The following is a 60,948-nucleotide window of genomic DNA, read 5'->3' on the forward strand; positions in this document are numbered from 1 at the left end:
AGTTTAATTTGTACCTATGATCAGACAGAAGTACTCCATCGGGTGGTTTCTTCTTAATTATCAATCTGACATACTTTTTCTTTCGCAGGATGCTGCTATTGATCAGTCGGAAGTATTTCATCGGGTGGTATCTTCTGTTTGTATCCTATTAACAAAAGATGAGGTTATTTGTTTGCTTTTTTTTTTCTTTGGAGAGAAAATATACGAGGTAATATTTTCTAGGTATAGTCACTTGAAGGTCACTATTTTACTGCTACGCAAGTATACACAATATAAGAATCCATACTTGTTTGTTGGAACCCTAAATAAACAAAATCTGATAAGAAATGAGACATTAGCAGAATATAATTGTACTTGTTAATGGTGTTCTGATCCCCTGATATATAGCAAAAATATGAATTCTGACCGTATTTCCTAAAGGTTGGCCTTCTAAGAAGTTCAGTTTGTTGAGTACATTTTGTAAGTCCTATATCTAACTATTGTATATTCAAAACAGTTGACCACACTGTTACACTCTTGTTCGAATGCTGTCTGTGATAAGATCAAACAATCAGCAGATGGTGCAGTTCATGCTGTTATCGAGTTTATTTCCAAGAGAGGAAATGAATTGAATGAAACTGACATTGCAAGGTGAGTTTCATGAGAAACTATTTTATGAATTTCAGTGGTATTGTTGGAAAACTCCCCCATCAAATTTTTTCCAGGCCCTGGTTATCCTACTTACAAGCACTTCTCCACACTAATCTCGTGTTTGTAGAGTTAGCATATAAGCCATCATAGCATAATTATCTAGTCTGTGAATAAAATAAACATAAATTATCAATATAAGAAAAAAAAACAAATAAAATTGATGAAAAGTGAGATTGGGATTTTTGTTGTTTTGTTTTAGCACCTTTAGTTGCCTTCTTTTATATTTTGTTTGCGGTATAGGTGGGAAAGGGGGAGTGATAGTGTGTGTTGCATATTTGTAATGGTAAAGCTTGTTTCATTGTATTTTGATCCAGGACTACACAATCTTTGTTATCTGCTGCAATTTCGGTCACTGACAAGCACTCACGTCAGGAAGTGCTCAACTCTGTATCCTTTTGTGTTATATATCTTAAAAGTTTTGCCTTTTTCCACCTTTAGAATATGGTCTTGTCAAAGGTCATGTATATTTTTCTATTCTATGTCTGTTCTAAAGTTCAGCAAATAATTAGTGGTGATTCCTGCCACCATGGATTATTAGTTATTGATTCTTTGTTTTCCTTAAATTGCTCGATCAGATTTCGTGCTTAGCAGAGAACACAGATTCAAATATAGTGTTTGATGAAGTCCTGACAGCAGCTGGGAAAGACATCATTTCTAAGGATGTTACAAGAATTCGTGGCGGCTGGGCGATGCAAGATGCCTTTTGTGTGTGTACCTTTTACCTTAGATTTTCTTTTGTATTCTTGAGAATGTCTCTTCTTGTTTGCTCCTGATTTCTTTTTCTTTTTTTGTCATCTTTGAATTAGGCATTCTCTCAGCATGCTGTGCTTGCTACTCAGTTCTTGGAGTATATCATATCAGTTATTAATAAAACCTCTGCTTTAAAGGCTGATGTGGAAAAGGTAGAGACAGCCAATGAACCTTCTCTTGGGGACAATACACTCCTCCAAGCTGCTGTTCTTTCGCTCACATCATTTCTTAGGTGCGACCGAATGCCATTGTTTGGTGGTTTTTTCTGATTATGCTTTATCTTGCTGCCTCAAGATAAGATTTCTTTTTAGTTATCTATATTGACTAAATATTTGCTTAATATAGGGGAGGGGGCAAGGTGGGAAAAAGAGCAGTGGAGCAAAATTACTCTTCCGTGCTCTCAGCACTTGTGCTCAAGTTAGGAAGCCTTCACGGCCTCTCTGGATTGGGTCAACAAGAACATCTACGGTAGTATCACTTTTATTATTGTTTCTATTTGGTAACACACAAAATATTGACACAATTGTATTCATGCAGCACATTGCTCACGGCATTTCAATCTTTTTGTGAATGCATGGGTGATCTTGAAATGGGTAAGGTGAGCAAATTTTGAACTTTGATTGCCACCAAGGTTTAATTTCTTTGTTGACAGAAGGAATGATGATGCAATTCAGTAAAATATATTTTTTTATTAGCCCCTAGTTGTGTCTAAAGTTCCCCATGTTTATATGTGCTCCTTTGGGTTTGTTTAGATTTTAGCTAGAGATGGTGAGATAACTGACAAGGACAAGTGGATCGACCTTGTTCAGGAGATTGCATGTTGCACTGCATTAAAAAGACCTAAAGAGGTAATCTTTCTATGGAGGGTGTATGTGTTAGATATTTCAGTTTCCTTTTTAAGGTATGGAGATCGATGCTTTATACACTTACCAGTTTAAAAAAATTGTACTGCTTTGACTGCGATAGGTATCTCCAACATGCATAATTTTGAGCAAAGCATTAAACAAGAACCAAAGATTTGAAAGGGAAGCTGCTGCTGCAGCTTTGTCGGACTTCATCCGTCACTGGTACCAGAATCACTCTCACTCTGTGTGTTGTGTGTGTGTGCATGCTCAACTCATACTTAGTTTATTTCTTTTCCTAGTGCAGTGACACAATGCTACCATTGCTGGAACAGATGGTAGAGGAACTTTGTCTTCACGTGTCAGATGAGTCACCTACTGTGAGGAGTCTCTGTCTTAGAGGCCTTGTTCAGGTTTTCTTTTTTCTTTTGCCAGTCAAATCTCCTGTCTAGTCTACTGACACAGTAACTAATTAGTCTTTTATTAAAAAATATTGGTCAAGTAATCAAAGCAGGTCAACGGAATTTGAATGGAACTCTTGTATATACCATCTGGCTATTTGATTTTTGTATCATTGGTTACAGATACCAGAGAGTTGTATGAAAAGGTATACCATCAGGCTATTTAATTTTTATCATTGGTTACAGATACCAGAGAGTCATATGAAAAGGTATATTTCACAAGTGCTCGGGGTCATAATAGCATTGCTTGAAGACCCTGAGGAATCAGTTCAGCTGACTGGAGTACAGTGCTTGTTAAAGGTGAACTCTCTTTCATCTTGCTACTTGTACATATTTTTTACCATAATAGTTTGAATTTGTAATTGATATCTGATCATCATCTTGGTCTTATTTATGTTATGATGAATTTAGGTTATCAGTCCATCTTTCAAAGATGCTGTTGATCCGATCATGATAAATCTCTCTGTGAGGCTACGCAATCTCCAGGTCAGGTTTAGTGAAAAATTAACATTTCTTTTAACCATTTTCCTTTTTTTTGGGTTTGAAAACATTTTCTGTGATTACTGGACCAGTGTTGCATAAGTATGCTGTTGGTTATAATGTTTCATATGTTACTCTTTAAAAGTAGACTTTAAAATTGGAAACACATTTCAAAATTTTTACCAACAGGTGTCAATGGATTCAAAAATGAGGTCAAGTGCATTTGCAGCTTATGGATCACTGAGCCCATTTGGAGTAGGTGCCCAACATCAAGCTTTCCTTGAGCAGGTAATCACTATATATTCTAGTATTACAATAATACAATTGCAAAGGAGTAATGATATGCTCATCTTTGCACTTGGATTCTGCTAAAATCCAAAATCTCACTCTATATATCATATATAGGTGCATGCAACTCTTCCTCGATTGATCCTCCATCTGCATGATGATGATATCAGTGTACGTCTAGCTTGTCGGGTACGTACCTTCATATCTTGTGGTTTGCAATTTGAAAGAGCTTACAAGTTACAATTGTTGGTAAAAATATAAAGAAATACATAACGGTAAAATTACTTTAACTTGAACAGAACACATTTAAGCAATTGGCGCCTATAATGGAGATTGATGACGGCTTGTCATTCCTCTTGAATAAACAATACTTCACTTCAGATCGCCGGTTTGTAATTTGTAAAATTTGTATTTTCAAGATATTTTATTATTATTGAACCTTTTTTTTTCATTCAATAAGTACATTTTTTTTTAATCACCAGGTCGGATTATGAGGATTTCATAAGAGACCTAGCACGACAACTGTGTCAACTCTTGCCATCTAGAGTAGATAGTTATCTCGAATCAACAATTCAGGTACCCAACCTCATGTAATTTGAGTTCAATATTGAAGGTAGCATTATTACTTTGTAAATGTGATTAATCAGTGATACTCAAATCTCATTTATTAGGCGTTTGATGCACCTTGGCCAGTGATAAAAGCTAATGCAATATGTTTCTCTAGCTGTATGCTCGCATTGCTGCTTGAGCAGCGGTCTTCTGCTCCTTATTTTTCTCAGGTTTTTGATTTTCTAATTTATTTTTTATCATGCTCTTTCTTCTAAATATTGAATTTTTAATATACTTATCATTATTATTTAAAAATTAAAATCAGGTGTTTACCATACTTGTGGCCAAGACGTGCCGATCCCCTGACCCAATTGTTCGAGCCGCCTCCAATTCTGCTCTTGGCCTCTTAATAAAAACCACAAATCCTCTCAAATTTCATACTCCACTGCTAGAGAAAACGGATTCATCTAGAAGTACTCCGGACCCAAATACTATCTCCAAATCCTCATCGCAGCGGGAAAATGGATCCTCCTCTGTATTTGATGAACATGTTGAACTGAGAGATGCAGCAGACAGTAATGATGCTGTGTAATTGTTTTTTTTTTTTTTGTTCATTTTTGTACGTAAGGTTTGATTATTTTTTTTTAGATTCTATAACATGTTCCTTCCCTCCCACGGCTTGGTGTGAATAAATTTAATGTTGTAACTTGTGTAAGAAGTTATTTTATTGTACAGGTGTATAATGAGTGTACAGTAAAGTAGGAGGAATATGAAGAACTTTTGTTCGTATTTGATGTTGTGCAAGAATATATTCTGTTGATTTGAAGTCATGACACTGACAATTAGTAATAATATAATAACGCAATATCACCAATTTTTCTTTCCTTATTTGTAGGACTATTGTGCTTGCTTCTGTTTTTTGGTGCATGTTAGGTTTATTCTTGCAAGATGCTCAGATTCTTTGATTCCATGATGCATCCTCTTCCACTCGGGATGATTAAAGTGACTTTAGTCTTTCTTGGTATTGTTATTTAATACTTGTAAATGTTAAATGTTGCAGTTTAAGGAGATCTACTGACATCAACGAATATTTATTTAATCACATACCACCTTTGTTTTTTGTTAGTGGGGCGGTCCTGTTCTAAGATTTCGGTCTTGGATCATTTATTTCCCTCTGTACATCTGCTTGGAATCGTACCTGCATTGCTTTTATCTTTTAAAACATTTTTCTTTCCCAAGGGATTTAGGAATGAACTAAGCATCCTTTTTTTCTTTAAAAAGCATTTTTTGTTTTTCTCTTTTCACATTATGCTTTCTACTTTGCACCAAGAAAAGCCCTTTATAAAATTCGCTTCCTCTGTTCATTGGCCAATTGTCTCCAAACCATGCATGAAATGAACCACTGACGGACAGTTTAAGCGCCCAAGGGCTTTTCATCAAAAAAAAAAAAAAAAAAAAAAAGATGGACAGTTTAAGCAGTCTTATTTTTCTGTGGTATTTACTCGTGACTTGTAGCTGCAATAGCTGACGTTATCATTGTTATAGTTAATAATTCAAAGTTATAATATAGAACTGCAATAGCTGACGTTATCATTGTTATAGTTAATAATTCATAGTTATAATATACTGCAATAACTGACGTTACTATTATTTTTTAATTTGTATTTTGAACATTGGTTCGTGCTAAGAATTTATTTTTTACAATTATGAAAGTCCAACAAGAATCCTTTTTAACCAAAATGGACTAGATGAGCAGGGAGATTGGTATACAATTTGGATCTAAGCTGAAATTTATTAAGATTTAAGAGCATTTACATTCTAACAACTCAAATTAGTTTCTAAATAACTGTTAACAACTTTTTAGAAATTTAGATCTTTAAAGTTTTTAACTTTTACATTCATAAAATTAATTTTAGAATTTTTATTAAGTCACGTCAGCAACAAATTAAAAGGAAGAAATAATTTGACCCAATTATTTAACCAGTATAGTGTTTATATAGACTTTATAAACAGTTTCTAACTAAGAAACTCTACTACATAAAATGAATTAAAAACTGTCACATCAGATTTATTCTATTGTCAATCCATTTTTTGTGGTTGTTAAGTATCCACATGTTTCTCTTTTTAATCTCTCTCAATATAGTTTCTAGATCTCAAATCAACTTCCAGTTCCAAACGTTCCTATTTCTGTAATTAGTTGGACCTTTTAATTTTAATTTATATTCCAATTAATTGCTATTTTTTCTTCTAAATTATTTTTTGTAGAAGAATGGATCGTTAATTCCTTTAATTTTATTTTTTGTAGTTGACGAATTATCGGTCTTGTGGAAAAAAAAATTAAGAAACAGTCGAGACAAAATCAATGCGTTTGACTATATATTATCTTCCTAGTATCGTGCCTGTGCGTTACAACAGTGACATATTATAAGAGAACTCGAAAAAAAAATATCATATAAACGTTTGGCTTATAATTATAAAAAATATATATAAAAAATAGATATAAAAAATAGATATATTTCAATTGTAAATTTGTTACTGGAAGAGAATTGATTTTTATGTAGTTAAGCTCATGAATCTCGTTTGTGTACTTAACGACATACAATTTTTTAGTCTTATTACTAATAATGGCTGAATATAAAATTAGAATTTTGATGGACATACAAACAAACAATTTATTTTTGTTAAACAAAAGTAAAATGCATATATTTCTCTCTATGCTACAAAAGAACATGATGATATTTTACTATGTCAATGGTAAGAAACTTTTCAATCTACAAACTATGAAAATAAATATTAGACAATATCTATTATTTTTGTTTATTATTGCCCAAAAACTCCATATTTCATTTTTCTCGTTTAAATTATACAATATATATAAGAGGAGGGATCAACTTACAACAATTTTTGAGTTACAATAAGTTACCACAACCATTTTCTACATTTTCAAAGTTCAAATCGTCAATCCAAACCGTTAGATGTGATCTCTACAATAAAATATGCTTGGAGACCAAATTTTACATTTTTTTGAATTTGTTTACTATTTATTAAGATGAGTACAAAAAATAGTCAAATTCAAACTAAAATGTAGAAAATGATTGTAATAACTTGTTGTAACTCAAAAATTGTTGTAACTTGATTCCTTCTATATATATATAAACATCGTATATAATTTATGCTGTTAAGAAAAAAGTTATAACAATGAAGAGAAAATAATCCGTACACAATAATATGATTGAATAATTTAAAAAACAAAGTAGTTAAATTTTCGCTCTCTCTTTAAGGTGAACTGTGCGCGCGTAAACTTGATTATCAAATAAATTATATAAATAGAGGTATATCAACATGGGATATCGAGCAAATCAAGCAAAACATATCAAGTGATTTTCATCTTATTTTATAGGATATAAATCAATTGCGTATCTTTTGCAAGTTCAACGATGCATACATGTCATCAAGGCAGAATCGTTGACATACTGTTCTCATTAATTTTTCATTTATCACTAAGGTAAAGTACAATATAAAAATTTGAGATAGTGTTTGGTTAATTTAAGTTAGCGCCATTCAGAGCAACAAGATTCATTGTAATACGAAAATAAATTCAATTCGAAAAAATAATATAATATTCTTGCAAGAATTGTAATGATGTGGGTCTGTATCTTTAAATAATATTTTAAAAATGTAAATATATATAAATCAGCAAATTAAGTATATGACAATCCAATAAAAAAGTTTATGAAAGTTTTCGAAAAAAATAAAAATATCCGAACATCTATATGTGGCGAGTACGTGTCTAAATAGATTTAGACTTTTATACGTAAAATAAAATAAAAAAGATGCATAGAATAAAAAATAGGTAGACTATTTGATTGGAGAGCTGGTATTCAATTTAAAATTTTATCTTTTAATTGAAGCCGTTGACGCATCAGAACATCTACGTACTTAATATTAGAATGAATAAAGATATATATATTTTTTTTAAAATTATGAGTTGAAAGTCAAGCCATCCAACACACTTTCAAACTTCTATGTATATTATAAAAGATTTATTCACTTTGTGGGTTTCGAAGCCATGAAGATATTTATTATGATATTTTATATAATATTCTACGGTAAACTCTTGTAAAAAAATATCCAACCCATTAGATCATTGGACCGAATTGGTAGGGGTCGAATAAGTTGATCCATTTGGATCGGTTCCGATCGATCCGTTCGGATTGGATAAGAAATTAATCACCTCTAATTCCGACCAACATCATGACACCTAGATGTGCATATTCATGTGGTGAAGAAGAGAAAAGAAAAAGGTGAAAACCTAAAGAAAGATTGGTGACCTAATATGTCAGGGGTGCTTGCCGTATATCCTATGGAGATGCCTTCAACAATATTGGAAAAGAAATATCACCTTTTTGAAATTTCTTAAATGAACCATGTTTTAGGGTTAATGTTTGCACCGACTATTGTTTTCTCAGCTGGATCGGATAATCTCATCTATTAATGAGATTGATAATTCTGATGAAGATGAAATAATATTTCAAGGTTTGAAACGAAACAAAAATAAAAAAATAGAGGACGAAAAGGGAAAAGGATTGATATTTTGTTTAAGAAGTTTCAATGTTTAAAAGAAAAGAACACATGAAATTGTGAAATAGTTTATTACTGCTGTCAAATTATTCCACATTTATTTGCATCAATAATTACATATCATGCTTCATTTAAACAACTTTTTTATGGAAATTTTGGCAATTATTAAAAGTATAGTTTTATGTGATGGTGCATACATTTAAACAACAAATAGAACTTCACACAAGGCACAACTCAAAAAGGCGAAAAGATCTCTCCCAATAAAAAGCACCAATGGGGACTCCTCTTTCCTCCCTCTTAAGCCCACGTAACTGAACCCCCTTTCCACTATTATGTAGAGCGTATACAGCCCCAATTTTCCCCTTCTCACAAGGGAGAGAATTGTTGATCGTGATGCAATGCTAGCTGTGCTTATGCATCTCCTTTATCTATCCATTGCATCAGATTACAAAGGTTGCGGAGAAATGGAAGGGGAGGAATCAATTAGGGCATGATACGATACTAGCTACTTCTATATAGATGTCAAGAGATCGATCGGCGAGTCCGCTAGGCTCTCTCCATCGATTGCTGTATCTATATCTTGTAGGGCAACTTGTATCCTTTGGCATTGGTTAGATTAGGTGATGACGGTGGCAGTAGTATGGTAATTTATTTGGAAAAAATGTTGTTGGTATTGAGAGGTGTGTTATGGAGTTTATTTTAAGTGGTATTTGTTTGTTTTGTGTTGTATTGATAATTTGTTACCGTCTAGCTATAATTAATGAAACAAAAGCTGTAGTACATGTGCTTAATTAGAATGTATTTTTTTCTCCTCTATGGTGTAAGTGGAGCTTAATTTGCAATATATATTGTAATTTAAAAAAAGATGGATTTTTGAATGCGGTAACTTGAGCTCGGTAATCTCTCTCTTTTTAAGCAAAAAGATAGAATTATAGAAACAAGGGCGGAGCTAGACATTCAAGTTATGGGAGTTAATTATATAAAATTTTCTTATTGCGAATGAAGATCATCATTTTATACTAATAGTAACATTTTGCTATAAATTATATAAAAAATTAAATTCTAATCAAAATTTTTGACAAAAAATTAAGGTCAATGAACCCATTCATTCACCATGGCCCCGCCTCTGGATAGAGATATCATCTTAGAAATTATTTATTATATAGGATTCTTGGTTTGTGATGATTTCTCGTTGAACAGAACATGATTGACGTCAATCAAAGTGCCAGTCTGTTCTTTGTTGGTTCATTTGCAAATGAAAAATGTGTTGCATGCATGCATGATTAAGTGTCCACCGTACGTGTTAATTAGTATTGATCGAGTACCTTTTAATAGATATGATTTTTTAAACACATGATTAGTAATTTTTAATAATAAATTAATTATATTTCATATATTTATCGAAAATGTGCATGCGACTGTGTTTTAATATTGAATTATTTATTTTTAACAAAATATTTTTGTGTAGACATTTATTAGCTATTTATATCAAGATTCATATAGTTCTCTTTAACATGTATATATATAGTTATATTTTTCAAGACGTATCTTGTGATAGTACGAAAATACAATAATGACCGGTCATGTGATCGTAGCAGACAAATTTTAAGAACAAAACTCATATAATTGTTATAGGAAATTACTAAATGTAAAAAAAAAGAGTTAATTAAATTAATGTTTTAAAAGTAATATTTTTGTCATGAATAACTAGACGTTTAATGTTTAAAAAACATAGTCACGTCACCTATAAACACACATATATAGTTTCGGTATTATGAAAAAAAAACATTATCATCATTAATTAATTTATATTACAATTAATGTGAATATGCATACTTTAATTTCTTCAAGTATTCATTCCAACATGATGGCTTTAATTATTTATGCACCTAGAATAATCCTCTGCTGCTAAATTCCATTATATAATAAACCCTTCATGATGTAAATTTATCTAATGTAACGAATCGATGCTCTCTTTCAAACAATAAATCCAAATAATTGAAACCAAGCTACTTTTACAAGTGATATGTTTGAGGAGGGTTCCAATGCCTCATCTTCAACATACCTCATCATTTCATTTTCGAAGTTCAAATTGTCGATCCAAACCGTTCAACATAATATTTATACTAAAATATGATTAGGGATGAAATTTTATAATTTTTAAAAATTTTTTACTATTTTTTAAGATGGGTACAAAATCACTGTTTTTGAACCGTTCAAAAACAGTGATTTATCTTAAAAAATAATAAAAAAATTCCAAAAAATATAAAATTTCATCTCCATACATATTTCAGTATAAACATTTGTTGGGTTTTCGTGAACGGTTCAAACCCATTTAATTAGCTTAAGCTGCGGAAAGAGTAAAACAAAAATCTTTACATCTAACTTAAGCTACGGATTAAATGAATCAAGAAGATTCGTTTAATCCTATTTACAGATCTACTCCATAATTGATTTCCTAAAGCATTAAATCTATTTACAAATTAAATAGATTAATATAACAATTTATACCTTGATTCCAAATCTCAGTTGGAATGCAGACCGAGCGAGTAGAGCCTCACCAGGGATGGAATCGACTCGCAGTATCACACGTGTGATACCTCTATTGGTTATCCACCAGGACTAACCGGAGAGCGATTTACTTCTTCTGCCAGAAATACCGTAAACCGCGGAATTCTGCAGAAACACTATTCACCGAAATAGGGACAAATTAAATATATTTAAGACTCCAAGTTATTCAGTTTCACTTAAAAAGCAAAACACGAAATACCGCAGAGTTTGCAAAAATATATTTTTCCGAATCTCGTAATAACCGAAATCAGGGAAGAGAGAAAAACCGATTAACAAAGTAATCAGATTAACATGTGAATTAGCAAATTTTCTCTCTACCCTCACCCCTCTATTTATAGTGTTTTGAGGAGGTTCGCAAAAGACCAAAATACCCCTCAAAACAAATCTATTTACCAAAAGCCCTTGACACCTCATCCTTTAATATGTGAAAAGACCAAAATACCCCTTCCACACCCTTCCACACTCTTCTCCATGTTTCTACACCCCTAAGGTGTCATGCAAGGTGGCATAGGTGTGAAATGACCATTTTGCCCTTGGCCCATTAAGGCATGAATAGTAAAAGGCTTTGATTTTGGGCTTTGACTTTGGGCCTTTAATTTTAATTAAGGCTTTGATTATTTTGGGCTTTTAAACCCATAATTCAAATCCATAATTAACAATTAAAATTCCAAATCATATATATATAATTGTCATGTACAATTATATTTCTTTTCGGTTATTGTTCGGTAACTTTTATACAACGTAACGTGTACGTTTATAAATTAACCGTTGTTTCTGCTTGTCATTCTAAATGACATTTATAATTTAATTATATCACGTATAATTAATTATAACCATCTTAATATTAATTATAATCAATTTATAATTAATCAGTAAGATTCTCCGAGTAGCTCCTATATGGTGTGACCCAATAGGATCTGTGTTATGTTGGTAAACAGAGTTAAAACTGTTTTAACTTCTGTTAGTCATGGGTGGCATCTGGCAACACATCATGACCATCCAATTACACAGATGATGCTGTACTGTACAATATCACGATCCAGTAAACAATTTACTTGTGTCAGTTCTTCTGTCTCATAGCTATCAGATCAGTTTCAAGGTAGATGTGTGTCATCCTTGGTAACTGTATCTTTTCTTGATTTTGAGTAGATTATCAAATATAATTACTCTTGTAATTATACCGCATGCAGATAATCTAACTCTATCAAGGGGCCCAGTGATGCTATAGCTCGTATAGAGATACGAGGGACAAGTAGTATTCTTGGTAGACTATCACTTCCTCAGCTAAGTTATATATATGGAAATGCTACCGTTATGGCTGCTTTTTACGGACAGCGTTAGATAACACTTACTCATATATATTTCTTAGTGAGAACGATAAATACCTCATACTGTAGAACTTTGACACTGAATGAAAAACATAAATGACACGAACACAATTCTATTTAATGTTTCATTCGGGGTCTGTCAAATACCATGTTCCTTGAACATGTATCTATGTGATTAAAATGACATCTCGTGTCAGGTGGTTTGTAAAACTTAACCATCTTTCAATCCACATACTAACCTTATAGCGGTAATTAGTGTTCCTGCTAATTACCTTGGTTAGTGACTTTTTAAGATTAAGAGTATATATCATCTATATTATGGAGTTTCACAATTTCAGTCATGAACTCGAAATGATCCATAAATGCAATAATACTCAAGGCAACAAAATGATTTATAAATAAACATTCAATTCATGAACAAAGCTTTATGATTAACTTATCGTATTATTGACTTCTAGATTATTACAAACTAACAATCTCCCACTTAAGCTAGGAGCCAATCATCGTAGGCTCTACTTATACAAATCTCTAGTATTTCTAAAAATCTCGTAGATCTAAAGAAAAAACTCATAGCCAGTCTCCTATGTGTCTCAGACCCATAGAGGCAATATGCATCTGGTGCTTGGCTTGAGGAAGAGGTTTCGTGAGTGGATCAGCTGTGTTGCTGACTGTGTCAACTCTACATATCTTTACATCACCTCTATTTACGATCTCTCGTATCAGGTGAAAACGCCGTAGAACATGCTTGGATTTCGAGTGCGATCTTGGTTCTTTGGCCTGAGCTATAGCTCCATTGTTGTCACAGTAGAGGTCCACAGGGCCTTGAACACTGGGAACCACTCCAAGTTCACTAAGGAACTTCTTGATCTAGAAACCTTCTTTAGCTGCTTCGGTGGTTGAGTCTGCTGTAGTCTCTTGCTTTGAACTCTTCCAGCTCACAGCACCACCGTTGAGTATGAACACATACCCAGACTGTGATCTCGAGTCATCATGGTCAGTTTGGAAACTGGCGTCAGTGTAACCATTAATCACAAGCTCGGAATCACCACCGTAGACGAGAAACATATCCTTAGTTCTTCTTAAGTACTTAAGGATATTCTTTGCAGCAATCCAGTGCTCTTGGCCTGGATTAGCTTGATATCTACTCGTCACACTCAAAGCGTACGAGACATCAGGGCGAGTGCACAACATGGCGTACATGATAGAGCCAATAGCCGAAGCGTATGGTACTCTACTCATGATGCTTCGCTCATCAGTTGTCGAAGGACACTGAGTCTTGCTTAGCTGAACACTATGAGACATTGGCAGGAATCCTCTCTTAGAATCCTGCATGCTGAACCGATTCAGCACTTTGTCAATGTACGTGCTTTGACTTAAACCTATAAGTCTATTTGATCTATCTCGATAGATCTTTATGCCTAGTATATAGACAGCCTCGCCCAAGTCTTTCATTGAAAAGGCTTTCTTCAACGAAGACTTGGCTTGTTGCAAAAGAGGAATATCATTTCCCATTAGTAGTATGTCATCTACATATAGGATAAGAAAAGCGATGGCACTCCCACTAGTCTTTCTGTATACACATGGTTCTTCTTCGCATCTGACGAAGTCAAGCTTTTTGACTTCTTCGTCAAATCGAAGATTCCAACTCCGTGATGCTTGCTTCAGTCCATAAATGGATTTAAGAAGCTTGCACACTTTCCCAGCATTCTTTGAATCCTCAAAACCCTCAGGCTGTGTCATGTACACATCCTCTTCTAAATTTCCATTTAAGAAGGCGGTTTTGACATCCATTTGCCATATTTCATAATCATGAAATGCGGCAATTGCTAGGAGTATCCGAATTGACTTAAACATAGCCACGGGCGAAAAAGTTTCATCATAATCTACACCGAGAATCTGTTTGAAACCTTTCGCTACTAGCCGTGCTTTGTATACAGTCATCTTACCATCCATGTCTGTTTTCATTTTGAAAACCCACTTGTTAGCTATGGGTTTTATCCCATCAGGTGGTACAACTAGGTTCCAGACCGTGTTGTCATACATGGACTGTATTTCGGATCTCATGGCCTCCAGCCATTTATCAGAGTCGGGCCTATCCAATGCTTCCGCATAGGTCAAAGGATCTTCAGTGTCATAGGCTGAGATCTCGTGCAGTCCCAAGTACCTTTCAGGTGCATGGACTACTCTTGTTGACCTACGTAGTACTCGTTCTTCGGGCTGTTGAACTTGATCCACAACTGTCTGCGGATCCAGTTCTACTTCAACTTGCGTTGAAGTACTTGAGCTCGGGACTAGAACCTCATCCACAGCTACTTGTGGATTTGGAACTTCCAGATGCTCATCAGCCGAAGTATCAAGAGGTGGGTTAATCTGATCTGGTTCAGATATTGTATTATGTGATGTATCTTGAATTTCTTCAAGTATTACATTACTCCCACTACTTCCTTTTGCGAGAAACTCGTTCTCCAAAAATATACCATGACGAGCAACAACTATTTTGTTCTCGGATTGGTAATAGAAGTAATATCCTTTCGTTTCCTTAGGATACCCTACGAAAAAGCATTTGTCAGCTTTGGGATCAAGTTTGCCAGACGTCGGACGTTTGACAAATACTTCGCAACCCCATATTTTAAGATAAGACATATTTGGGATTTTCCCAAACCATAACTCGTATGGAGTCTTTTCTACTGACTTGGATGGAACCATGTTTATTGTTCGTGCAGCAGTTTCTAGTGCGTGCCCCCAGAAGGATTTCGACAGAGTGGCTTCACTCATCATGGATCGAACCATATCCAGTAGAGTTCGATTCCGTCTCTCAGAAACACCATTCCATTGTGGTGTCCCTGGAGGTGTGAGCTGTGAGACTATCCCACATTCCTTTAAGTATTCTTTAAACTCAAAACTCAAGTATTCGCCTCCACGGTCAGAACCTAGAGCCTTAATACTTTTGTTCAATTGATTTTCTACTTCAGTCTTGAATTCTTTGAACTTGTCAAAGGATTCAGACTTATGTCTCATCAAGTAGACATAACCGTATCTACTGTAATCATCAGTAAACGTGATAAAGTAAGAAAAACCATTTCTTGTGCAAGTACTCATAGGTCCACATACATCCGTGTGTATAAGACTTAACAAGTCACTTGCCCTTTCGCCCTTTTTGGAGAAAGGCGCTTTGGTCATTTTACCTCGTATACAAGATTCGCATGTGTCAATTGATTCCAGATCAAATTTACCAAGAAGTCCATTTTTATGTAACTTCTTGATGCGTTTCTCATTTATATGACCAAGGCGACAATGCCACATGTAAGTCGTGCTTTCATGTGATGCTTTGAGTCGTTTGTTATTTATGTTAAACACGGGTTTATTCATTTCCAGTATATAAAGACCATTCATCATATAAGAAGATCCATAATATAATTCATCTTTGTATATAGAACATCTATTGTCCTTTATCACAAAAGAGAAACCATTCATCTCTAAACATGAGATTGAAATGATGTTTCTGGAAATGCTAGGAACAAAATATACATTTTCTAGTTCCATTACAAGCCCGCTGGGCAAATACAACTCTATACTACCAGCTGTTACGGCTGCAACTCGTGCTCCGTTTCCAACTTGGAGTTGTATCTCCTTGTTACGTAGCTTCCTTCTATTCTTTAGCACCTGCATATTTGAACAAATATGAGCACATGATCCAGTATCCAATACCCAATCATTTATAGAGGTAGCAACGTTAACTTCAATAACAAAAATACCTGAGGTTGAAGCCTTGGAAACCTTTCCAGACTTCAGATCCGCTAGGTACTTCAGGCAGTTCCTCTTCCAATGACCCTTGCTATTGCAGTAATAGCATTCAGAGGAAGCAGCAACCTTTATCTTGGGAGGATTCGGTTTAAGAATCTTTTTCCCTTTGCCTTGATACTTGGGAGCCACCTTCTTTGGGGCTTTCTTTATCTTTTTCCCACCAGCTTGGATCATGAGAACAGAAGACTTTTTCTTCATGTCCCCATCAGCGATCCGAAGCATCCCTTGGAGCTCTTGCAAACTTTTATCCATACCAAGCATATGGAAATTCATGATGAATCCCGAAAAGCTTGGAGGAAGTGAGTGCAGGATAATGTCCGTAGCAAATTCCTTGCTTATCGGAGCATTCAGCTTCTCGAGCTGCTCAACATCGCTCGTCATACGGAGCATGTGAGTTCCCATAGAGCCTCCCTCGGCCAACCTGTGACCAAGTAGAGATTTTGTCACTTTAAATCTCTCGATACGCGCTTGCTCTTGAAACATGTTCTTGAGCTGATCGCATATGATATAAGTTTTGGTATCCATGAATCGGCGCTGCAATTCAGGACCCATAATACTTACTACGAGACCTTGTACATCAAGCTCATCCTCTTTGTGCTTGTTGTACTTAGTGATATCCTCTGGTTTGCCATTTGTTCCTGGCTCAGCAGGGACAGGTGAGTTTAAGACATATTCTTTCTTTTCACGTCTTAGTACAATGGTGAGAGTACGGAACCAATCAGTGAAATTGGATCCGTCCTCTTTCAGTGTTTGTTTCTCGAGCAGGGAGCGTAGAGAGAAGGATGTTTCTTTAGCCATATTACTACAATGTTTAAAATGTAAAGATTTTAGCTTTGTTCATGTAATGTTTTATTCTAATGATAAAACTCCCACTGCAAATTTGTTCTATTCCCGTTTTGCAGTAGGACCAAGATCCCTATTTTCACCAATAACCAAGGCAGTGTATGCATATCATGGCTATCAGTTATCTTAGGTAAGCAAACTTGCTAATCACACCTCTTTGTGATTCTTGGTTTCGTTAAAACATCACGTGTATTTAACGAAGACTTTGCCCCAAGCCCAAAACTGTTTTGGAAATCATTGGTAAGTAACCTCACTCTATTTGGTTTGATATGTCGGACATAACCCTCGACCACCAAAGGTAAAAGGCGATGTCTACTGAGTAGTTTAATCATCAACCAATGAACAATGGTTTGAGGAGGATAGAGTGGGAAGGGCATACTACTTAATATTTAATGGGTTGGTGTTTATGCTTAACAGTGCCAGCAGTTTCTAAAAGGGATATGTCAGGAAGAATAATTAATGTGATTCTATTCGTATCTTTAAGCGACCTCTTTCATATGCTTCATTAAGCAGTCGTGGAAAGGAAGTCTAGAGTACGAAATGTGATCGCATTTTTCTATCCTTAACGTGCCAGAAAGAACGACTAATGTGATTTTATTCGTATCTAAAGAGACCTCTTTCATATGCTTCATTAAGCAGTCGTGGAAAGGAAGTCTAGAAAGGATACCGAATATGATCTCCATTACTTTCTATTCTTAGCGTGCCAGAAAGAACGACTAATGTGATTTTATTCGTATTTAAAGAGACCTCTTTCATATGCTTCATTAAGCAGTCGTGGAAAGGAAGTCTAGAAAGAATACCGAATATGATCCCCATTACTTTCTTTTCTTTTAGCAGTATCTCTTTCATATACTTAGCTTTTGTTAAGCAGTCAGTTCTTGCAACTGACATTAGACATTCTAGCGGACACGTGAAAGTCGTCTGCCAGAAAGACAACGGTGAGTTCCTTCACAAATCTTTCTTTGACATCACGTTCTTTCACGGTTCCATGAAAGCGATAAATCTAATTTATTCAGTTCATATCAAAGCAGTAAATCTAATTTACTTATATACGGGACCAAGTCAGGTATATTTATTTATCAGTTCCTAATTCTTTATTTTGCAGTTATGCTCAGTTCTTTATTCTATACCGTTTTAAAGCATATAAACAGTTTACATGTTTTTAAAACATATATTCTTTTCGTTCCATAAAGCAATTTGGTAACGTGACAAAGTTCCTTTTGGGCCAGTCATTAGGACATGTAAAAGGGGCCCCCAGGAAAGATTGGGGTCACGAGGACCGCTTAGACTCAATCTTTCCTAGACAGAACCATCTCTTTTACGGTGTGGAAATGACAGTTCTTACTAAGGTACTTTATTGCTTCATCACATTCTTCGATGAACTTTATTTTCCGAAGGTTTTCGAAAAGGCGAAAGATTTACACTAAATTTTGCCATTTCAAAAGCGTTAAAGCAATTTGGTAACGTGACAAAGTTCCTTTTCGGCCAGCCATTAGGACGTGTAAAAGGGGCTCCCAGGAAAGATCGGGGTCACAAGGACCGCTTAGACTCAATCTTTCCTAGACAGAACCATCTCTTTTACGGTGTGGAAATGACAGCTCTTACTAAGGTACTTTATTGCTTCATCACATTCTTCGATGAACTTTAACGCGATCAAAAGTTTTTTGAAAACGAAAATATAAAGAAAGCATAAAGAAAGCGTAAATCTAATTTAACTTTCTTAGTCGGAAAAACCGAACCAAGAAAATCTCATTTCTAATCGGTTTTGGACTTGTGCTGCAAATGTAAGAATTTAAACCGATACGCGGTACATGCACCTTATTTGCATAAGTTATAACTTTAGAAAATCAATCAGCGGGAGAGCCTTGTGCTCTGATACCACTGTTGGGTTTTCGTGAACGGTTCAAACCCATTTAATTAGCTTAAGCTGCGGAAAGAGTAAAACAAAAATTTTTTACATCTAACTTAAGCTACGGATTAAATGAATCAAGAAGATTCGTTTAATCCTATTTACAGATCTACTCCATAATTGATTTCCTAAAGCATTAAATCTATTTACAAATTAAATAGATTAATATAACAATTTATACCTTGATTCCAAATCTCAGTTGGAATGCAGACCGAGCGAGTAGAGCCTCACCAGGGATGGAATCGACTCGCAGTATCACACGTGTGATACCTCTATTGGTTATCCACCAGGACTAACCGGAGAGCGATTTACTTCTTCTGCCAGAAATACCGTAAACCGCGGAATTCTGCAGAAACACTATTCACCGAAATAGGGATAGATTAAATATATTTAAGACTCCAAGTTATTCAGTTTCACTTAAAAAGCAAAACACAAAATACCGCAGAGTTTGCAAAAATATATTTTTCCGAATCTCGTAATAACCGAAATCAGGGAAGAGAGAAAAACCGATTAACAAAGTAATCAGATTAACATGTGAATTAGCAAATTTTCTCTCTACCCTCACCCCTCTATTTATAGTGTTTTGAGGAGGTTCGCAAAAGACCAAAATACCCCTCAAAACAAATCTATTTACCAAAAGCCCTTGACACCTCATCCTTTAATATGTGAAAAGACCAAAATACCCCTTCCACACCCTTCCACACTCTTCTCCATGTTTCTACACCCCTAAGGTGTCATGCAATGTGGCATAGGTGTGAAATGACCATTTTGCCCTTGGCCCATTAAGGCATGAATAGTAAAAGGCTTTGATTTTGGGCTTTGACTTTGGGCCTTTAATTTTAATTAAGGCTTTGATTATTTTGGGCTTTTAAACCCATAATTCAAATCCATAATTAACAATTAAAATTCCAAATCATATATATATAATTGTCATGTACAATTATATTTCTTTTCGGTTATTGTTCGGTAACTTTTATACAACGTAACGTGTACGTTTATAAATTAACCGTTGTTTCTGCTTGTCATTCTAAATGACATTTATAATTTAATTATATCACGTATAATTAATTATAACCATCTTAATATTAATTATAATCAATTTATAATTAATCAGTAAGATTCTCCGAGTAGCTCCTATATGGTGTGACCCAATAGGATCTGTGTTATGTTGGTAAACAGAGTTAAAACTGTTTTAACTTCTGTTAGTCATGGGTGGCATCTGGCAACACATCATGACCATCCAATTACACAGATGATGCTGTACTGTACAATATCACGATCCAGTAAACAATTTACTTGTGTCAGTTCTTCTGTCTCATAGCTATCAGATCAGTTTCAAGGTAGATGTGTGTCATCCTTGGTAACTGTATCTTTTCTTGATTTTGAGTAGATTATCAAATATAATTACTCTTGTAATTATACCGCATGCAGATAATCTAACTCTATCAAGGGGCCCAGTGATGCTATAGCTCGTATAGAGATACGAGGGACAAGTAGTATTCTTGGTAGACTATCACTTCCTCAGCTAAGTTATATATATGGAAATGCTACCGTTATGGCTGCTTTTTACGGACAGCGTTAGATAACACTTACTCATATATATTTCTTAGTGAGAACGATAAATACCTCATACTGTAGAACTTTGACACTGAATGAAAAACATAAATGACACGAACACAATTCTATTTAATGTTTCATTCGGGGTCTGTCAAATACCATGTTCCTTGAACATGTATCTATGTGATTAAAATGACATCTCGTGTCAGGTGGTTTGTAAAACTTAACCATCTTTCAATCCACATACTAACCTTATAGCGGTAATTAGTGTTCCTGCTAATTACCTTGGTTAGTGACTTTTTAAGATTAAGAGTATATATCATCTATATTATGGAGTTTCACAATTTCAGTCATGAACTCGAAATGATCCATAAATGCAATAATACTCAAGGCAACAAAATGATTTATAAATAAACATTCAATTCATGAACAAAGCTTTATGATTAACTTATCGTATTATTGACTTCTAGATTATTACAAACTAACAACATTATGTTGAACGGTTCGAATCGACAATTTAGACTTCGAAAATGAAGATATAAAACATGAGGTATGATGAAGATGAGGCATTGGAACCCTCCTCGATATGTTTATATGCAAAATTTATAAAATTTTGAATTATTTTAGCATAAAATAAAACAGTAAAAATTTGATAAAAATTAAATACATTAAAATAATTTGCAAACCATATATTTTAGTTACCACTTGACTTTTTACTAATTAACTCAAATAATTTATAAACATTTTGTATAAATACATCACTCATAAACTTTTGTTGTGAAACTCACTATGATAATCATATACAAATTTATTTTTCAATATATTACTTCTTCATACAAATTAATTTAAACTATAATTTCAAGAGGAGGGTTCAAATGCCTCCATTTTTTGTGACTCCATCATGCCTCCATTTTTTAGAACTTTAATAACTCAAAATTTAAACCTTAAAAGTCAAAATAAAACCGTTAGATGTGATCTATGTTATTTTCTCTATATGCTCATAAAAAATTATCACATTTCAATTTTGTTTTTATGTGAATCAATAAGTTGAAAAATCAATGTCTAGAAATTATCCACATTAGTACGTTTTTTACAAGCTCTTGATGACAACTAAAATAAAATTGAAATATCATAATTTTTTATGAGTACATAGAGAAAATGATCTAGATTATATCCAACGGTTTTATTTTGACTTTTAAGTTTTAAATTTTGAGTTATTAAAATTTTAAAAAATAGAGGCATTGTGAAGGCACAAAAAATGAAGGCATTTGAACCCTCCTCTCATTTCAATTATCAGACAAAACTATAAATAATCAATTTAACCCTCTTAAACTTCGCAACAAACACTCACAAAAGACTTTCATTGACACTCGTACCAATTAGCTCACTCTTCGCTCCTCTCTCGCTTGTGTTTGGCAATTCGATCAGAGACCGTCACACTCCTGTGCGGCTCAAACCCTACTTCTTCCCTCCGTCTTCTTTTTCTCCCTCGAAGTCTCCCTGAACACCTGAGGCCTGAGGAGACCTGTTTCCTCCGCCTCCAAGTAGCACTAGCCGGAGACAAAAGTTCCAGTATCACCTGCTCTTCAATCTCCACAAGGTATACTCCACTTCCCACCTACCTCCTTTCCTTTCTCTCTACTAGTCAGCCTCTTGACTCCTTGTCAGATTAACCATATTTACAGAAATTTTTTTTTGCAAAATGAGATAATTGGACTGTTTTGTCAAACTTGTAATAAAATGGGAAAGACTGGTAAGGGGTCTGTAGAGTGGGAAAAATGGCACGGAGGAGCCGGCTCCGTCACGGAACGGCACGGTTACAGCACGCATGTGTGTTGGCTATATGTTGTGACTCGTGTGTCCCGTGCCGTGACCATCTTTTGAAAATTTGGCACAGCACGTCACATCACGTGAAAGATCTAGTCATGGCACGGCACGGAACATGGTCACACGAGTCACGTGTAATTAGGACCGTTAGATCTTAATCAAGTGGTGAATCTTGAATAAACTAACTTAAATTATTATCAAATGGTCACACGAGTCATGCGAGTCACGTTTGGTCATGGCATGTTTGGGCACGGCGTTACTCATGTGGCGTGACGATTTGCTTGCCGTGACCACCCCTTGACATTTTGGTCACGGCACGAGACCAAAGTCATAGCGTGTTAGTCATGATACAGCATGCTTTTCCCACTCTAGATGTCAGGTTTGTAGGCAATTGGTACCAGTAGGGCTTATTTGTGCATGCCCAGTAGTAGGGAGTTGACACTGGTACCTGGGAATAGGTACCAATGAGGTGGAATTAAGAAGATGCTTGTTTTTATTTGCTTTCAGGATGCATGGGTAATGCATACACACTCTCCTAGTATATGGTGCAGAATTCTTACCAGGAGTGGCTTCCTGCAATCTCAGATCAAAACCCCTTCTTCCTCTCTGCCTTCTCTCTTCCAGCTTATTAAACCCTCGATCCTTCATTTCTCAACCTCTCCAACCACCTCAACCAATGACCAGGGAGGAGATTTTCCTGTACCCTCTGCCAATCTAAACCCTTCGCTTCTCCATGACGTGCAAACCATCACCTCCTCTCTAGATAACTTCTCTACCATTCCAAATGAGGCGAAACAGCGCCTAGAGGAATGCAAAGTGATGGTGTCTCAAGACTTGGTATCAGAATGTCTGGCACGACTGAGAAATGACTGGGCCGCAGCATATACCTTTTTCCTTTGGGCAGGGAAGCATGGTTATGCATACTCTGTTTGTGATTATCATTCCATGGTTGCTATATTGGGGAAGTTTAAAAGGTTTGATACAGCGTGGAGTTTAGTGGAGGAGATGCGTGCCAACAGTTTGGTTATGCCACGCATAATTATTTATGATAAGAAGGTAAATGATGCTGGTTGTTACACAGTGGTAGATAGTATAGAATTTGATCATGAAGACAAACCAAGGAGTACAATTCCAAGCACTATATGCTGGTAAATGTTGGATCAAAAAGACATTACTTTTTAGATCTTGCAAGTATATTAATTGGTAATCAAATGCCTTGTCATACCTGTGCAGGTACTGTGCTGCTCATGATGTGGCAAAGGCGATAAATGCATTTCACACAATGAAAAGATTTGGTTTTTCTCATGGGATTGAAGAATTTCATGATTTTTTAATTGCCTTGTGCCGGTACAAGAATGTCCAAGATGCTGAGCATTTGTTATTATCCAATGAGGCATCATTTCCTTTTGAAACAAAGAGCTTTAACATTGTACTTAATGGCTGGAGCAACATTATTATCAATTTGCGTGAATCAAAGCAGTTTTGGCGAAACATGGATTCAAGAGGAATTTGTAAGGACCTCATTTCTTACAGTAGCATGATCTCTTGTTTCTCAAAGGCAGGAAATTTAAAAAGACGTTTTAAAATTATTTGATCAGGTGAAAGAGAATGGAATATAACCTGATAGAAAGGTCTACAATTTTGTGATTCATGCGCTTGCTAAGGGAAGATGCATGGATAAAGCTAGAGAACTTGTGGAGAAGATGGAAGAGAGTGGGTTTAAACCAGAAACGGTAACTTACTCACTTATAAGAGCACTTTGTAAGGCTAAGAAACCAGATGATGCTAAGGGGTGCTCAATGAAATGTCCAAGAGTAGAATATCCCCATCTTGTATGACTTTTCATGCACTTTTCGATGTGGCAAGGAGTTCTGATGAGGTTTCTGAGCTTCTCGATCAGATGCAAAATGTAGGTTGTGTACCTAGTATGGATACATATATCTTGTTAATAAGGAAGTTTTGTGGGTGGAAACAGTTTGATAGCATTCTTAAATTATGGCATGATGTCATACTGGACAATGGGTTAATTCCTGACAGAAGTGCATATATAGTACTTGTACATGGGTTGTATTTAAATGGGAGGTTAGAAGAGGCGGCTAAATTTTACGAAGAGATTATAAATAAGGGATTCAATCCTGAGCCAAATACAGAAAAACTGATACAAGCTTGGGTTTCTGGCAGAGAAGCTGTTTTTAGACCTATAGGGCCCCTTGTTAGGTACAAAGGATTTGTTATTGTAAAAGATAAAAACTGATCTCCTGTTTTACATAGTTTTGGTCAGATAATTGAGATTCATTCGAGATATGTAAAATGCATATTTTTTTTCAATAGCCAAAACACACACCCCACTGATCTCCTATGAAAATCTGTAACCCATAATCCCGGGTCGTATCCATGATGTTAGATTCCCCTAGATGGGATTTGTACAGTGTGTTGAAACTTTCATAGACGTGTGTTGCCTTCCGAAAAAATTTCATTCATGCTTAAATTAAATTAAGCTGTGAGAAAATTGATTCGAAATAGAAGGTGCTCAGTTTGGTTTTAGCTCAGTGCTATGCTGCCATAGGTCTTGTACTAGATACCAAGAGACCTAATTAACTTCTACTGTACCAAAATTGCACTCGCATGTAAACCGCCTTCTACACCTTTAAGAAATTGTTTTTAACTTATCAACCTACTACTATGATATGCAATGGCCTAGTTTAAAAAAGAAGTCTATCAACAGGAAAAACAGCAAAAAAAAAAAAAAAAATCAGAACTTCAGAGAATGGTAAAGTGACTAAAGTCAATGCTAACATTCCATGTAGAAAGCCCATCGAACTAGCCTGAAGAATGCTTGAAAGGGCTAATGTTTCTGAAGAATACTCAAGTGAACACCCAGAACTTGAAGTAAATGTAAGAAACAAGCTCTGTTAGCAGTTGCAAGGGCTATAGCCATTGAGGACCCATTATCATGATGCTTCAGTGTACTGATTCTATCAGAAAACGCTTCAACAAGCTATGGAAAGAGTCCATTTCATTCAGGGTCCTTCCTTTGTTCTTGGGTCTGACGCTCAGTCAACTAGCTAGCCCGGAGGGTGGCCCCGGGGCGAAGAGTTTATGAAGAAAAAATTCTAGTGATGTTATCAAGTTGTAGGTTATTAATGCTTTTCATTTTTTTTTTTTTTTTGATAAAAAAATTACTAGGCCCGTTTCATTGATATTATCTTCTCATATAATTCAATTAATTAGTAGTGCTAGTACTATTACTATTTTATTACTATCGAATTCACTTTGTAACTACAATTGTCAATTGAGTTTTATTTCTAGCCTACCAATAAGTTAGGCTAACTTATTTGGAACTAAAGACTTGGTTATTGTTGTTTCAATTAATTTTTATTAGATCTTTTTCCTTTATCATTTTTTTTATTCCACCAACATGGATCATTGTTTTTCTCTCTTGAGACTTGTATGATGCACAAAAAAATTCCAGAGTTATACACGAGTCTCGAGTTTTGATGTGCTTACGAGCTTATCACAGTATGGACACTATATACTAGAACCAATAATTCTATATCGTTAGACGTACTTTTCTCAGTACCGTCTAATTACCAAGATTTAAAAAAATAATAGTTGTTTTGCCAACTGCAAATTGATCTCCAACCAAAGACAGCTTAAAACTGTTTTAGCACCATAGCTCTCAGTCACCAAATCATCAATTATTCAGATTTTGTATCAAGCAATTGAAAGAAACCGGGAACTTGGAACCTGCAGCTTTCAGGCATTCAAACAAACTACAGTACATTTTTGCTACAAAATTGGGAACAAATGCATTGTATTATCTACTTTCCAGCACAAAGCTCTCCCCATTATTTTTTGTAGACAACAAAGATAACAATTCCATACAAAACCCATTCTTCTTATATATTTACTTCAAGTTGGAACTAGAGTAACAAGGAGCAAGCCCACTGCAGTAACAACAATAGTAGAAGGAACCCCGAAGCGAAGATGGCTAAAAAATGAGAGGTTATATCCGAAATACTGCGCCCTCCGAGCTTGTTCGCACACTATTAAATTTGCGGCCGAACCCAAAAGAGAGAGGTTACCGGCAACAGTACTCACCCATGCGAGAATAAGCCATGCTCGCATTTCTTCTGCTGGTGAAATCTCAGCTGCTGAGGCTGCCACTCTTGCTCCAAGCAATAGAACTGAAATACAGATGATTTTAGACAAGGATAGTCAAAATTAAGGATTATACATCATACTGTAAGGTATTAAAATGCTTTAGTCTGCAATTTTTTTATCAGCATTGACATTTTTTTTTTCTGTGCTGTTTTCTTTTTCTTCTTTTCTTAGAGGATGCTAGTATGGCACTAACTTGCATATCTCGATTATGAATTGAGATTTAGCCACAAAGAACAAATAATGGGTCGAAAGGAATTAAATCAAGATTCGATTGAATAAGCTGGGATTTAATCAACCTAAAGCTTAATTGAAGTTTTTTGCAGGAGTTCTGACTGTTGTGTACCTTTTGTACTAGAACTCTTGTGATATTAAAATAAAGATGAATTGATAATTTGACAGAGCCAAGTTAAGGAAAAATGCGTACCTGTTGGCACATTTGAGGCGATATTTGAAAGGATAAGTACTACTACAGAAAAAAGCGCAACACCAGAGGCGCTGTTTATTTTGGAGTATGGTTCGACCCAGTCCCACAGCGTACTTGGTATACCGGTCTTGTTGAACCCGTCAACAGTTATAAACATCCCGCAAAAAAATATCAACAAGGAGTATGAAACCTGCTATAGTTTAACAGCATCTAGGTAATTAATTATTAACTATATAATTGCACACATTTCATGATAATAAGAATGAGTTTTTGCTTTACTGGTCCCAAGTGTTCCTCAATTAAAGTGATCACCTAAATTGGAATTTTATTTTATAGAATGAAAAAGGAATACAAATTACAAACATTAAGGAAACTAAAATAAGTTAAGTTTTACCTTCTCCAAGCAAGGCCGTGCATCCTTGAAATCAATCACCACCAAAACTAAAGCAGCAGTAAGTGCCGTCCAAGACATATTCAGCCCCATTAGTAATGCCACAAGCATCCCTAAAGTCACAAGATAAACCGCAACCTTCCAACAAATCATCTTCCACCTTTCACCCAAAAACTCTCTGTCATCAGCAATCGATAAATCATCTCTCATGACCTCCCTCTGCCTATTACTCAAACTCCTCACGTACCGTCTTGAGGCGATTAGCTCAACAGAAACAATCGATGCATTTGTACGCACCGCCGCACCATCTGCATGTGCTTCTTTTGATTCTGGCGAGGCAGTTTGTATTTCGCTCTCACTATTGTACCGCCTGCTTCTAAAGCTAATGTCTCCTATACCACCTAGACCGGCACTGGCTGAGGTTGTCTGTATGACCGCCTCAACAGCTGCCTCTAGTTCTTGGGAACCACGAGAAGTCAAATGCGACATAGTAGCTGGTGAAAACCGGTGAGAAATTACCTCGTCATCCGCTACAACCTCAGACGGAACAGTTGAGGCCACTTCAATATCCTTCTTCACAACAGATAATACTTTCCAAAAGTACCCCATTAACATACATGCGTTTACTAACACTCCCACGATCATAGCCCCAAACAATCCCTTTAAAAACTGGCCAAAGGTGATCCCACTCTGTACTGCTATAACAAGGTTTTGTGGGTTGCCGATCGGTGTGGCAGCCGACCCGATATTAGCACTAGATGCCAATGCTAAAAGAAATGGCTGCGCTGGCATGTCATTCTGCTTTGCGATTTTCAAAATAAACTCGGTTAACACTACGCAAACAGTGTCGTTGGTGAAGAGTGCACTTGAGAAAGCTGATACGAGACAAACGCGAAACAACAAGTCTTTACCACCCCGACTTTTCCATGCAAGGAGCTTTCCTAGATACTTGAACATGTCGGCTCGTTCAAGAAAGACACTTACAACCATGGTGCCAAACAAAAGGCCCAGAATTGGGAGATCAATAGCAGCATATGCATCTTCAGGTGAAATTACACGAAAAATTACCATGAGCATTGCCCCTAAAAGAGAACCAGCAGTTCGACCAATTGGGAGAAAAGGAACTGCTGGGAAGACAGCCAAAATCCAAAAAATACCAAAAGCAATTGAACCAAGAGCTACTTTGATTGGTGGTGCCAAAGCCATTTTGTGCAATTTGTATGGTGGAAACTATAATATTTAGAACTTTGAATATTTGGGATAAGAAGAAGAAGAATGCATCTACAACTATGAAGAATCGAATAATGATTTGACACGATGTAGCACGTAGAGAAGAGTTATGAAAGAGCTGAATTGGATAATTAGGGAAAGGGTCACAGGAAGAAAATTGGAGTGAGAAATAGAGAATTGAAAATAGAAATCTTTATTCAAGTTAATGATTTCTGCTTTCCACTTGAGAAAGAAGAATCCTTAGCAACTCCTGCAGCATCTGCTTCCATCCTGTTAATAACAAAAAAAAAAAAAAAATTGAGAAAGAAATATATATTTAACATAAACAAAAGTAGGAAAACAAAATGCTACTCTGTTTCTCAATGTATTCCAAGCAAGTTTTAGAGTTTTGTCAATACAGTATAGAAATTAAGACAAATAAAATTGGACCACAATCTAAGAAAATCATTGAAAACATCAGAAAGAACAAATTTTTTTTTGCCTAATCAAGTACTTGAAAATAACACCATCAGTAAAAGAGGGCAGGAAGAAAGAGCAAAAGAGTCAAGTAGAAAAGAGTTGGGACACCAAACAGTCAGGTCCCTTAAATTTGTCAATTTTATTTTACATGAAACTTAAAATTTTGCAAAGTTCAGTTTTGGTAATTTGGAATTTCCAGGTCTAAAAAAATGGATCAAATTATATGATGAAAAAAGTTTTTAACTTTTTGGTGCCTAGCAGAAAGTTTTAACCAAAAAACAAACAATCACAAACCATCTCTATAATTCAACACAAGCTCAATAGCTCATGCTACACTGCAGACACAAAAAGGAATCCGTACCTTTGGAGCAACAAAACCATTCCAATCAATGACTGAAGTACAAAATGGCAAAAATTACAGTATTAAACATAATGATTGGAACAACGAATGTCAGGCACTGAACAAAAAAAAATCCGAAATTTGCTAGCACGAGAAATTGGATTTTGGTTTTAGACGCAGCAGGGTCGTATTGCAAAAATAGAAAAAGAAATAAAAAAGAAAATCCAAATAAAACCCTTATCTTGAGTTCTCATGCCAGCTATTTCTTTAAAGAATGGCGAAAGCAAATCAATCATTAAAATTCCATGATCCTTGTTAGATATTCAAATTAAATGACCAAGAACCTGAAGTGTTGCATCAAAAAAAAGAAAATCCTAACCATTTTTCAAGAAAATTCGGGTTTAGAAACTCACTTGGAGCTTTCGTGGAGAATCGCTCTCGTCAATAAGAGAAGACGCAGAGTGAATAGAACAAGAGGTGAAGAAAGAAGCAAATGATTTGTGTTCTTTTATCGGTAGCGAAACAGCGAGACTTGTGGTGCTATACGATAGCGGTACGATGGTACAAGCAGCTCTGTTGGAATTTATACCGTTTGGATGTGAAGGAGAAGAGGTTGTGGCACTGAGATCAGAAGACACATGTTATCTGTTGGGTACTTTTTTAATGGTTGATTTTGTTTGTATTTTTTTTAATCGTTGATTTTGTTTGTAGCTATGCTGTTGTAGTAGATTGTGTGTCAGTAAATATAATATATTTATAGAAAGAGTTGAAGCCGAAGCCTCCTGGATAAATAATTGGTGACGATATATTTTACTGCAAATGGAATGGGTATAGAAAATTTTGAACTGATTTCTTTGTCTTTTTTTAAAGCTTGGTAGTAGCTACCAAGATTAATGAGGAGACTCGAACTCTCGATCTTTGAGTATAACAATTTTATGACATTTTTCTAGCCAATTGTGCTACCTCTCCTTTCTCAGAACTGATTTCTTTGTCGGATTGCTCCCCTGGCCTCAGAGGGAAGCGTATCCTCTGCAGAGCCAATCCCTGCAAAGCTTTTAATTTGGTCCGTTCGTTTCAGATCGGACGGATTAGATCAAATCTTGCTCGAATTGAAAAAAAAATATTCTCAAAATTTGCAAGATCTGATATGGTCCGTCCGATCCGAAACGAACGGATTAGATTAAAAACTCCGCACAGCTCTGCAGGAATTGGCTCCGCAGAGGATACGCTTCTGGCCTCAAAGTGAGTCAGAATATGGATGGCCCCAATTTTTTTTTTTTTTTTTTTTTTGTCTACGGTTGATACAAGATATAGAGATAGAGATGTACGTTGTTGTTCTAAGCAAAAAAAAAAAAAAAAAGAAAAGAAAAGAAAAAGTATGTTAGGGATGTCAACGGGTACGATACGGATCAGGTGGAGATATTTTCATATCTGTATCCATTATGATAACGAAAAAAAATCTTTACTTTTATCCGTATTTTCGAATACGGTACGGATCGAGTAAACAGATAAAGAAGTGCCATTAACATTTCGATTTGTGTTTTCGATAAAATATTTATCAAAATAATAATAATAAATACAACTAATTTATATTATGAAAATTTAATAATATATGTCTATATATACACATCTTAATAAATAGTAAAAAAATTCCAAAAAATGTAAAATTTGGTCTCCAAGCACATTTTATTGTAGAGATCACATCTAACGGTTTGGATTGACGATTTGAACTTTCAAAATATAGAAAATGCTTGTTATAACTTGTTGTAACTCAAAAATTGTTGTAACTTGATCCCTCATCATATATAATTTTATTTTTTAAAAATTATCTTATATGAAAACGGATAAGATAACGAAAAAAAAATAATTATCCTTATTCGTATCCGATTAGCTAATAGAAAAAAAAAATATTATCTTTACGTGTTTTCGGATTCGATACGGATTGGATAAACGGGTAAAAGGTTGCCATTGACACCCCTAATGTATGTTGTTCCGAATTTCTGGAATATATCCCATGTATTCTCTGCATTGTCACGGGGAGTAAAGATATTAACAGAGTATTTCTGGCTTCATGCAGCGCTCGAGCCATATGCAGCGCTTTCTTATTCTATAGTTCATGATGTTCATCTGTTCATGAGCCTGCGTGAAGTCAAAACTGCTCTGTTAAAATATTTACCCGTCGTGTCAATAGTCATTGTGGCCAGTAAAGGAAAAAGGTGAATATGCGTTGGAACAATATCCAGTCTCAACAATAAATTCTTGCTTTATGAAGATTATGTAACTAGTCTCGTCAGCTTATCTGTTTGTTTCTTAGTGACATTGATAATTTTGTGAATATATAGTGGCTAAGTTACTCTATTATTTCAGTAAACACAAGCAAAGACTGAATTTCCAACTCTGGTATTTCATCACAATATGAGAATTTACTCAAATATGATCTATTCTTTTTGTCACAACTCATAATTGATAAGTCTTTGTTGCAGCTCATATGGTCATTGCTCTCATAGAAGGTAATTGATCAAATCAAGATAAATTAATTGATCAAGATATAAAAATATATATTGTACATTAATTGGGGATTGAATAAGATATGGGGGGCATTACGGTACTCATAATTGCTAATTCGTTACATATAGGGGTGTAAACGGGTCGGATATTATCCGACCGTATCCGCATTCGTATCCGAGAATTAGATACGGTATCTGATATCCGAATATCCATGCAGATATGGCTACGGATATAGTTTTAAATTTTAATTATCCGTATCCGAATAGTAGTTATACCATATATTTTACCATAAATTATAAAAATATTTATGTATATATCTAAAAGATCCGATATTCAATATGTATTTGTATGTATCTGTCTAATTATTCAATCCGTATCCGTATTCAAAAATTAAAAACATATACAGATATAATTTTACCCCTATCCTATCTGTATCCGACCCGTTTGCACCCTTAGTTACATATGAGTTACGGTACTCAACAATATACCGTAAACATCTAAGTATAACTCAAAATATACTATTAAAAATAGAATACAATTTTACTTATTTAGTAATTTCAATACTATTAAGTTTTTCGTGGCACACAATTAATGTCACGTACCTTTTTTTTTATATTTATAATACAAACTTCAAGTCTATGTCAAATTCAAACTGTATAATTTTAATTTGACTGTAATTATTATTTATAATTTTTTTGGCTAGAATAATTTTTTATTTAATGGCTAAAGAATAAAGAAACTCTTTGTGGAGGTTGCATGTTTAAAATCCGAATGTGAATTCTTACGATTATTAAAAGATGAGAGTCTTGCTTCTCATATTAATTTAAAAAAATTAGTTGGGTGGCAATCCACTTTATCTCAGATATGGATGCTCGATCTCCAACTTTTAAAAAAAGGAATTTGAACTTATTTTTATACTAAATCAAGAATTAAAAAAATAAAATGGTGAATCAATGGATTAATTTTAGCGTTCACTTTTTTTTTAATCTTTTATTCTAGTATAAAATAAACTAAACAAATTAACAAATTTTACATGAAATTTCACTTGTATAAAGGAACAAGATCTACCATTTCAATTTAACATTTTAATTTAATCTTAAGATTTCTTAAAATAAAAATATAAAAGAAAATATGCGCCATCTTGTGACACAAGGATTATGTTATTTTACTTCAATTATTTTAGAGCTGCATAATAAATTATTTTCTTGGGGAAGGGGCAGAGAATATATGAGAGGTTAACCTTCGTCAATACCCCACAATATTAGATTTTTGTAGGAATTTCCATCTTATTCCCTTTCACATCAAATAGCTTGGAAGTTAGAAGTGAGAGTCAGAAAGCGTCTTCTCCTCCCTCTTAGTTGGAACAGTATATTTAGATTAACTGTCAAGTATAATTTTATTTTTGGTTAGTTTATTGATAATAATTTTATGTTATACACTGTCTTTAGATGTTAATTTTACTTGTGTTACATGTAAACTAGAGTTTGGCTAATATAACTTCAGTGTCATTTTGACCTATATAACACTAACTCTAAAACCTATCAAATCAACTTCGAACGACTAATCCAAACCGTTCCAACCGATTTACATTACGAGTGATGTGTTTACATACAATTTTTTTTTTTATTTTCGAGTTATTTTAATATCAAATCAAGCAGTAAAAATATTTTAAAATGAATGTATTAAAATTAACTTAAAAACTCACACTTTTGACCGCTTGACCTGATATCAAATAAACTCAAAAACTTATAAATTTTACATGTAAACGCACAACTAATGAAGTATATCGGTTTGAACGGTTTGGATTCACCATTTGAACTCGATTTGATAGGTTTTGGAGTTGGTGTTATATAGACTGAAATGACACTGATGTTATATTAGCCATACTCTGTAAACTATGTATAATTTTGACACATATTATGATTGAAACTTAAATGACAATCTCTTAATGATGGACGAGTTGGAAATATATTAGTATCGACAAACAAAACTATTTTTCTGACAAATATTTTATATTAGCTGATAATTCTTGATGAAAGATTTATTGTGGATATTAATTCAGGTGAGTGTCGTGATATACCAACTTTACTCACAAAAATTAATAAGGGAAAATTTTTTATTTGCCACTCCAAAACTTGGAAATTACTTATTTGCCACCCCAAAGTTATTAAATTAACCTAATTGCCACAACTATACACTAAATTCAGATTTTTGATTTAAATTATTCTGAAAAATGAACAAATTATAATATTGACCAAAATACCCCTGCTGACTTCTGTTTGCCTCTCTTCTTCTTCGATCTGAAATACTGAATCGCTATGACTAACCGTACAAAAAAAAATTTATATTGTAATTAGCGATTCAGTCTAAACTGCTCGAATAGGGATTTGGGTAAGAATGAGCAAAAAGTATACTTGCTTGTAGAGATGTAATTCAATGTGTAGTTTAGCGATTACGCCTCAGCACTATTTGGCTCGTTTAAATACACAATCCTTGAGAAACCTGGTGTACCGATTCTAGAGCGTTCTTCCCCAAATCCTTTTGTCCCACATGTTGCAAAACTGTACAATTTGCTAAGTCCAGCTCTCTTTCTTCTTCTCCCATTAGGTGGCATGGTTGGTTCTAGGCTGAATTTCTCCGACTATCATAGAGAAATGGGGATTGATTTGAATAGTTCTCTCGTTGAAATCAAGCTCCAATAATCTTTCTTCTGTTGACTTAATAAAATCATACACGCCAACATTGCCGAAGCTTGGGCTTGGCGACAGGGAAGAGAAGAAAACCCAAGTCTTCTAGAAGTTCAAAGAGATGTTTCTAAGGGGAATAGGATGTACGGTTAGTCATAGCTTTGACGCCATTGCCGTGCGTACCCAAAGCTTAAAAACAATTTATTTCTTGATTAGCGATTCAGTCCAACAGATCGAAGAAGAAGAGAGGAGAAAAGAAGTCAGCAGGGGTATTTTGGTCAATATTATAATTTATTGATTTTTCAGAATAATTTAAATTAAAAATCTGAATTGAATGTATAGTTGTGGCAATTAGGTTAATTTAATAACTTTGGGGTGGCAAATAATTAATAATGATGATGTAATGGTAGAACAATATTGTGCAAGTCGTGGGAGGTCATAAGGAAGATCAATAATTAATTGTTTTTTTTTTAATTTATGACATTATTTTCTGTATAAATTTATAAACTTTTAATTTACAAACGTACTCTTCTGAGGTTGAAAATATCATTATTTCTTTGTGATCTTTAATTATTTTAAATTATTTATTTAAATTATTATATTTTAGAGGAGCATCCAAATGCTTTCATTCTTTGCGTCTTTATAATGTCTTTATTTTTTATACGTGAATAATTTAAAATTTAAAACTCAAATATCAATAAAACGGTTAGATTTGATGTATATTATTTTCTTTATACACATATAAAAGATTATGACATTTCGACTTTATTTTGATCGGTGTCAAGAGCTTACAAAAATACATTAATACGGAAAAATTATGAACTTTGATTTTTTAACTTATTAATTCAAATAAAGCAAAATAAAAAAGTGATAATTTTTTATTTGCATGAAGAAAACTAATATAGATTACATCTATCTATTTTATTTTGATATTTGAGTTTTGAAATTTGAAGTTATTAACATTTAATAAAGGCATGATGCAGGCACACAAAAAATGAAGGCATTAGAACCTTCTTAATTTTTTCTATTAGATTTATTGAAAAATTTAATTACAAATGAAATTAAATCACATTTGAATCATCTCACAAATAGTACTAGACCAAACTACATCTCATATATAATTTACATAAATATGCTGCATAATAATTTGAATAAATATGACACTTTCAGCTTTTGAACAGCCACACATAATTTGTAACTTGTGGAACGTGCAAAGTACATGTGTTTGAGCAAGATTACAAGGATCATGAGAGCACCATTGAACCAGCAGCAACGGGTCTAATCTTTAATAATTTCCTCGGTAGAAAACAAAACAAAAATGCAACCAATGAAATTATTTTGTTTTCCCTTGTTGGTGTTTATACCATTGAATATCTTTCTCTCCGAGTAGGACACCTGAGGCCAGAAAAAAAATTGAACTCTTCTTTAATTGCACAAAAGCAATTAAAAAAAATCTCTGAAAAATCCGAAGCATCTATTTCTTCATCAAACAATCCAAAACTCCAGATAATACCTGTACCGGTTCCCAAATAAATTAAGACAACTTGAACACTTCTTTCGTTGGTATTATTTCGCCTTCTGATCTAAAACAAACAGCTCAGATCTTGTCTAACTATCTGATAGTTCTGGCACAATTGAATAAGATCAGACTGCCTATAAAGTTCTGGCACAATTGCAAGGGACAAACCACATGAACTTTGTAAGAACTAGCTTGCTTAGATCAGGGAAAAAAAAGTTACTAGACTGCCACAGTGCCAGTAAGTCCGGGTTATCTGTTACTAGCTTTTGATATACTTTCTGTTTCATGTCAATGACATGCAGAATCTATGGATTTTATATTCTTTATAGACTCACAAGTGGTGGAATTCACATCCTTTCCAATACCTGATAAGAGAATCTTTTACAATTACTAGATCTTAACCGTTATTTTTAACACGGCACGAATCTCAAAGCCCAATAATACTGCCCCCTATGTTAGTCCGAATCCCAAATCGGTTGAGATTTAATCTCAAACCGTGAAGTGAGGGAAATCCTCAGCAATACCTGAGAGGATACGAATTCCAAGTGGTGAAGAAAATTCTACACATTCACTGTTAGAGTTATGTCGTAGAGTTCAGGGATAAAAATATTGACAAAGCTGTTTTGTCTTCATGCAACTTACAGCTCTGTCAATATCTTTATCTGAGTTCACAACAGAATTTGAATTTTCTAAAAAAAAATATAGAGAATTTGGATTCTTTTAAAAGAAGCTCTTGGTTTAGATCTTTCTAATTTCCAACTGAAATTTTACATTAGTATTTTTGTTTTCAAAGTTTAAATAATTGATCTAAATGGTTCAACATGATACATAAAAATGTACTTGCAGACTAAATTTTACATTTTTTATAATTTATTTACTTTTTTTAGATAGGCAGAAAAACACTAGTTTAAATGGTCTAGAATTTTTTGATCAAGTGATTTTCTACTTATCTAAAAAAATAGTAAATAATTGTAAGAAATGTAAAATTTGATGTACAAGTACATTTTCATATAAAGATTATGTTGAACGGTTCAGATTTATTATTTGGACGCTGAAACAAAGATATTGATCCATAGTACGGACTAATCCACACTATGCATAGTACCATATCCTCACTCATAATTAAATGTGTATCAATTATCATTCTTGTTTTGATATACTATCTGTTTCAAATCACTGACATGCAGATCTATGGATTTCCATTCTTTATATATAGCCTCAAAGATGGTGAAAAAAAATATCACCGACTTATAACAGAGTTGTGCCATCAAGTTCATAAACAGAGAATTTGGATTCTTTTGAAAGCTCTTGGATTAGATCTTTCTAATTTCTAACTGAAAATTTACTGAAGCAGGTAAAGAAAAGGAAACCCAACAGTTCGGTAAGCGTTTATTACTTGATTTTTTGGCAGATTTCCTGATTTGACATTAGTCATTATGTTCTATTGTTATGTACCAGTATAGTTTCATGTGACATGTTTGATCTTAGATGTATTGAAGCCCTTACATGACTTGGGTAAGTTACTATTGACATCATTTTTACAATTTCATATTAATAATTGTGTAGCAATTATCTTTCCTGTTTTGATTGTGTTATTGATTATTTGATTAGACAGGTCCAAAACATGTACCTGAGGTAGCCCGACATTTTTATTTTTACTCTATTAGAAAAATATTTTAATAATAAAAACCAAAGTTTAGTAATAATTTTAAAAATACCCCACTCGTGGAATTTTTCCACGGGTTGGAATTTTAATTCCAATTTTTTTTTATAAAACAGAAATTTGTTTTTATTTTTTATTTTTTGTATTGAAATATTAGAAATGTTGGATATATTTCTTTGAAAATAGATGGAATACAATATAATTTGATTTATTAGAAAGACTAACAAATAAACCGGTTCAATATTTTTCTGACCGGATTTTTCGCGGCTGTAAGAAAAATTAATATATTTCTTTGTGTGTTATTGGAAAAAAATAAAAATGCTTACATTCTGAGTTATTGATCCCGGTTCAAAAGTCACTTCTATGTAATCTAGAAAATATTGTGATCCTTCTAGGACATTTAATTTATAAAAAGTTGTATCTATTTTGAGAATTCTTTTTGAATAATAATTATTAAATAACTTAAAGTTTTTGTTTTTTTTTTCAAAAATAGATATAACTTTTCATAAATTAAATGTCCTAGAAGGATCACAATATTTTCTAGATTACATAGAAGTGACTTTTGAACCGGGATCAATAACTCAGAATCTAAGCATTTTTATTTTTTTTTCCAATAACACATAAAGAAATATATTAATTTTTATTACAGCCGCGAAAAATCCGGCCTGAAAAATATTGATCCAGGTTATTTGTTACAGTCTTTCTAATAAATCAAATTATATTGTATTCCATGTATTTTCAAAGAAATATATCCAACCTTTCTAATATTTCAATACAAAAAATAAAAAATAAAAACAAATTTCTGTTTTATACAAAACAAATTGGAATTAAAATTCCAACCCGTGGAAAAATTCCACGGGTGGGGTATTTTTAAAATTATTACTAAACTTTGGTTATTATTATTAAAATAATTTTTTAATGGAGTAAAATTAAAAATGTCGGTGAGGTAGCACTGTATAAATTGATCTAGGCGGAGCAAAAAAAATTACAATTAAGGTCAGTGTGATGTGAAAGTAGGCCATTAATTAAATTGGCTTGAATAAATATTTTTAATTTTTTTTCTTAGTAAATTTCTGAAAATAATTCTAATAAAAAATGAGGACGTTAAAATGTCCAATTGTTTATGTGCCCCACTATAAGTCATATCTCACATTCTTATTTCTATTTTCAAAATTCAATATAATCGTCATATTAAAATGTGCCTAGAGACGAAATTTTATATTTTTTAGAATTGCTTTGATTTTTTTTAATAGATACAAAATCAGAAGATGCTGAACCAACCAAAAATAGTAGTTTTGTACCTATCTAAACAATTAATAAACATAATCGAAAAATATAAAATTTGGTCTCTAAGTACAATTTAATATGAAAATCATATTGAGCGATTCGGATCAGCTATATGAATCTTGAAAACAAAGATGATGATATCGGGTATAAATAGAGCACAAAATTAAATCTACTTTTAGAAAGAAAAAAAATATATTAGATCTCATTGATGTAGATCGATCAGATATCTAAAATGTGGTCAGAAATTAATGAATTAGGAGATTCTAAATAGCAGAAATCATTTTTGGTACTGTCTAAAATACAAGGGGCAATTTACTTAATTGGTAATATTTCTTCTATTCTATACCAACTTATTTGTAGATCTACAACTTGTCTTCTTCAAGCACTTCTCCCTCAGAGTTCCGAACTAAACAAAGGAACGAAAAGAAAGAAACAAAAATGGACAATTTTGTCAAAATTCAAATCATAATTCAATATTATTGGTCTCAAACTCTCAATGGACCACATTATCTGAATCTGACCTCAAATTCAAATCAGCTAATTTATAATATATAAAGATGATTTAACTTCCAAAGTTTTTACGACTATATATGCATGCCACACATTATCTGTGATCTCAACCATCCTATTTATTTCTATCTCCACCAATAAATAACTTGATGAAATGGCTCATGTAAATGATTACATGTTTCTTTGAGTGAGATTATGGTACTTTGCATAGCGCGAATTGGTATGTACTACAGGTCATTATTTCAGTGTTCAAAGGTAAATGGTCAATCTGAACCATTCAACATAATCTCCTTATGAAATGTACTTGCTGACTATATTTTACATTTTTTTACACTTTCTTTTACTATTTCTTTTTTAGATAGATAGAAAAACACTATTGTTGAATGATCTAGAATTTTTAAATCAAATGATTTTCTACCGAATCTAAAATAAATTGTAAAAAAAAATTGTAAAAAATGTAAAAGTTGATCTAAAATTACATCTTTACATGAAAATCATATTGAACAGTTCAGATTGACGGTTTGGATTTCAAAAATAGAGATATTAATCCATAGTAGAGAGATATGTTTGATATAGTACCATAGCCTCGCTCTTCTTTCTTCTCATTTAATAAAGATATGTAGTTGAATTTTAAAAATAGAGATATTAATCCATAGTGGGTAGATGTGTTTGATAGTACCATAGCCTCCCTCTTCTTTCTTCTCATTTAATAAAGAGATGTGTTTAGATTATGAAAATAGAAATATTAATGAGATATGTGTTTGATAGTACCATAGCCTCGCTCTTCTTCCTTCTCATTTAATAAACAGAGGTGTTTGATATTTCTAAGATACAATATAGCTCTTAAAAAAATATATATAACTATTTTGTATTCCTCTACATGCATACCGCACGACGAATTGTATTGTTTGTCTGTCATTATGCACTGTCTTAGCATTTTAAAAAAAATGTGCCTAAATTTTATTTTTTAAAAATTAACGTTTTCACTAGATATTTGTACCTATCTAATGTTTTTTTTTATGAACCGTTTGATCAATACATCAAACGGCACAAATTAAATGTACTGTTCAATTTTCAAACAGCTGTCGTATCTTAAATCAGCTGTTCTTTTGCGATTATGATTGCAACATATAATAGACCTGGTCCGCCTAATTAACTCAAAGACAAAACAGTTGTGCTATGTACAAGCAAATGAAAATAAATATGCTACGATCCTTGGGGGATTGTAGGGTCCTACGATTCTAGATTCAACCTTTCATTTGTTTTGAGATTCGTGCATAAAAAACAATTTCTATAGAAATTCGTACAACTCAAAAAATGAAAGGTTGAATTTAGAATTGTAGAACCCTACAATCTTAGGATCGTAGCAGATTTATTTCCACAAGGAAATTGTGGTTGTAGATTTTTGAGTCAAATTGGTGTACTTGATGCATGCAACAAGGTGTTCATAAAACCTAGCAACCAACGAACACACAGTGTGTACAAAAATACAAATGAATGGATCTGTTGCTCGTACTATGTTAATTACTATACGTTGCATTGTGGGCCCTTGCCTTGCTGACCTGGACCACTGACTGACAAGCCAGGAGCGCACTATACATGCACTGATGGTGTTTTCATTGGAAATTCTGTGATTTTTTGTTCAATTATTTTTGTCATTCCACATCTTTTTAAAGATACGGTTCTGAGTGAATTCCTATCCTCTGCATTAACTAAAAAAAGAATTTCTTGAGTTAATGCATCTGAACCGTCCAATACACTCTAATATCAAAGGCCCATTGAATTATAAGCTGTGTCCATATTAGCTCCTTTTAAAATCAGACGGCCGGAATTAATAAAAGAGGTGTTAATAATTAAATTACTTATAAGGAGTGTTTTAAATAAAGCGCTATAATGACGCTAAAGCATTTTTGGACCATAAACGCTAAGCTATGGCATCAAAACACGCTATTTAAATTACGGACGCTATAGCGGTAATAGCGGTCCGCTATAGCGCATAGCGTGTAGCGCAAATAGCGTGTGTTATGCAACATGATCTTTTTTTTTTTTTTTCAATTTATATGGGCCTTAAATAAAGGCTTAGATTGGATTTTAACTGTGATTTTTTTTTTGCAATTGACATACTAAGCTTTATATTAAATTATTAATTATTAAATGAGAGATCCATCAAACAAAATCAAATAAGGAAGCCATAGCACGTTATTAAACATGAGCTGTTTTTTTTTTCTTTTCAATTTATATGGGCTTTAAATAAAGGCTCAGATTGAATATATTAAGATATTTCTTGAAGTAACAAAATGATACACTATATATATGGTAGTTTGAATATTTTGAATAAATTAAGATAGCTAATTATGCCATGATGTCAAGGTTATTTTTAAATTTAAATAGAAAAAAGATAGATTATGTTATGATACTGAATATATTTTGAATACAAAAAGATCAATAATTTATGATATTAGTATTACTATGGATATTTTGAGTCGCAAATTTGGACTTTGAATTGGTTCAATATGAATATTATATTTTTTTAATCAATTTGATGTTATTTATTGTTGTATGAGACTTAGATAATGTTGATATTTAGTACAAATATATGATATATTTTTATAAAAATAAAAAAATGCTATGTAGCATAGCTTTTGCTATAGCGACGCTATTCACTATAGTTTTTTTTGTAGGCTTCCCGCTATGACACGATAAATGCTATTTAGAATCTTGCTTATAAGTAGCAGATAAATTTATGTAAATGTAAACTATATATAAAATGATAGACATAAGTCACATAACATCTCTCTTTTCTCTTGCTCCAATTAATTGTCAATGCATATACAACAAGAACCGATTTTTTTATTTATATCCAAAAATTAAATCAAATTACAAAAAATAACCGAAGTACCGTTGAAATTTGATAACTACCCAATCCGGTTATCCAATAACCGGATTTGGGATAAATGTCCGGTTATCCAATAACCGAACTCAAGAAATATAACCGGTTATTCACTAACCGGAAAGTTTTGTTTTGTTTTTTTTTTTTTTTTTAAACGGTTAATCACTAACCGGAAAGTAAGTTTTTTTTTTTTTAAACAGAAATTTAGAATTTTTTATATTTTTTATATTAAAATATTAGAAATGTTGAATATATTTCTTTACAAATAGATGAAATACAATATAATTTGATTTATTAGAAAGACTGCAACAAATAACCCGGATCAATATTTTTCAGGCCGGATTTTTCGCGGCTGTAAGAAAAATTAATATATTTCTTTATGTGCTATTGGAAAAAAATAAAAATGCTCAGATTCTGAGTTATTGATCCCGGTTCAAAAGTCACTTCTAGGTAATCTAAAAAATATTGTGATCCATCTAGTACATTTAATTAATAAAAAGTTGTTTCTATTTTTGAAAACAAATAAAAACTTTAATTTATTTAATAATTATTTTTCAAAAAGAATTCTCAAAATAGAAACAACTTTTTATTAATTAAATGTACTAGATGGATCACAATATTTTTTAGATTATCTAGAAGTGACTTTTGAACCGGGATCAATAACTTAGAATCTGAGCATTTTTATTTTTTTTCCAATAGCACATAAAGAAATATATTAATTTTTCTTAGAGCCGCGAAAAATCCGGCCTAAAAAATATTGATCCAGGTTATTTGTTGCAGTCTTTCTAATAAATCAAATTTTATTGTATTTCATCTATTTTTAAAGAAATATATTCAACATTTCTAATATTTTAATATAAAAATATAAAAAATTCGAAATTTCTGTTTAAAAAAAAAAACTTACTTTCCGGTTAGTGATTAACCGTTTAAAAAAAAAAAAAAAACTTTCCGGTTAGTGAATAACCGGTTATATTTCTTGAGTTCGGTTATTGGATAACCGGATTGGGTAGTTATCAAATTTCAACGGTAATTCGGTTATTTTTTGTAATTTGATTTAATTTTTGGATATAAATAAAAAAATCGGCAACAAGAATATTAATTCTTTAAAAATCATCCTTAATAATTTTGCAGTTGGTTGTTGCTACTTTTTACTCTTTTTATTACAATAAAACTGAAAAAAAAAAGAAAAAAAAAAAGAAGAGAAAACGCTCCTTAAATAAACTGATAATTAGGAGGGGACACCAAGGGCACAACATGATATAGCTTTACTAAATTATGTCAGATGGTGTTGTGGGGATTTAAAATTTTTAATGGTACAGAAAGGAGGGACCCCTAGGTAAGCTTGTAGATTTGGTTGGTGCCCATCATGTATTGGACCACAATTTAAAATGACTTGTGTCTTATTTGGTTGATCGATATAAAATTTAGAAGGAAATTAAAGGTGTTCTTTTAAATAGATCAACTAAAAAAATGAAGAAAAAAAGGATAATTAATCGGCATCAGTACGTGATTCGAAATAATTTGTTTTATTAGAGGAGGTCTGCTCGTGTGAACTGAGATAAAAAATAATATTTGAGAGATCAAGCTACCACCAACATTTTTTTTTGAAATGACAAACTATCACCAACAATATATATCTTTACTTGACTTGTGGCCCTAATTATAATCTATTTTTATTTTCAAATAAAAATTGGAGCTCTAAGTAATTCAAATATTTAATATCACAGAAACTTTTCATTTGAAGTTTGAATTCACACAGATTTTAAATAAAATTTTAACACATATATAGTGGTCAAGCGAGAATAAGCTTTGTCGATTGTCTTCATTTCAAAATTGTGCGTTTTTTTTTTCTTCAAATTAAGAATTACGAGTAGTTAGATGTTCAATCAGAACCGTTTGATTCACGTTAATGCTTGTGTGTATAATTTCGAGATTTATTCAGGTCAAGCTAGTGCATACAAAATTTAACTTAGATCGAACGGCTCTTATTTTTTTGATTAAAAAGGCCATAGGCCCATCTTCATTGAAGAAAAAAATATTAACTTACACTGGTAACTCAGTTAGCTACTGCACCTTAATCAAAAACAGCCTTGTAAACACGATGGAGGTTCAACCCCTACAAGCAAGCAATATCTGTCCAAACTTCTGGATTTGGTTTAGAAGAGCTTTCATGGTTGCTTTATTTATCTCGTGGAAAAAGACATTAGAAAGAAAAATAATTTTAGAGAAGAATTTTCATGGGTTGTTATCTTGATCTCTCAGATTTTGAAAGTTCTATAACTTTATCGTTTTCAAGCTCAACACTAGTCGTTGAGTTGTTTCTTCAATTATTTTCTCTCCATATTCTAAGACTGATTATGTGTTTTTCATTATACTTTTAATAAAATATAAGTTAGGAATCTGATCTCTATCATATTTTAGAAAAAGAACTGTTTTTTTTTATATTGAAAACTAGTCTGGTCGTTTGATTTATTTTACATGTGTGGTTAGAACGTCGCATTGCCAATTTGTCAAAATTCTTTCAAATATGCTTCAAATAACTTATTCAAATTATTCAAAATGATCTACTTAGTATGAAGTCAAGAGGTCAAAAAATTAATGAAAAATGAGTGCAATAAATTAACTTAAAAAATAGAGTTTTATTTTGACCGCTTGACTTTATATATTATATATAATTAATTTATAAATTTTACATGTAAATACAGTCACTCATAAAAAGTAGTACCCAGACTCCCTTATTACTTCCCTAAAAGTATATCTAAACTTATCATATCCTGTGCTACATTGCCGCTTTTTTTTTTTTTTTTTCTTTTCTTTTTGTTGTGATAATTTCAGGTGGACGTAAACAACTATTTATTTTTGGTAATAAACTTTTATTAGATTAATATCAAAGCATTCAATATAACGTTGCTATTTCTTATCTCGGTGATGCTTTCTTTTTTTGAGAAAAAATATATATCCTTGGTACTTTCAATCTTTCATACACATAATCGAGGTAAACAGTTAATTTAACGAAACCACAGCATACAATGGGACTATATATTAATGCCACTGCTTTATGGTTGTTAGTTGAATACAAAGCAACCATACATTATAATTCTGTTGTTATTCCTTGGAAATAACAGGAATATGTTATTTTGATTCTAACGTTTCAAAAAAAAATTCATGTGCAAATATCAACAAAGTTTTTATACGCGAATTTCAATAAAAATTAACGGTTGGGATCGGAATACCATGTTCTGTTATTTCCAAAGAATAACAATAGATTTATTTCCTGCTATGATTATTTTTCACAATAAAAAAAATCACTTGTTGGATTTTGGTGACAATCGTAGAGAATGAAGATACCCAAAACAAAAAAGGAACCGTGACTGCTCTTATCAGATTTTTTTTTTTATTTAGAATTACGCTAAAATAATTCATTCAAACAAGCCTTGTAAGGTCGGATTTTCTGTAACTAGCCTCCACCGATCCCTAGGATCGGTGGAGCAAAAAAAAGCAAAACTACACCGGTCCTAGGGACCGGTGTAGCTCATTTTTCGTCTGCCACAACGGTTACACGGAGGATTACACCAAAACGCACCTGCACCGATCCTGTGGATCGGTGTAGCTTAAAAATTAGTCCACCGGTCCTGTGGATCGGTGTAGGTTCACACTATACCATTTACCCAGCCGCACCCTTCTTCTTCTCTTCCCGATCTCCATTTTTCTTTCTTCTTCCTTCTATTTTTTCTTATTTTGTTTTTTTCAGATTCAGTAGAGGAGTTGTCATATGAACAGATCGCCACCACCATTGTACTCAGCATCGTCTTCTGATTATTATTGTGAGTTTTTTTTTACTCATATGCTTATATTTAGTGTTATAAAATTGAAAAATATTTAGAGTTTGATTTAGTGTTTATTTTTTACTCATATGTTTATATTTTAGTTTTTTTTACTCATATGTTTATATTTTGAGTTTTTTTACTCATATATTTATATTTAGTTTATTTTTTACTCATATGTTTATATTTATTGTTTTTCTGTACTCATATATTATGTAGTGTTTTTTTATATGTTTATATATTTAGTGTGTTTTTTTTATTCATATGTTTATTTAGTATTTTTTTTACTCATATGTTTATTAATTTAGTGTTTGATTTTTGTTCAGCAAAATGTCACTGCTATTGATCAATGTGTATTATGGTGGTAACCTCCAAAGCACTTCAACAGGTGTTGGTTATGACATAGGGGCTGCATTTACCTTTACTGTATCTGATTCTACCAGTTTTGCTATTATAAGACGGCAAATATACGTTGGACTTGAATTGCTTCCGAGTCGAGTCAAATTGACAATCAGGGTACGTATGAACACAGCACCGCCCGGATCGTACCATTTCTCACTATTTCGGATAGAAAATGAGGAAACTTGGGATGTCATTAAACAAACTGCAGCTCAAGTGGCTGGATTTAAGGTTATAGAATTGGTAGCTGAGGCGCACCAGGCTAGAAACCAAACCAGTTATGATCCGTGTCCAGATAGTTTGCCCGGAGGTAGTAACACATCGTCGGTTCAGACCGGCTTTGATCCTAATTCGGGCAGTGTACCTGTACCCACCTACACACATCCGGTTCAGGCCGGTGACGACCTTTGTGAGCAATCAGATCAAGACACAGAATCTGATAGAAGTTCTTTTGATGATGATGATTCGGATGAAGCATGGAACGCAGATATGGACGAAGCGGAAGCTGAAATGAACGACAGAGAAATATTGAAGGATTGGCACAACTCGATCCCATTTCTCAATCGAGGACCTAAGCATCCATGTTCCTCATTCCACGATGATTTGCCAATGCCATACGCGGATCGTGCATTTTTTGCGAACCCCCCCAGGTTAGATGAAAAATTTGCTGAAGGTCAAATGTTTGAATCCAAAGCCAAACTAAAATCAGAACTTGCTGAATTTCACCTAAACAAAAACACAGAGTTAGACGTGCTAAACAGCAGCAAAACCAAGTATAGAGTTAAATGTAAATCTTCAAAATGCCAATGGAAATTGTATGCAATTGTAGTACCAACAGGTGCATGGACAATTTCCACCAACCCGTTTATCCACACATGTTTTGGCAGTGCTGAAAGGTTGGATAGTCATCAAATGACTTCTAGAGTAATTGCTGATATTATTAAACCGGCTTTGAAAGATGATCTGGAGTTAAGCATTAAAATGGTCAAGCATCTGGTTAAAGTTAAATTTGGGACAGTAGTGCCCTCGTATAATAAGTTGTGGAGAGGTAGAGAACTTGCAATTGCGGACTTGTTTGGGAGTTGGGAGAAGTCTTACGAGGTGCTGCCATCGTTTTTGGCTGCCATCAAAGCGTCTAATCCAGGTACACAGTACCTACTAGAAAGTGAACCATCAACCAAGTTTAATATCAATATTTTCAACCGGGTTGCATGGGCATTTGGGCCATGCATTGAGGCATGGCCTCATCTTCGACCCGTTATCAGTGTTGATGCCGGGTTCTTATCCGGAAGGTATAAGGGTAAACTTTTTATGGCTTGTGCTTACGATGCAGAGCAACAACTCTTGCCACTTGCATTTGCAATTTGTGAAAAAGAGTCTATAGAAAATTGGGGTTGGTTTATGAATTGGTTGCGTACCAATGTTGTCGGACCAGGAAAAATATGTGTCATCTCGGACCAGCATCTTGGTATACGAGGGGTGTTTGAGGCTCCTAATCTGGGATGGTGTGAGGAACAAGGTGAAGCTGTATAGTGAATTGTATCTCTCGAGAAATCTACATAACACATTTTGAACTGTGACATATTGCACATTATTATTGAAAAATCTAATTTGATTGAAAAAATAAATAATGTACGAACCACACGAGAATGCCTATGACCATGAGGAACGTACGCCATTGTTGCAACATCTTCTGTTCGCGGGGGAGGCTGACGTCGTAGAGCTTCCGGAATGTTATCTGATAGATACACCGATCTCATACCACGCGCGTTGAACCAATGCATGTACATATGATGCGTCCCCATGTCATATGGTCTCCGCTCTCTAATTATTATTGCATGCTTCTCGATGAACTCACTATGAGTAATCTTCCAACAACCATCCCTTGTTGCGTTGCCATCGTGATGCCACGCCTCTCTTAAATAACTGATCTCATCAAATGGTAGAGGAGGAGGAGGCGGGATCTCTTGGTACCTACCAAACTGGCGCATGACCCTATCCGCATGCTGATACTCTACCATCCAGAAATGGATTACGTAACCGCAGCTCATCCAATACCTTTTTTGTCCTCGAACATGTCTAGGTAACTGATCATAGTAATCAACGTATGGTCGCCAGTTAACTGTCTCATCAGCTAGTCTGTCGAAGCTATCTCTATATGTGGCTGTACCACCTGTCAAAAAAAATATAAATTTTAAAAAACAATTATAAATCTATCGAATTCATCTCGAATTATAAATCTTTATACCTAAGTGAGGGTTGTGTTTCCACAAATGTCGAGTGGTCCACTTCACACCGAAAGCATTTCTCGTATCCTCATCTGCACCACCGAAGGGAGGTGGCTCTTCGCGGGGATTAGGCCGACCAATAGTAAATCGAGTCCATGACCAAATCTGTAACAACAACATCGGACCCGCTATCGTGTCTACTCCTGCAAGGCAAGCACGTGACAACTCCCGATAGAGATGTGCGAGTACGGCACCTCCCCAATTGTATTCTTGTGGAGTCTCTAGATCATTAATGAATTGCAAGTACATCGCAGGGACTCCATCCGTACTAGAATCCGGAAACATAACTGACCCGAATAAATCCATACAAAAACCTCGGGTGTACTGTGCAAGTCTCTCATTACTGTCCCACTCTTGTAAGGGTTCACTAAATTTGGCCCGCACCCATTTCAGTCTAATCGAATAAGCAGAGACGGACAATCGTTCTTTCGATGTGTTAGGATTATAAATCCTATATTTATATGGCATTGTCTCAATGAGGTTATCGTAAAAAAGAGCCGGATCAGCCCCTAGATCATACTCTAAGTATGGGTTCCAATCAGTATCGCTGGTGCCAGTAATCGGGTCACCTGCAAATTAAAAGAATTATACAATCAACAATTCACCTTAAAAAATTAGTTATTTAAATTAACCGATAAACAACTTTAATTAGTTAATTACCCTTAATCGGTAAGCCCCATAGACATGCAACATCTTCCAACGTCACTGTCATCTCACCGACAGGTAGATGAAATGTATTGGTCTCCGGCCTCCACCTCTCAACCAGAGCACTAATCAAATGCGGATCAATCTTGCAATCATTAAGGCGAGCAATTTGATACAACCCTAATCTCTTCATAGCATCTTCCATCCGACTGTTGTAAGTAATACGAGTCTTATGTGAATTTATCTGGTTCAATGAAGAGGAAGGCTGCCAAAAAGAAATAAAACATTATAAACCCTTCAAATACTTCATATAATATTTATTTGCAACAAATAATTAATAGATATAATCAAAATTACCATATCACGAACTTTCCATGCTCTGTGGTTCTGTGGTGCTAATTTCAACAGCTCCGGATAATTCACATTATCCATTGACTCTGTTAGAAAATTTGATAAACAATATTTTTGCAACTAATGAGAGTCATCACACATAATTATATAAACAAACATTTTTTTCAAGCATATGGCTACAATAATCAAAATTTATGTAAAAAACATATCATCTAATTTTGATTTTAATAATAAACTTCATGAATATTACTAATTTTATACATTATAATTTTATCTAATTTTAAACTTCATGAATATTACTAATTTTACACATTTATAATTTTATCTAATTTTAAACACCATGAGAGTCATCACACATTTATCTAATTTTATACAAATTATAATACATATTACTAAAAAGTTACATTATACTACATGAATACTTAATTACACAAATTTATTCTACATAAATACTAAATTACACTAAATTAACATCAAATGAACTATAAATTAACACTACATTAGCACTACATTACACTAAATTAAAATCAAATAAACGCTAAATTAATACTACATTAGCACTAAATTACACTAAATATACTCCAAATTAACACTAAATTACACCAAATACTAATTTCACACTACATTTCACAAAAACAATCTAAAAATACTAAACAAACTAAATTAAATTATTTATTTATTTTAATTCGGCTAAAATAAAAAAAATTACAAAAAGAAGAATTTTTACCTTATCAAAATCGTAGATCTGAAGAGTTTCTAATTCTCTTCGACGATCTGAACATTTTGAAACAATTGGATGGACAAATGGTTGAGTATATTGAAAGAATAAAAAAATAAAAAAAAAAAATAAAAAAAACTCACCGTTTTGGAGAAGAAGGCTCGGACAGGGGAGAAGAAGAAGGAAAAATGGGTGTGGCTGCGGGCGGATTTTGAGAACAAAGCTCCACCGATCCTAGGGATCGGTGGAGGGCTTGCTGGGATCTTCTGTGGCCGAGTAATTGCGGTGAGGAAAAGTGGCCTCCACCGGTCCTAGGGACCGGTGTAGTTGTGATTTTTTTTGCTCCACCGATCCTAGGGATCGGTGGAGGCTAGTTACAGAAAATCCTGTCTTACAAGGCTTGTTTGAATGAATTATTTTAACGTAATTCTAAATAAAAAAAAAATCCTCTTATCACATACTGTTATTTTTGTAAGATGAGAAAAAAAAAAATTATTATTGTTATCTTATTTTTAGCTTTACCTATGTCTCTATTCATAAAAGAAAATAAAAACTAGTTGTTGCACTATTAATTACAACTATTAACCACTATCAACTAGCCTATTAAATTACATGACATTATTCCCTACAACTAGTGGTTAGAATTCAAATTTGTAACTAGCCATTATTTTTAACATTCCCTCTCAAGCTAGGAATGTATATATCGTACAATCCTAGCTTGCTTGTAATTTTCTCAAATGGACCCGGATCGAAGCCTTTAGTGAAGATATCTAAGAGTTAATCTTCACTTTTTACATACGGTGTTTCAATTTCTTTTGCTTGAACTTTTCTCTAATAAAGTAGCAATTCACTTTATATGCTTTGTTCTCTCATAACGGGATTGGAAGCTATATGTTGTGCCGAATTGTTGTTGCAATACATTTTCATCGGACCTTGAGTTTTAAATCCCATGTCTAGGAGTTTTTTGATCCAAGTTAGTTCGCTTGCAGTTGATGTCATTGCGCGATATTCGGCTTTGGTGCTTGATCGTACTACAACATTTTATTTTTTGCTTTTTCATGTGACTAGATTTCTGCCTACAAATGTGCAAAAACCGGTTGTCGATTTTCTATCGAAGCTTTCGGTCCAATCTGCATCGGAATAGTCACATATATCATTAGAATTATTATTTTTCATCCAAATAACCTTACCGGGATTATTTTTTAGGAACCTCAAAATTCTATTTACCACTTCTAAATGTGGTGTTCTTGGTAAGTGTATGAACTTACTAATTTTGTCACACCCCGCGGCCACGGGTCGTAACAGTCCCCCGCCGTAAGCATACAACGCCGTGTACGCTTACAAGGCAATTAACAATTCAAACAAACAACAAGTAATATAAAACAAGTTTCTAATATATAATCAGAGTACACAGTCTGGACATAAAATAGTACAACAAAAGTATCACATCCGGATACCAACCATGAGGCCTACCCTAAATCTACACAACAAAACATATCTAGGGTCATGAAGTGGTAAGCTACTAAGGCCTACTACTCTCGTGCCTCTCCGGAATCAGTCGCACCAGTACCTGTAAAGTAACCCGAAGGGTGGGGGTGAGAATAAATCCTCAGTGCGAAATTTGCCACATTTTAGATTATTGGACTTGCAATCAAACTCCATATTCAAAAATGAAACCCAAACCATAACAATTCAAACAGATATATATATATATATATATATATATATATATATATATGAGTAAAGCTAGCGTGTGACATGCTCACCAAGAAAGTTTGGTGAGCATAACTCCAAAAGTATATCGGATCGACGTCAAATGTCAAATCCAAACCGTTGAAATCCATGTACTTCATGAGTGATGCATATATATGCAAAATTTTGAAAGTTTTGAGTTTATTTGCTACATGGTCAAGTGGTCAAAGGAATGAACATTTTATTATAAGTTATTTTATATATTCAATTTTTATTATTTCTTTAACCACTTGACCGTGTAGCAAATAAACTCGAAACTTTCAAAATTTTGCATGTATATGCATCACTCATGAAGTATATGGATTTCAACGGTTTGGATTTGGCATTTGACGTCGATCCGATATACTTTTGGAGTTATGCTCACCAAACTTTCTTGGTGAGCATGTCACACGCTAGCTTTACTCTCTCTCTCTCTCTCTCTCTCTCTCTATATATATATATATATATATATATATATATATAGAGAGAGAGAGATGGGCTATGGTGCATTGCAATGCATAGGCCATGGTGTGCATTGGACCATAAATCACCGATTCAAAGTCCAAATGACCGATTCAAACCGTTCATCTTGTTCTCCATATTAATATGTGCTTGGAGACCAAATTTTATATTTTTTGGAATTTTTTTACTATTTATTAAGCCACTTTGAAAATCGTTGATCCAACGGTGGCTTCTGATTTTACTGTTCCAAACAGTCACCGTTGGATCAGCGATTTTCAAAGTGGCTTAATAAATAGTAAAAAAATTCCAAAAAATATAAAATTTGGTCTCCAAGCACATATTAATATGGAGAACAAGATGAACGGTTTGGATTGGTCATTTGGACTTTGAATCGGTGATTTATGGTCCAATGCACACCATGGCCTATGCATTGCAATGCACCATAGCCCATCTCTCTCTCTCTCTCTATATATATATATATATATATATAGAGTTAGGCTGGGGTGCTATGGATTGGCTTCTATGCTACGGCTCAATATTCGAGTTTTCAAAATCCAAACGGTCGATCCGAACCGTTCATCTTATTCTCCATATTAATATCTGCTTGGAGACCAAATTTTATAATTTTCTGAATTTTTTTACTATTTATTAAGCCACTTTGAAAATCGCTAATCCAACGGTTTTACTGTTTTGTGCAGCCACCGTTGGATCAACAATTTTGTAAAATACTCAATAAATAGTAAAAAATTCATAAAAATGTAAAATTTGGTCTCCAAGCAGATATTAATATGGAGAATAAGATGAACGGTTCGGATCGACCGTTTGGATTTTGAAAACTCGAATATTGAGTCGTAGCATAGAGGCCACTATGTTATCCATAGCACCCCAGCCTAACTATATATATATATATATTCATAAATAACAGAATGCCAATGCTTGACAACAATTAATCCAATTTGAATCACAGTTTACGGAATTTCCAAGATGAATTTCAAACACAACATATATTTTGGCTTAACTCGATTCATGAGGGCTTGTAGCAACTACAGATGTTCTTTCGAGCTGGACCCTTTATCAAACCCTCGTCTGTAGGGTTACTGACACCTACAGGCGCTCCACTGAGCTGGACCCTTTATCTGACACCCATCTGTAATCGCTTGGCTTAACAGTTATTAAGGTCTGGTTCAGTCACATAAAGAAAATTATCCTTAGAATCGTTTCCAATATTCGCAATATTCAATTGACCGTCCAAATGCATTAACACGTAGGAGAATGCCACCAAACCATAGACGTTACACATTAGTCACCCACGATTCCAATTCACACATCATAACATAATCACCCTCCCTCGTCCCAATTGGTACTGAGAAACATTGAGGGCCGTTCACCTAAGGCCATTAGGATCCTGGGAATCAAAGCCAGCATACTGCCCAACTTTGCAAATTCATTGGATCCAAGTGCTTAACTTCGTAAATCCATTCACATACATATCCAAATCGTGGTGACTTTCAATCAAATCAGATCATAATAGATCGACAAAACCTAAAACCATACCAGCATGCAAATCACTCAAGTCACATCAATTCGAGTTTAATTTGATTGGGCTATGCAAATGCTTTACACAATTCAATGATGCAATCAATGATATTCAACATGACAAACGAATACACAGTTTAATTCCTGAAAATAAAGTATCAAACAAGTCCAAGAATCCCACACCTGAATACGACGAGCGTACCGCTTAATTAAGGATCGGACGTCTCGTATTGCCTCGCAACGTCTTGCTCGACCGAGCCTACACCTATATTACACGTATACTAGGTTTAAACTTGGTTCACGATCGAGAGGTTTACTCGAGTTACTTCTAGGGCTTATACCTTCTTTAATCAATTCCTACGCCTTTGGTATCAATTCGTTCGGTTCATTATTTCTTACCAAAATCCTCTAAAACCTCACACAATCTCATCTAGGTCCTCGGGACCATACAAGCTCTCAATTGGGTAACCATTCACTTACTAGTTCACCAATTTGGTTCTCGTAACAATTCAGTTTACCGTTTAGTTAAACCCTAATTTGGTCAAAACCTCAAATTAACCGTTAATCGTTTTAGAAATTCAAGATCAGGAGGCAACCCTATCGATTACAAGTCTAATTGGTTGGGTTAAGCAAATAAATTCACGATTATGCCCAGTTTCAATTTTGGCATGAAACCCTAGAAATCAAAATCCACAAATCGGAAGAAATCGGGAAAAAGATTGGCAAATCAACAAGCAAGGAGTGTAGAGGAACTAATCCTCGAGCAATTCGAACACAAATCTCGAGTTTAAAATGAGAATCTGAGAAATCGAGAAAATTCGAGGTTTCGAAAGAAAGAAGGAGAGAAAGAAATACCAAATAGAAGAGTTCGGAGAGGTTCACGGGCGCTTACTCGGTTCTAGTTTTGATTTCTCGCAACAATCGGGGGTTTGAGAGGAACGGGAAACTCTCTCGCTCTTTTTCTCTCTCTCGGGTGAAGTTTCACTTAAAAATGGGGAAAAGAAATGAAGTGGGAGAGAGAGAGAAATCGAATTTGAGTTTTAGGGTTAAATCACCCTGAGTGCGGACGCACCCATCCGTAGTGCGGGTGGCTTCACCCGCACTCAGCACTTAGTCGGTTTAAAAACACAGAAAAATAACTCAGTGTGGATCGTTTCATCCGCAGTGCGGGTCAACCCATCCGCACTCGGGACTTAGACAGATTTCGGAAAATGGAATTAACACAGAAAAATCGCTGAGTGCAGACGCACTCATCCGCAGTGCGGGTCACTCACCTGCACTCAGGACTTATGCAAGAGTTCAGAAAAAAGTCCGAGCCTAATGCAGATGCCTTCCACCCGCAGTGCGGGTCCATCCATCCGCATTCAGTACTTGGAAGAATTTCAGAAAGTTCAATTCAACACAGAAATGCATGAGTGTGGACGCACCCACCCGCAGTGCGGGTCAATCCCATCCGCACTCAGCCTATAACGTTTCAAAATCTCGAAATTTCAACGCGGTTTCAATTCACACTTGACTTACTTACTTAGATGAACCTTAATTAAGGTTTTAAACTCCTATTTTGTTAGCACGATTTTCGATTCTTGCTTTTAATTCATTTAAATTTAATTGTAAAATTTTCGTAACTTAACAAATTTGGCTTACAGAAAATAAAATATCCGGACGAGTAACCGTTAGATGGATCAATTTTTCAACAAGTCTTTAAAATTGATTTATGTCTTTTAATGGTTCACCATCTTCATTATTTAATTTGCATTTGTTGTCAATTGGGGTAGAGGCCGGTTTACATCCTAACTTACCAGTTTCTTTAAACAAATCAAGTGTATATTTTCTTTGGGAAATAAAAAGTCATTTTATCCGAAGTGGCTACCTCAATTCCTAATTTTTTTTAAGGTATACTAAATCTTTTATGTCAAAATTTCTTTTAGTTGTTTTTTTATTTTTTTGGATATGCTCTAAATTATTTTCGGTAATTATGATGTCATCTACATATACTATAATGAGAGTTGTATTGATACTGTGACATTTAGTAAATAAAGAATGATCGGCATTATTAATTTTAAAATTACAAGAAATTAAATAAGAGCTAAGCTTGCCATATCATGCTCGTGGAGATTGCTTAAATCTATAAATTAATTTATTAAGCCTACAAGTCAAGTTAGAATTGGTAATGTCATATACAACTCTTCTTCGAGTGTTCCTTGAAGAAAGACATTTTTGACATCTATTTGGTAGACATCCCAACCATTGTTTACAGCAATAGAAAATAAAATTCGTACGGTATTCATTTTTGCCACCGGTGCAAAGGTTTCATTATAGTCTATGCCATAGGTTTGGGTAAATCATTTAGCTACAAGTTTTGCCTTATACCTTTCTATGGTATCATCACTATTATATTTGGTTTTATATATCCATTTACAACCAACTGGTTTTTTATTATTTGGAAGGAGAACAATTTTCCAAGTTTCATTTTGTTCTAAGGCTTTTAGTTCTTCATTCATAGCCTTACACCAAATTGAACTCTTGATTGATTTTTGGTAATTTTTTGTTTCCAATTCTTTTTCAATATTAGTGAGAAACGTATTGTATCGATTGAAATATTGTCGTATGAAACAAAATTTTCTATTGAATATTGTACCGAATAGATCACATAATCTTTAAGTCTAATTGATAGTTGTCATTCTCTAGATGATATTCTAACCGTTGAATTTTTTTTACTATTTCGTTTTCATTTGTATCATTAACAATCTCATTTTCTTCATTATTATTCTCACTTTGATAATTATTTCTAGGAATAAGATTTAAATCATCTAAGTAAGGCAAAACTATATTGTTATTTTGACTATTTGAATATTTTTGTTGAATTATTTCTTTTTCTGTGAAATATGGTTCATTTTTTAAAAAATAAAACGTTCTAGAAATGTACTTTTTTTTTATTAATTGGATCATAGCATTTATAACTCTTTTTATAAGATGAGTATTCTAAGAAAATAGTTTTTTGTGATACAAAATCAAGTTTGTCATTTCTTTTGATATGTACGAAACTTGTACAACCAAATGCTCTCATATGGTCATAAGTGAATTTTTGTTGATAAAAAATTTATAATAGACTTTTGTTTTATAAAATAACACTAGGTAACCTATTGATTAAATGAATGACACAAAGTGCGGCATCTGACAAATAAATTTTAAGAACATTATTTTGAAATAATAAAAATCGTGTCATCTCTAATAAGTGTCTATTTTTCCTTTCTCATACTCTATTTTGTACGGCAATATTTATAAAAAAAAATTGGTGTATAATACCTTTTTTCTCTAAAGAGACTTGAAATTTTTTATTTATAAATTTGGTTTCATTATCCGATCTAAAAATTTACATTTTTACATTAAATTGTGTTTCTATGAGACATAAAAATTCATAAAAATAATCGAACACTTCATCTTTAGATTTAAGTAAATATAACCAAGTTGCTTTTGAAAAATCATCAATAAATAAAACAAAATATTTGAATCAATTATATGAATCAATTGGAGCCGGTCCTATACATCAAAATGTACTAAATTAAAAACAAATTTACTTTCGCTAGTAGAAAGAGAAAAATGAAGCTTTGTTTGTTTTCCTAACTTGCAAATTTCACAATTAGTGCAATTCAAAATTTTAAAATCTAAGATACTATTTAAAATCTTATCAGAAGGATGCCCAAGTGTCTTATTACAAAGATCAGAGTTAACGACTTTTGTAGAAGCACATAAATTTATTTTGGAGTTTAAAAGATAGTGTCCACTTTTAATAAATCCTTCACAAATCTTAATGATGGTTTTCCAGTCCTAAAATACAACATTTACAAAAAAATATTGCATTACAATTTAATTCTTGTATTAATTTATTTACAGAAATTAAGTTTACAGGAAATATTTCCAAATATAAAACCTTTTTAATTTGTTTACCGCATAAATTAATTTCTCCTATGTCATTTATTTTTGTCCTTATACCGTTCGCAACCATGACATAATTATTTCCATTAGTCGGGTTGAGGTTTGATAGTAGTTGTTTGTTATCAAACATATAGTATGTTGCACCATTATCTATAATAATTTGATTAAAAAGAAATTTTTTGAGTTAGAAGCAATACCACATGTACTGGAAGCATTTTGATGTTTAACAACACATATAGTTGTTGCATAACTTGCTGCATTTGTTCTCCAAGTCTCTAACCCGTTGTAAAGTGACTCGCCAGCGACATTTTGATGATAATCGGGTCTGGCTGGGTTGCTATCGGGTCCGCCATTTGGATAGAAGGGTCCACTCTTTTGGTTAAAGGGTCCGACTGTTAGTTTGTAATAATCTACAAGTCAATAATACGATAAATTATCATAAAGCTTTGTTCATGAATTGAATGTTTATTTATATATCATTTTGTTGCCTTGAGTATTATTGAATTTATGGATCATTTCGAGTTCATAACTGAAATTGTGAAACTCCATAATATAGATGATATATACTCTTAAAAGGTCACTGACCAAGGTAATTAGCAGGAACACTAATTACCGCGATAAGGTTAGTATGTGGATTAAAAGATGGTTAAGTTTTACAAACCACCTGACACAAGATGTCATTTTAATCACATAGGCCATGTTCGGCAACCTCCTTAAGAGGTTCAGGGTTAAGATTTTAATCCCTGCTAAGGAGCATTTGTTCGGTAAAATAGTAGGATTAAAAATGAAGACTTAGTATGAATAAAATATATTATGTAATATGTAAAGACTTAAATACCCTTACATTAATGTTATCATGCAATGTGACTAAGAAGAATCATTACATTATAATATAGTGTATATAATCACATTTAACTGAAATTAAAAGTAATTTTGTTAATAAAATAAATAAATTATTTTTTTTAGCTAAAATTTAGATTAAGTAGTCAAAAATCATTCATCAAAAATATTTAAAAGGCGAGCCATGGATTAACTTGTATAATGGTATGCAATAAGAACAAATTAATATTAGTGAGCCATAATAGCAAATAAACACCAATGTTATAGACTAGTCCATACAGGCACCAACTAGTTCGTACCATGATCAAATAGTATACCAACCAAGAGCAAAATTAAATCAGTTGCAAATAACAATGATGTCAGTTATAATATATTAATTAAAAACATACAATTCAATAAATAAACAAAACCAGTAAACAATACCACTGAATGTAAAATTGATCAAAAATCCAAACAAATATGTGAGGTGGGGTACGCACCAGTAAACACAAACAAAAGAAAACAAAAGACCAAATTATAAGTTTTGCTAATTCTTTTCATTGAAGTTAATCACCGGTGTAGAGTTATTCATTTGCTTACTCAACTATACGCACACTCTCTCCTGAAGTTCATCAATGGTGTAGAGTAATTCTATTGCTTTCTCCCTCTCTCTCCTGATCTGATCAACAATGGAGCTCAAAATACTTGAACAAAATAATGAGCAAATGGGATGCCATTGAAGAGAGGGTTTCGCCATGAACGTCATGCAACTGTCGGATTGAACTGCCAGTCACTAGATCGCTACCAATCTTCACCGGCGATAAGAGGGTTTTTTTCTTTCATGCGTCTTGGGAAGCGTCCTCCCAAGAGAGAAGAAGACATTAAAAAATAAATAAAAATGAGAATCCTTCTGGAGCTGTCCACTTTTGAGGGCATTTTTTGTCCGAAAATATTTGCTTTTGGGGCTTAAGGAGATCTAAAGGAGCCTTGATTCTTAAGGAGGGGGTGAGACAGGCTTAAGAAATGTTGCTAAGGAGGTCGGTTAATCCTGTCTAAGGAACTTGTGTTCGTCTGGATTAAGAGCCTAAGGACCCTAAAGGAGACTTAATCCCTCCAGCCGAACATGTACATAGATACATGTTCTAGGAACATGGTATTTGACAGACCCCGAATGAAATATTAAATAGAATTGTGTTCGTGTCATTTATGTTTTCATTCAATGTCACGTTCTACAGTATGAGGTATTTATCGTTCCCACTGAAAAATATGTATGTGTGATTGTTATCCACCGCTGTCCGTAAAAAGCAGTCATAACGGTAGCTTTTCCATATGTATAGCTTAGCTGAGGAAGTGATAGTTTACCAAGAATACTATTTGTCCCTCGTATCTCTATACGAGCTATAGCATCACTGGGCCCCTTGGTAGAGTTAGAATATCTGCATGCGGTATAATTACAAGAGTAATTATATTTGATAATCTACTCAAGATCAAGAAAAGATACAGTTAGCAAGGATAACACACAACTACCTTGAAACTGATCTGATAGCTATGAGACAGAAGAACATACACAAGTAAATTGTTTACTGGATCGTGATATTGTACAGTACAGCATCATCTGTGTAATTGGATGGTCATGATATGTTGCCAGATGCCGCTCATGATTATAGAAGTTAAAACAGTTTTAACT

At 33.7% G+C, this 60,948-nt stretch overlaps 5 protein-coding genes across 9 annotated transcripts in view; 3 read left to right on the plus strand and 2 right to left on the minus strand.

Moving 5' to 3' along the window:
- LOC144567146 (ARM repeat superfamily protein) overlaps positions 1 to 4,934 on the plus strand; it is a 13,644-nt gene extending 8,710 nt beyond the window's left edge. The window contains exons 34-51 of one of the 4 annotated variants that reach the window (XM_078317201.1): positions 89 to 163; positions 497 to 630; positions 1,005 to 1,077; positions 1,266 to 1,397; positions 1,497 to 1,672; positions 1,786 to 1,908; positions 1,978 to 2,038; positions 2,193 to 2,288; positions 2,407 to 2,507; positions 2,590 to 2,695; positions 2,867 to 3,043; positions 3,155 to 3,229; positions 3,413 to 3,511; positions 3,629 to 3,700; positions 3,811 to 3,899; positions 3,994 to 4,087; positions 4,183 to 4,290; positions 4,386 to 4,934. In XM_078317201.1, the coding sequence (XP_078173327.1) occupies positions 89 to 163; positions 497 to 630; positions 1,005 to 1,077; positions 1,266 to 1,397; positions 1,497 to 1,672; positions 1,786 to 1,908; positions 1,978 to 2,038; positions 2,193 to 2,288; positions 2,407 to 2,507; positions 2,590 to 2,695; positions 2,867 to 3,043; positions 3,155 to 3,229; positions 3,413 to 3,511; positions 3,629 to 3,700; positions 3,811 to 3,899; positions 3,994 to 4,087; positions 4,183 to 4,290; positions 4,386 to 4,652 (2,058 nt within the window). In that variant the 3' untranslated portion in view covers positions 4,653 to 4,934. Of the gene's footprint in view, positions 1 to 88; positions 164 to 496; positions 631 to 1,004; positions 1,078 to 1,265; positions 1,398 to 1,496; positions 1,673 to 1,785; positions 1,909 to 1,977; positions 2,039 to 2,192; positions 2,289 to 2,406; positions 2,508 to 2,584; positions 2,696 to 2,866; positions 3,044 to 3,154; positions 3,230 to 3,412; positions 3,512 to 3,628; positions 3,701 to 3,810; positions 3,900 to 3,993; positions 4,088 to 4,182; positions 4,291 to 4,385 lie in introns of those variants that run through there. The other 3 variants (XM_078317202.1, XR_013515358.1, XR_013515359.1) reach the window with 3 other exon arrangements.
- Positions 4,935 to 22,020: 17,086 nt separating this feature from the next.
- On the plus strand, positions 22,021 to 24,846 carry LOC144567832 (pentatricopeptide repeat-containing protein At5g15010, mitochondrial-like). The gene is given in 5 exon segments (XM_078318008.1): positions 22,021 to 22,253; positions 22,988 to 23,628; positions 23,714 to 24,050; positions 24,052 to 24,268; positions 24,271 to 24,846. Coding segments are annotated over 4 exon segments (1,647 nt in total). The 5' UTR covers positions 22,021 to 22,253; positions 22,988 to 22,999; the 3' UTR covers positions 24,735 to 24,846.
- Positions 24,847 to 26,208: 1,362 nt separating this feature from the next.
- On the minus strand, positions 26,209 to 30,126 carry LOC144567204 (silicon efflux transporter LSI2-like). 2 transcript variants are annotated; one of them, XM_078317281.1, is made up of 4 exons: positions 29,902 to 30,126; positions 27,463 to 28,959; positions 27,069 to 27,258; positions 26,209 to 26,667 (listed from the first exon to the last, which is right to left on the minus strand). In XM_078317281.1, the coding sequence occupies exons 2-4, from the start codon at positions 28,663 to 28,665 to the stop codon at positions 26,393 to 26,395; spliced, it is 1,668 nt and encodes a 555-aa protein (XP_078173407.1). In that variant the 5' UTR covers positions 28,666 to 28,959; positions 29,902 to 30,126; the 3' UTR covers positions 26,209 to 26,392. The 2 variants fall into 2 exon arrangements, with proteins under 2 accessions (XP_078173407.1, XP_078173406.1); XM_078317280.1 differs by having other exon boundaries at positions 27,069 to 27,261; positions 29,902 to 30,121.
- Positions 30,127 to 47,264: 17,138 nt separating this feature from the next.
- Positions 47,265 to 48,308, plus strand: LOC144567097 (uncharacterized). Its single transcript, XM_078317151.1, has one exon. It carries the CDS (start codon positions 47,265 to 47,267, stop codon positions 48,306 to 48,308), a length of 1,044 nt encoding a protein of 347 aa, XP_078173277.1.
- Positions 48,309 to 48,330: 22 nt separating this feature from the next.
- LOC144567098 (serine/threonine-protein phosphatase 7 long form homolog) lies at positions 48,331 to 49,312 on the minus strand. Its single transcript, XM_078317152.1, has 3 exons — positions 49,024 to 49,312; positions 48,450 to 48,948; positions 48,331 to 48,349 (listed from the first exon to the last, which is right to left on the minus strand). Exons 1-3 carry the CDS (start codon positions 49,310 to 49,312, stop codon positions 48,331 to 48,333), a joined length of 807 nt encoding a protein of 268 aa, XP_078173278.1.
- Between the last annotated feature and the right edge of the window lie 11,636 nt (positions 49,313 to 60,948).

The sequence above is a fragment of the Carex rostrata genome, chromosome 16 (assembly GCF_964058835.1).
Source record: "Carex rostrata chromosome 16, lpCarRost1.2, whole genome shotgun sequence".
NCBI classification, from domain to species: domain Eukaryota; kingdom Viridiplantae; phylum Streptophyta; class Magnoliopsida; order Poales; family Cyperaceae; genus Carex; species Carex rostrata.

What these genes read in the sequence shown, in the direction of transcription:
- LOC144567204 (XM_078317280.1), bottom strand. Translation starts at nt 28,665, where the DNA reads ATGGCTTTGGCACCACCAATCAAAGTAGCTCTTGGTTCAATTGCTTTT. An exon ending in CACGGCCTTGCTTGGAGAAG is followed by an intron (nt 27,262 to 27,462) that starts GTAAAACTTAAC and finishes GTTAAACTATAG; the next exon opens with CAGGTTTCATACTCCTTGTT. An exon ending in CGCCTCAAATGTGCCAACAG is followed by an intron (nt 26,668 to 27,068) that starts GTACGCATTTTT and finishes TCTGTATTTCAG; the next exon opens with TTCTATTGCTTGGAGCAAGA.
- LOC144567097 (XM_078317151.1), top strand. Translation starts at nt 47,265, where the DNA reads ATGGACGAAGCGGAAGCTGAAATGAACGACAGAGAAATATTGAAGGAT.
- LOC144567098 (XM_078317152.1), bottom strand. Translation starts at nt 49,312, where the DNA reads ATGTACTTGCAATTCATTAATGATCTAGAGACTCCACAAGAATACAAT. An exon ending in GAAACACAACCCTCACTTAG is followed by an intron (nt 48,949 to 49,023) that starts GTATAAAGATTT and finishes TTTTTTTGACAG; the next exon opens with GTGGTACAGCCACATATAGA.